Source organism: Lampetra planeri, chromosome 2, assembly GCF_965212315.1.
Source record: "Lampetra planeri chromosome 2, kcLamPlan1.2.h2, whole genome shotgun sequence".
In the NCBI taxonomy this organism is placed as follows: Eukaryota; Metazoa; Chordata; class Hyperoartia; order Petromyzontiformes; family Petromyzontidae; genus Lampetra; species Lampetra planeri.
In genome coordinates this window covers 36,802,462-36,860,989 of record NC_136108.1, presented here as the reverse complement: position 1 = coordinate 36,860,989, position 58,528 = coordinate 36,802,462, and the positions used below count along the sequence as shown (strand labels likewise).

At 45.5% G+C, this 58,528-nt stretch overlaps 1 protein-coding gene across 2 annotated transcripts; it reads right to left on the bottom strand.

The window, feature by feature from the left end:
* Positions 1-16,990: 16,990 nt before the first annotated feature.
* MOXD1 (monooxygenase DBH like 1) lies at positions 16,991-58,305 on the bottom strand. Of its 2 annotated transcripts, none has more exons than XM_078614974.1 (13): positions 57,956-58,305; positions 56,958-57,293; positions 54,355-54,501; positions 48,975-49,178; positions 47,356-47,439; positions 37,755-37,934; positions 36,532-36,634; positions 29,417-29,583; positions 21,648-21,839; positions 20,574-20,633; positions 19,207-19,349; positions 18,298-18,466; positions 16,991-17,601 (listed from the first exon to the last, which is right to left on the bottom strand). In XM_078614974.1, the coding sequence occupies exons 2-13, from the start codon at positions 57,270-57,272 to the stop codon at positions 17,392-17,394; spliced, it is 1,974 nt and encodes a 657-aa protein (XP_078471100.1). In that variant the 5' UTR covers positions 57,273-57,293; positions 57,956-58,305; the 3' UTR covers positions 16,991-17,391. The 2 variants fall into 2 exon arrangements, with proteins under 2 accessions (XP_078471100.1, XP_078471106.1); XM_078614980.1 differs by lacking the exon at positions 57,956-58,305 and adding an exon at positions 57,578-57,891.
* Between the last annotated feature and the right edge of the window lie 223 nt (positions 58,306-58,528).

Genomic DNA, 58,528 nt, shown 5'->3' with positions numbered 1-58,528 from the left:
AACCCTATCCCTAACCCTAACCCTAACCCTAAACCCTAACCCTAACCCTAACCCCTAACCCCTAACCCCTAACCCTAACCCTAACCCTAACCCCTAACCCTTAACCCTAACCCCTAACCCCTAACCCTAACCCCTAAACCTAACCCTAACCCTAACCTCTGAACCCCAACTCCCTAACCCCTAACCTAACCCCAAACCCTATACCCCTAACCCCAACACTAATAACCCTTACCCTAATAACCCTAACCCTAATAACCATAACCCAAATAAACCTAATCCTAATAACCCTAAAAACCCTAACCCTAAACCCTATAACCCTAACCCCTAACCCAACCAACCCTAAACCCCTAACCCTAAACTCAACCCCTAACCCCAACACCTAAACCCTAACCCATAACCTCTAACCCCTACCGCTAAATCCTAACCCACAACCCTAACCCCCAATCCTAACCTAAACCCTCACCCCTAACCGCCAACCCTAACCTAACCCAAACCGTAAACCCTAACTCTAAACCCAAAACATAAACCATAACCCTATCCCCTAACCGTAAACCAATCCTCGCCTCATTAAAATGAAATTTTTTGTTCTTAAGTTTCACTTAAAAAAGAGGGACGGTCTACGAGTCTTGCTATTACTAACTTTAAACCAAAGATAGGCGTCGTAACTTTTTATGCAAAAACATTTACACCGAATGATCTGGTAATTCACCTTGAAAAGCTGGTAATCCACCTTGAAGAGCTGGTAATCCACATGAACGAGCTGGTAATCCCCCTGGAGGAGCTGGTAATCCACATGAACGAGCTGGCAATCCACATGTGGCCACCACGCAGCACAACTGCAGCGCCACCGTGTGGCCACCACGTGATACAACTGCAGCGCCACCGTGTGGCCACCACGTGATACAACTGCAGTGCCACCACATGGAGGCAGTGCCACCGCGTGGTGGCCACCATGCGTGTGGGTGTGTTGGAGAGTACCCACAACATTGACAGCAACACACCGGTGTGTTGTACTCGTAACAAATTGCCATGTTTTGTTAAATTCAGAAACCTTTATAATTGGCTGTGTCAGGTGGTGGTGGGTTTAAAATTTATATTTACGCGATATAACCCAAACATTGATCTATTTACTGTAGTTGTGCATTTGTCCACAAGAGGGCAACACGTGACTATCCCTGACCCTAATCTGTAATGCACATATAACCACCTCAACCCATAGCCTTGATTTAATTGAATGTTTGGCTTGCATGCCACAATGATTGTTATCATTTCAGTTGCTCTACTTTATTTATTTGAGTAAAGGGATTTTGGAAAGTAAATCAATCCCCCCAATGCTATCCTATGTTTGCCTATGTTTTTAGTACAATTATTGGATGTAGAAATTGCAAATGCTTTTGGGGGGCTCATTTCACGGTGGAAATATTTTTATTCAATTTGTAGCCTACAAATAGTGCAGTCAGGAAATGTAAAAACTGACGCAATGTCTTTTGGTTGCAGTGTTATTGACAAGCAAAATAAAGGCTTTTTAGTCATGTTTTACTTCAGGTTTGACTTTTCCTATGGGAAAATGTATTGACAAATGGTCAACTTTGCACCTTATAACCTCGCAAAAAATCTATATTGAACGAGCATGGACTCGCTTAAATTACATGCAGGCTGCCGATAATCACCACACAGGCCGCAATCTAAACACGTGTTGACGCGCAATTTTAAACTTCATCTCTCTTGGGGATGTGTTACAGCCTCCTCCTCGCCTCATTACAATGAAAAACAATCTGAGGATTTTGCGCTTAAAATTGCTTAAATGTTTTGCTTACAAAAGCAAAGTTCTACGAGTCTAGCTATTACACTAACTCTAAACACAAGATAGGCCTCGTAACTTTGTGTTTGCAAAAACATTTCTACCGAATGAGCTGGTAACTCACCTTGAGGGGCTGGGAATCCACCTTGACGAGCTGGTAATCCATATGAACGAGCTGGTAATCCACATGAACGAGCTGGTAATCCACATGAACGAGCTGGTAATGCACATGCACGAGCTGGTAATCCACATGAACGAGCTGGTAATCCACAACACGAGCTGGTAATCCACATGGTCGAGGGCACGTGACCTGAAGCGGGGGTGCCGTCCTTGATACAGCAAGGGGCGGGGCCGGGGCAAAGGGATGAAGGGGGAGCGCGAGGGGGATTCGGGGCTCGTTCGGGGATCAAGAGAGGGAACAGACACGCAACATAGTGAGCAGCCTAGAACAATTTTTCGATTTAAAGCTTCCGTGACTGCAGGGATTCATCTTCTTGGTTCTTCCGGTAAAGTCACGTAGAAGTGAAGTAATAAAATAATAAAAATAAAACATAATAAAATAATTCTCACGATGTTTCGGCCACAACGCAAGCAGCCGTCCTCAGGTGAAGACTAGGTCTGTCGGGGAGACAGACCTAGTCTTCACCTGAGGGGAGACAGACAGACCTGAGGACGGCTGCTTGCGTTGTGGCCCAAACGTCGTGAGAATTATTACGTCTCCCCGACAGACCTAGTCTTCACCTGAGGACGGCTGCTTGCGTTGTGGCCGAAACGTCGTGAGAATTATTTTATTATGTTTTATTTTTATTATTTTATTACTTCCCTTCTACGTGACTTTACCGAAAGAACCAAGAAGATGAAAGCCTAGAACAAGTTAGCCACACTTAGCAACAGAAGCCGGTGTACATTGAATTGTTTCATAAACGCAATTCCTCCTACAACGGGGTGTGTGCGTGCCTCAGTCGACACAACGCATGTTTAAGTATGTTTTTCGTACAATTCTGGGGCGCAGAAATTGCAAATGCTTTGGAAATGTTTTTTGTCAAACCTCTGGACAATTTGTCGCCTACATATTCTGCAATCAGGAAATATAACAACTGGCTCTCTGTGTCTTTTGGTTGCAGTGCTTTGCTATTGACAAGCAAAATAAGGGCTTTTTAGAAATGTTTTGCAACAATTAAGACTTTTTCCAATGGGAAATTGCATTGAACAATGGTCAACTTTGCACCTTCATAACCCCAAAAGCTAAACCTATCCCTAAATAAATTGTCGATTTTTTTCTCGAGAAAAAATATACAGTGAACGCTTCTGTTCACGAACAACTTGGTTCACGAACAGAAAAGTTCATAAAAATATGCTCCGGTTCACGAACTCCGCTTCGGTTCACGAACAGGAGCCGCGGCCATTTTAATGCTATTTCCAGGCTGTCACATGGTCGTGACTTCCTGTAGGAAGATCGTGGAGAGAAGAAGAGACACAGAAAGAAGTACTGTGAGTACTGTGAAGACACTTTCAGTGACTTTTTGCTTTTTGGTGTGCTTTTTAGCACATACAGTACTGTACTGTACTACTGTACTGTACAATACTGTACTTACTGTACTGTATTGTACAGTTCACCCGTTGAGTGCTTACTGTACTGGACTCCCAATATGGCTCCCAAGAAGCATGGTGGAAAGAAGAAAGTGCGGAGCAGCAATGAAGGTGACAAGAACAGCAATGCAGGTGACAATGTGCAAAGTGGAAATGCAAGTGACAATGTGCCAAGTGGAAATGCAAGTGACAATGTGCCAAGTGGAAATGCAAGTGACAATGTGCAAAGTGGAAATGCAGGTGACAAGAATGTGCAGCGCAAGCATGGTGGCAAAAATAAAGTGCAGAGCAGTAGTAAAGGTGACAGCAAGGTTGTGAAGAAAATAACCATTGAGCTGAAGAAGGAAATTGTAGAAAAGCATGACAGTGGTATTCGTGTGACTGATCTGGCCTTAGAGTACAAGATGGCAAAGTCAACAGAGGAAGAAAGGGAGGAGGTTAGCAGTGATGCCATGAAATCCATTATGCAAAAATGTAATGAGTGCCATGACTTTTTTGAAAAGCACCACCCCAACATAACTGTCACGAACAGAGTGTTAAATCTCATGAATGATAATGTGGTCTCTCATTTCCTGGAGGGTTATGCAGCGCAGGAAGAGACATTGACATTGGACAGATTTTTCAGCAAAACTGAGCCTGCAGCTAGGAGACAAAGGAGAGAGGAAACCCCTGAAGGAGATCCCCCTGATGTCCTTATGGAGGGGGACTCTCCCTCCAAACAATAACCGCCTCCCACCCGCCTCCCACCTGCCTTCCTCAATGCCAAAAGTCATCTCAAGCAAGGTTAGTGTTCTCTCTTTATACATTACTATACTGTACAGTACTAATGTGTATTGTAATTTGTTTCATATTTATGTGCTTCAAAAACAAACAAAAAAGGTCAGAACGGATTAATCGGATTTACATTGAACCCTATGGGAAAATGTGCCTCGGTTCACGACCAATTCGGTTCGCGACCAGAGTCAGTTCACGAATTAACTTCGTGAACCGAGGTATCACTGTATTTGTATAATCACCAAATTTCATTTCATATATAGCATAGTATGACTAAAGGCATTGGAGGAATGAGCTTCTAATTAAAAAATTGCAAGTCAAAAATTTGGTTTAACACGTAGGCTTTCGCGACCAATGTTATTCATAATCAACGTTTCTGGGTTTAGATCGCGTTATTTATAAATGTGGCTATTTTTTGCAAAAAAACACGTAGTACCTTTAATTTTACAGTTTTTGCTTCATCCATCACGTAGTGAGACTAACGTCAATGGAGGAATTCAGAGTGGCAAGAATGTAACTACCTTGCCTGGTATACAGGAAGTCGTAAGTTGAACCCCGTCCCTAACAACTGCTGTATGTTCATAGTTTGCATGTTCTTCCCTCCACGTGCATTTAGTGTATTTGACTGCTATGTCGATTTTTTCACCCAAAAAATATACATGTTAAATTGCCCAGTTTTTATTGTATATACAGCATTGTAAGACAATTCAATGGAGGAATTCACTTCTCATTGACCCCTAACCGTTTACCATAACCCTAACTAGGCTAACAGGGTACTGTATATGGATTATTTTGGGAGTCCCTATTCCATTTCCGGGAGCCCCACAACCACTTCCTTGGTATTCACATTCCCGCATGAAGAATCGGAACTCCGAGATTTGGAATTGAGACTCCTGCTTTGGATTTAGGACTTCTTAGGGTTGCAAGTGAGATGCCTCAAATATGCCTTTAAACGCATCTCAGCGAGATGAGTTGAATCGTATATGGCGCGACTGTCGAGTAGAGTCGAAGGGCACACACCACTTGCTTGTGTGACTTGTGCAACCGGGGCGGCATTTTGCATTGAAGTCGATGATGGGTGTGATTGTTGCCGATTTGAAGCGCACTGTTTGAGAATGCAGTGCGTTTCACTATTTCAGCACCGATGTTCACCAAATATTCAATGGTCTAAATGTATGGGACAGCTTGGGATGTCAATGCAGTAGTTTGTTATTTGAAAATCCGTAAAGAAATAAAGCATTTCAGTGCAAATCGGCCGGATAGTTTCGTTTTTACACGCTTTCTTTTAACTCACTCTGTCTGTTGTTGTTGTCGTCGTTGTTGTATCCTCAAATCTTGTAACTCAATTTTAACCCACTTCCCAATGCGGTATCGACTGCAAACTTGGTATACTTATGTCAAACTAATGACAAATACTATATTCTATCATAATTTTTTATTTATTTTTAAACAATATTTTTTATATGTTATGTTTTGGCTTGGGTCTAATTGTCCACGGTCAACTGACATTGGCTGTAATTGGCCACGGTCCCTTACATTTTGGAAAGCTTCAGGGCCACTTCCTGGAGTCGTGCAGTTTTGTCATTACTCGTACATTTCATAAAAGCGTGTTTAAAAAAAAGTTGTTTTAAATATTATTTTTACCGCGCTTGACGTGTTACGTGTCCCCTCTGGTGGACAAGTGCAGTATCACAAGCAATCAATTCGTAGTTGTGAGTCGCTGGTGATGTGGCGTCCTGGCGTTTGTCCGAAGTACGGTTGGCTGCAATGAAGCCGTGAAGACACCACACAGTGCCACTGCTGCTGTTATCGTGCCGAGGCACTGCAGTTGTCATACTAACCCTTAACCCTAACCCCCTGAACTTGACCCTAACCCTAATGCCTAACCCTAACCCTGAACTCTAACCCTAATCCAACCATGACCCTAACCCTTAACATCGACCTGGACCCTAACTACCTTAACCCTAACCCCCAACCACTAACTCCTAGCCCTAACCCCTAACCACTAACCCCTAATCCTAACCCTCACCCAAACCCTTACACAATTTTGTCCATAAACGGCATAGGTTAGTATGCCAATTTGCTTTATGGCCAAAGAAGGTATGATGATGTTCTTGGCATACCTGAGGTGAAAATTTTATCGTGAAATTTTCAATTTTGTACGTAATACATAGCATACTACAGCAAACACAATGGAGGAATGCACTTTTTGTAAAAAAATAAAGCTATGGAAATTTGGCTCATTTTGGCAAAAAAACTGTATAAGATAGTATGCTGATTTTCTTTTTGAGACGTGAAAATGTAATCGTGAAATGTCTCACTTTTAATGTAATATATAGCATACTAATGCTAAACATAAAGGAGGAATTAACTTTTTCTTGGAAAATTAAGATGTGAAAATTTGGCTCATTTTAGCAAATAAACTGCATAGGTTAGTATGCTGATATATTTTAGAGATGTGAAAATGCAATCGTTAAATTTGTCACTTTTAATGTAATATATAGCATACTACGGCTAAATACAAAAGAGGAATGAACTTTTGTTGAAAAATAAAGATGTAAAAATTTTGCTAATTTTGGCTAAAAACGGCATGAGTTAGTATACCAATTTTAATATTTACTTGAACATTTCATCGTGAAATGTCTGACTTTAAATCTACATATATCATACTAACCCTATCCCTAAACCCTAACCCCCCTGACCCTAACCCTTAACCGCTAACCCTAAACAAACCCAAACCCAACCCTCTTTTGTATTGACAAATTGTCAACTTTGCACCTTAACGTTTGTTCTGAAATATATTTCGGGAAATGATTGCGGGGGGGGGGAGTTGACAATCACTGTCAGATTACACAAAATAAACGAAATCGATCGTAGGGAAGTATATTTGAAAAAACCTCGCAAAAACTCAATATTCAGAGCACGGACTCGCCTGAATTACATACAGGCTGCCGATAATCACCACGCAGGCCGCAATCTAAACACGTGTTGACGCACGATTTAAAACTTCATCCCTCTTGGGAACGTGTTACAGTCTCCTCCTCGCCTCATTACAATGAAAAACAACGAGAGGATTTTGCACTTAAATAGCTTAAATGTTACACTTAAAAAAGCGACGGTCTACGAATCTAGGCTATTACTAACTCTAAACACAAGACAGGCCTCGTAACTGTGTTTGACAAAAAAATTCCACTGAATGAGCTGGCAACTCACCTTGAGGAGCTGGGAATCCACCTTGACGAGCTGGTAAGCCATATGGTCGAGCTGGTGATCCACCTTGAGGAGCTGCTAAGCCACATGGAGCAGCTGTGATCGGTAGTTGAAGACGAATTCAACGACGCCACAAGAACCACGCGTCCTCCACGCGGTGCCCAGCCGAGATGGCGCCCTGCGTGGGGAATCCCCGCCCCGCCCTCAACCTCCCCCCACGTGACGCCTCGCTCCGCACGCGCCTTCCCATCAATCATCCTCTAGCCGCCTGTCACGACTCTCGTTCACCACCTGGCCTCTACTGCTCGCTGCGCCCTCGTTCATTACATCGACAGTGCCACTTCCTTAATTATCTCTTCCCCTTTCTAATTTCTCTCAGCACCTGTGTTCTTCATATTAAAAAAATAGTAACTCCATGTAACGTGTATTTTTGTTATTCAATCTCCGACACTTCCATGTATGAAAATGAAAGTATGTTCCAAATACAAATCCACACCGTGAAAGCAATCGCCACCAAACTTGGCTGGTATTTAATTCGTGGTTACGTCTGCCATCTTGGTGGACATGTGCAGTACAGGCCAACACAGTTCGCCAGCAGTTGCCGCTGTCAGGCGTCACCCCGCGCGTTCCCGCAGTTGTGAGTCGCTGCTGCTGCTGCGTCCTGGCGTTAGTCCCAAGCGGGTTGGCTGCAATGAAGCCGTGAAGACGCCGCACAGTGCCACTGCTGCTGTCACCGCGCCAGGCGCTGCAGTGGTACCACGTGACCACACGGTGGCGCTACAGCACCATAATCAACGATTTTTGGGTTTAGATCGCGTTATTTATAAATGTGTCGTAACCCTCCACCACCCGACACGGCCAATCAGTAAAAAAAGTGTCACGTTGACAAAAGACAAATAGTTTACACTATGAGATCTCTTTTACCAGTGGCAAAATATAATGGTAGGTTTTTACCCTTTTAACTGGTACAAAACTGACACCTTTATTCAAGGCATCATGTTTGCAATGACCACAACACAAGTAGTCAATAAAGCAAACAAAAAGAAGCAACTCTGATAAGGATAATAATATGCACTGTCCTTGAAGTTGATTGGCCCACACCCGAGACGGCTTTCTTTAGAGCCTAGTCCCCATTGGTGTAGGGCCAGATGACACCAGAAGGCGTACAACTCAAAAACAGTATAATATCAGAGTATTGAGAGTTCGGGGTAAACATTTACACTATGAGATCTCTTTTACCAGTGGCAAAATATAATGGTAGGTTTTTACCCTTTTAACTCTAATCCCTAACGAACCCCTAACTCTAATCCCTAACGCTAATCCATATGCCTTTAAACGCGTCTCAGCGAGATGAGTTGAATCGTATATGGCTCGACTCTGTCGAGTAGAGTCGAAGGGCATCCACCACTTGCTTGTGTGACTTGTGGAACCGGGGCGGCATTTTGCATTGAAGTCAATGATGGGTGTGATTGTTGCCGATTTGAAGAGCACTGTTTGGGAATGCAGTGCGTTTCACTATTTCAGCACCGAAGTTCACCAAATAGTCAATAATGTAAACGTATGGGACAGCTTGGGATGTCAATGTAGTAGTTTGTTACTTGAAAATCCGAGAATAAATGAAGAATTTCGGTGCAAATCGGCCGTAGAGATATGGTTTTTTTTACCGGCGCTTGACGTGTTACGTGTGCCCTCTGGTGGACAAGTGCAGTACCACAAGCATTCAATTCGTGGTTACGTCTGCTATGTGGTGGACATGTGCGTGTGTGTGTTTAGTGGGGGTGTGCTTGTGTGTGTTTAGTGGGGGTGTGAGTGTGTGTGTTTAGTGGGGGTGTGTGTGTGTTTTAGTGGGGGTGTGAGTGTGCTCGTGTGGAGGAGTGCAAGGAGATGGCGGCGCCAGCAGAGTTGCTCCGTTGCTGTGGCACCACAAGTGTCCATGATGGTTCAGTTATTTAGCGAATGTCCATGTTGGGTTAGGTTATTTAGCGAGTTTCCATGTTGGTTAGGTTATTTAGCGAGTGTCCATATTGGTGTGTATGTTGAACTTCTTTCACACCATACAGAGCCAACCATGCTCATTGGAGGTGCGGGGAAATGACAACAAACTAAGCACAACATTTTTTCCAAAAAATGGCATAGGTTAGTATGCCGATTTGCTTTTTTTTACTTAAATTTTCGTGGTAAAATTTCCCACTTTTAATGTAATATATAGGATATTTAGGCTAAACACAACCGATGAATGCCCTTTTTGTTTTAAAATACAGCCGTAAAAATGTGTTGAATTTTTGCAAAAAACGGCATAGGTTAGTATGCCGATTTACTGTTTGCAACGTGAACATTTCATGGTGAAATTTCCACTTTTGATCTAATACATAGCATACTAAGGCTAAATACAATAGAGGAATGAACTTTTGTCGAAAAATAAAGCTATGAAAGTTGGGTTTATTTTGTCTATAAAACGGCACAGTATGCAGATTTACATTTTATTATCGAAAATTTAATGGATGAAATTGCCCACTTATTGATGTAATATATAGGAGACTAAGGCTTAACACACCCGAGGATTGCACTTTTATTGAAAAATAAAACTGTAAAAATTTGGCCAATGTTGGCCAAAACGGCATAGGTAAGTATGGCGATTTTCTTTTTGTGGGACGTGAAAATTTCATCGTGAAATTTTTGACTTTTAATCTAATACATAGCACATTGCGGCTAAATACAATAGAGGAATTAACTTTTTTCCAAATATAAAGCGGTGAAAGTTGGGCTTATTTTGGCTAAAAACGGCATAGGAGCCCTAACCCCAACTACCCCAACCCTAACCCTTAACCATGACCCAGAACCCTGACACTAACCCCTAACCCGTATCCCTAACCCCTAATCCTAACCCAAACCCGTAATCCTAACCCGAACCCCTAACTCTAATCCCTCACGCTAATCCATATGCCTTTAAACGCGTCTCAGCGAGATGAGTTGAATCGTATATGGCTCGACTCTGTCGAGTAGAGTCGAAGGGCATCCACCACTTGCTTGTGTGACTTGTGGAACCGGGACGGCATTTTGCATTGAAGTCAATGATGGGTGTGATTGTTGCCGATTTGAAGAGCATTGTTTGGGAATGCAGTGCGTTTCACTATTTCAGCACCGAAGTTCACCAAATAGTCAATAATGTAAACGTATGGGACAGCTTGGGATGTCAATGTAGTAGTTTGTTACTTGAAAATCCGAGAATAAATGAAGAATTGCGGTGCAAATCGGCCGTAGAGATTCGTTTTTTATACCGGCGCTTGACGTGTTACGTGTGCCCTCTGGTGGACAAGTGCAGTACCACAAGCATTCAATTCGTGGTTACGTCTGCTATGTGGTGGACATGTGCGTGTGTGTGTTTAGTGGGGGTGTGAGTGTGTGTGTTTAGTGGTGATGTGTGCGTGTGTTTGTTTTAGTGGGGGTGTGTGTGTGTTTTAGTGGGGGTGTGAGTGTGCTCGTGTGGAGGAGTGCGAGCAGATGGCGGCGCCAGCAGAGTTGCTCCGTTGCTGTGGCACCACAAGTGTCCATGATGGTTCAGTTATTTAGCGAATGTCCATGTTGGGTTAGGTTATTTAGCGAGTTTCCATGTTGGTTAGGTTATTTAGCGAGTGTCCATATTGGTGTGTATGTTGAACTTCTTTCACACCATACAGAGCCAACCATGCTCATTGGAGGTGCGGGGAAAGGACAACAAACTAAGCACAAATTTTTTTCCAAAAAATGGCATAGGTTAGTATGCCGATTTGCTTTTTTTTACTTAAATTTTCGTGGTAAAATTTCCCACTCTTTAATGTAATATATAGGATATTTAGGCTAAACACAACCGATGAATGCACTTTTTGTTTTAAAATACAGCCGTAAAAATGTGTTAATTTTTTGCAAAAAACGGCATAGGTTAGTATGCCGATTTACTGCTGCAACGTGAACATTTCATGGTGAAATTTTCCACTTTTAATCTAATACATAGCATACTAAGGCTAAATACAATGGAGGAATGAACTTTTGTCGAAAAATAAAGCTGTGAAAGTTGGGTTTATTTTGTCTTTAAAACGGCACAGTGTGCTGATTTACATTTTATTCTCGAAAATTTAATGGATGAAATTGCCCACTTTTTGATGTAATATATAGGAGACTAAGGCTAAACACACCCGAGGATTGCACTTTTATTGAAAAATAAAACTGTAAAAATTTGGCCAATGTTGGCCAATACGGCATAGGTGAGAATGGCGATTTTATTTTTGTGGGACGTGAAAATTTCATCGTGAAATTTTAGACTTTTAATCTAATACACAGCACAATGCGGCTAAATACAATAGAGGAATTAACTTTTTTCCAAATATAAAGCAGTGAAAGTTGGGCTTATTTTGGCTAAAAACGGCATAGGAGCCCTAACCCCAACTACCCCAACCCTAACCCAGAACCCTGACACTAACCCCTAACCCGTATCCCTAACCCCTAATCCTAACCCAAACCCAAACCCTAACCCTTAATCCTAACCCCTAACCCGAACCCCTAACTCTAATCCATATGCCTTTAAACGCGTCTCAGCGAGATGAGTTGAATCGTATATGGCTCGACTCTGTCGAGTAGAGTCGAAGGGCATCCACCACTTGCTTGTGTGACTTGTGGAACCGGGGCAGCATTTTGCATTGAAGTCAATGATGGGTGTGATTGTTGCCGATTTGAAGAGCACTGTTTGGGAATGCAGTGCGTTTCACTATTTCAGCACCGATGTTCACCAAATATTCAATGGTGTAAACGTTTGAGACAGCTTGGGATGTCAATGCAGTAGTTTGTTACTTGAAAATCCGTGAATAAATGAAGAATTGCGGTGCAAATCGGCCGTCGAGATTCGTTTTTTTTAAATCCTTTATATTAAGTTCACTTGCTTGCTTGCTTGCGCGCTTACGACCGTGCAAATCTTTTGGTCGTTTTTTATCCCACTTCCCGTGATCCAATCGAGCTGAAATTTTGCACACAGACTCGTTGTGCAATTTCTTTTCGTGAAAAAAAATTCCAAAATGTTACACTTTTTAGGTAAATGTTTTTTATATTTAATTACCAATTGCTTAATGGTGGCAGGCAATCATCTGACCCATAGGTGGCAGCCATCTCAAGCCAGAGGACGAGAGGACTCTAGCCGCCCGTTTCAAAGACCAATGTGGGCTGGGTTGTGGCCCATTGAACACGCATATAAAGGATTTATAGTGAAAAACTTTGTTTTTACGGGTTAATTTTTTAAAATCCTTTATATTAAGTTCACTTGTTTGCTTGCTTGCGCGCTTACGACCGTGCAAATCTTTCGGTCGTTTTTAACCCACTTCCCGTGATCCAATCGAGCTGATATTTTGCACACAGACTCGTTGTGCGTGACAATTTCTTTTTGTGAATTTTTTTTCCCAAAATTTTACACTTTTTAGGAAAAAAAAAATTCACATTTAATTTAAAATACCAATGTGATAAAAATGAAACTCTTACTCAAGAAAAACAGAAATGAATAATAAAATAAAACCGATGCCACGCATATAAAGGATTTATAGTGAAAAACTTTGTTTTTACGGGTTAATTTTACCGGCGCTTGACGTGTTACGTGTGCCCTCTGGTGGACAAGTGCAGTACCACAAGCATTCAATTCGTGGTTACGTCTGCTATGTGGTGGACATGTGCAGTGTAGGCCAACACAGTACGCCAGCAGTTGCCGCTGTCAGGCGTCACCCCGCACATTCCCCGTAGTTGTGAGTCGCTGCTGCTGCGGCGTCCTGGCGTTAGTCCCAAGCGCGGTTGGATGCAATGAAGCCGTGAAGGTTCTAGATTTGAAGCTTTCGTGACTGCAAGGATTCACTCTTAGTTCTTTCGGTAAAGTCACGTAGGTAAAAAATGAAATTAAAATTTAAAAAAAATAAAAACAATAAAATCACGACGTTTCGGAGGCAACACAAGCTTCCGTTTTCAGGTGAAACTGTCACAGCAAAACATCTGTATCAAGTGAAGAGAAGTCACAAGAGGTACGACCTTATATACTGCTGCTGGAACTACGCCTTTGTAATATAGATGGCATATGTAGATAAGCCAGCTAAGATTAAGCCGCCTTTTGTTATGCTGCTGGATGGGTAAATTAATTAAATACGATTAAGCCGCCTTTTGTTATGCTGCTGGGTGGGTAAATTAATTAAATACGAAAAAGAAGAGTACTGTTAAACGCTGGGGATGTTAACACTCGGTAAACCCTCTGGCTACCATCAAAGGTTTGTACACGAAGCCATTCAGATATACAAACACAGACATAATTTCAACCGTGATGATGGGTACAAACTTAGTAATCATTGGAAAGATGTTATCAACCATGCAAAAAAGATTTAATTACACATTTTTGGACCATCTTATCTGACAGGCACTATTTTACTTTACCGAGTATTTACATCCCTAACGTTTAACAGTACTCTCTTTATTGTCAGCCAACACTGGTATAAACATAGCCATTTTCGTTCCTTTTATATTATGTACATCCACAGTGACTTGCGCACAAACACGTCGTTGACCACGAGTACCCCGTCCCTCTGTTAGCCCCGCCTCCCCCCCTCCCGATACGTTCCATTCATTAGCTACCACTTTCTGATAAGCCCCTCCCCTCCCTCCCCCCTTAACTGGTACTTAAGAGCTTACACCTTGAATCCCTCCCTCACTTGATGCAGCAAATCTGGCTGTGACGGTCCCACCTGATGACGGAGACTTGTGTTGCCTCCGAAACGTCGTGATTTTTATGGTTTTATTTTTATTAATTTTAATTTAATTTTTTACCTACGTGATTTTACCGAAAGAACTGAGAGTATGAATCCTTGCAGTCAAGAAAGCTTCAAATCTAGAATTAATACCCTCTACGGGGAGGAATTTCACCTGTCTGTTAGAATTTTTAACAGACGAGACAAGAAGTCACAGCTTCTCAAGACGCTGGCCTTCCTCAAGAGATGCCGCGATAACAAGGTAATACCCATCGCTTTCACACTCACATCTGCTGCTGTGTCCTCACCGAACTCTAAACAGATTTTACTTAAAGCTAGCCTATCACTAATCTCGGAGAAAATAAGGTTACTCCGAGTTGAACTCGATAATTTAGACAAGACTCTCTTACAAACACATTTAATGTTGACACAAAAAATGTCCCCTTCTGATTGGAACCACGTTGACAACATGACTTCTGCTTATGCTGACTCACTGTCAACCAAATGCAAAGCCAACCTGATTTCTAAATTCAACCTCCTATCTAAGAAGAAATCAGAGCCACAAATCACAAAGCTGGATGTCAACAAGACTGTTATTAATCAGAGTAACATACCAATTTCTGACAATCTGAAAACGGTACTGGCCAAAGGACTAAATTTCGCTGTCACCCCTAAATATATACCAGTAGAGGATGTCATTTCTCAGGTTGATGTTGCCCTCAGAGGCATAGGATACATCCATGCGGATGTAGCAAGAGCTGAAATAGCCATGATTCTTAAGAATGCTAAGAAACCCACTAGTAACATTAGCAAAAACGAACGCTCTGAACTCGCGAACTTAAAAAAGAGAGATGATATAGTCATCCTCTCGGCAGACAAGGGCAATGCCACGGTCATCATGGATAAAGAATCATACAACAACAAAATCCTGGACCTACTTAATGATGGTAGTTACTCCAAAATTAAAAGCGATCCTACTAACAGCCTAACGACAAAAACCAACAGGATCATCACTAGTTCGACTTCCCTAATCAAACCAACTAAACGTCCCTCTCTAAAACCCTCGGCTGCTAGACCTCCAAGACTCTATGGTCTTCCCATGATCCATAAAGGCACCCCGCTACAACCCATCGTGTCAACGATTAACTCCCCTACCTACAAACTAGCCTGTTTTCTATCAGATACTCTACTTCCATTCACAGGCAAGACCTCTTCGGCAGTACTCAACTCAACCCAACTAGTCTTTTTGGTCAAGGACATGGTACTATCTCCTGATGATATCCTCGTCAGTTTTGATGTAGTATCTCTGTTTATCAAAGTTCCAGTGCCTGACACCCGAACAATAATTGAGGACTTGGTCCAACATGGATTGAATTCGGATGTACCTGCACTGGTTAGGCATTGCCTCACCAACACTTATTTTACCTGGAATGGCACCTTCTACAAACAGAATGAGGGTACCCCTATGGGCTCCCCCTTGTCACCAGTGATAGCCAACATGTTCATGGAAAAGTTTGAATCAGACGCCATCCAGACATCCACCCTGCGTCCTTCCCTGTGGAAGAGGTATGTGGATGACACTTTCGTCATTTGGCCACATGGCCTCCCAGCATTGAACCACTTCTTGGACCACATCAATTCCAGACATCCATCCATCAGATTCACCATGGAAGTGGAGAAAGATGGCAAACTACCATTCTTAGATATTCTGTTTGAGAGGAGACCTGACGGATCCTTGGGACATTCTGTCTACAGGTAATCCACCCACACAGATTCCTACTTGAAACCGGATTCCCACCACCCATCTCAAAATAATTATCTCATCAAAACGCTATACCACAGAGCTCAATGCATTTCTGACCAACACCACCTGGCCAGTGAATAGAGACATGCACATCGGGCCCTCAGGATGAACGGATACTCTGAACGCAACATCCACCAAGCTGTTTCTCCCACCATACAGAAACAGCCACTTGAAACGCCGATCAAAACTGTCACATTACCATACATAGCAGGCGTGACCAAAAAAGATCTCCAAAATTCTAAACAAACATAAGATCCAAGTCTGATTCAGTACAGTACATAAAATCCGTGATCTAATTCCATCTGTGAAGGATGTCATCCCTGTCTTGCAATACCCTGGAGTCTATAAACTGAGTTGCAGCTGTGGTGACTGTTACATTGGGGAACCGAAACGTCATGTCTCTGATCGTGTCCGCGAGCACAAGTCAGATTTGAAACACGGCAAAATTGAGTCTTCCGCCGTTGCCGATCATTGCTACAACGCGGTGGGCTCTCATGAGATTGTTTTCTCCGAGACTAAGGTGCTCAGCAAACCCTCTGGCTACCATCAAAGGTTTGTACACGAAGCCATTCAGATATACAAACACAGACATAATTTCAACCGTGATGATGGGTACAAACTTAGTAATCATTGGAAAGATGTTATCAACCATGCAAAAAAGATTTAATTACACATTTTTGGACCATCTTATCTGACAGGCACTATTTTACTTTACCGAGTGTTTACATCCCTAAAGTTTAACAGTACTCTCTTTATTGTCATCCAACACTGGTATAAACGTAACCATTTTCGTTCCTTTTCTATTATGTACATCCACAGTGACTTGCGCACAAACACGTCGTTGACCACGACCACGAGTACCCCGTCCCTCTGTTAGCCCCGCCCCCCCCCCCTCCCGATACGTTCCATTCATTGGCTACCACTTTCTGATAAGCCCCTCCCCTCCCTCCCCCTTAACTGGTACTTAAGAGCTTACATCTTGAATCCCTCCCTCACTTGATGCAGCAAATCTGGCTGTGACGGTCCCACCTGATGACGGAGACTTGTGTTGCCTCCGAAACGTCGTGATTTTTATTGTTTTATTTTTATTAATTTTAATTTCATTTTTTACCTACGTGACTTTACCGAAAGAACTAAGAGTAAGAAAATGACTTTCCGGCATGTCACTGCAGTTTGGCTGTAACATCCAATCCATTACCAGATAGCAATATTGCGGGGTATCTAACATCGCTTTCAGGTCTTTCTTCTCACGAATTAAGACATCGCTTTAACATTAAAGTGGCGTGCCTGCAAACTCATGTCACACAGCTTTGAACACGTAACGAAAGTTAATATGTACAAGATAAGAACTCGATTTACTGCATCTTCCATTGATGTCAATGACTGTGATTACAGTAGCGTGTCGTGAATCTGCAGAGTATGAAAAAGCAGAGTGGTGGCAATGGAAGATGTGATTCCAGCGATCGCTTCTATGTACTTAGCGAACCAATAAGTACGAGAAGTGCAATGACCACGATGGCCGTGGATGCTTTCCTTTGTGCCCCCTGAGCCAGACCCTCCCCCTGCACCCTGGGACCCCTGTGGTGACCCGAGACAGGAACGCCTGTGGGGCACACGATGCTGGTGTTCAGCGAAGTCCAGGGCACCTGCACCTCAGGGTTTGTGACCATGCCTTGCACCTGTACAGGAGGAACATATGGAGATGAGTGATAGTGAGTTTGCGGATTCCAGTAGATTCCATTAACATTTGCTTACACATAGATTGCAGTGGACTGCATTATGTTAAAGAAACATCCCTGAAGATGACATCACAAAATTATTTATGCATTTTATGTAAAACCGAAATATTATATCTCAGAGCTGGAATATGCTGAATTAATAAACCAAATGTAATGTTTTGTGCAGTTATTGGTCACCAACTAGCTCCTCTTGAGAACCCGACACAAAATTTGGTTTGGCATAAGAATTGGGTGGATGCAAGGGTTGCGTGATTATGGGGTTCAGGCGGACACGGGACTGACTGGACAGAAACGACATTCGGGCGGACAGACAGAACGTTCGGGTGGACACGAGATTGGTCAGACAGACACGGGGTTTGGGCAGACACGGGTTTGGGCAGACACGGGATTGGTCAGACAGACACAGGATTGGTCAGACAGACACGGGGTTTGGGCAGACATGGGATTGGGCAGACACGGATTGGTCAGACAGACACGGGATTGGTCAGACAGACACGGGATTGGTCAGACAGACACGGGGTTTGGGCAGACAGACACGGGGTTTGGGCAGACAAGGGATTGGCTGGACAGACAAGGAGTTTGGGTGGACAGGACTGGGCGGACGTGGGCCTCAGTGAGGCAGAGAGAGCTACTCACCGACCACTCCTCCAGCTCATATTTGGAGCATCGGATGTTAACGGGCAGTCTCAGCACGAGCTGGTTGAAGTGGCGGCGCTGGCGGCGGCCCCAGCGGAAGCGGTCCATGGCCTCCGTGAATGTCAAATTGCGGTACTGCATGGGATCCTTGATGAGGAACGGCCATGTCCTGAATTGTGGGCAGCAGAACAGGTGCCCACAGTGCATTGTGTTTGGTACAATGGTAGCCAAGAGCAAACCATTTAGAGAGTGCAGACAAAGCAGTCACTACCTTGCCTTTCCTATGTGAGATCCCCAAGTGGTGGCATGACAGAGAACAGCAACGTCACTACTTGTATCACACAATTCCATTAATCTATAGGCTGGTTGCTCGACTACGTACATAGTACTTGGTGCTTTGGATATCTGCATAAGGGGCCACATGATTCTGCACTCTTTGGAAACTCTCTGGCAGTTTAATTAATAAGTCATGCATACAATAATCGTGCAGCTACCTCCAAAGTGTTTAAGTTGTTGTCCTTCCCCGAACCTCCGATTATCAAGGTTGGCTATGTATGGCACAAAATAAGTTCAACATACATACAAAGGATGGAATGTTTTAATAATGTTTTCATGATTTCAGAAAACTTATTTTCTTGAGGTCAATGCTGATTTAAAAAGGTGCATGGACTGAGGGAGGCATTTCTAGAATAGATGTGACATGATGGCAAAGTTAAACATGGTTTGTTATTATGGCTCCATAGTTATACTTCACCAGTCCTGTAAGATTTGTTTTTGTCTTCTGAGAATGATGATGATAATGACATTGGAAATAGCCCTTTAGAAGGGGGGCAGCTTTTTCACTGGTGTTATTATCAGAGAGGGTTGATAGACATGGGGGAATATACACAGTGCAGAGAAGACACTCACGTGACTGGCTTGTAGATATCAGTGACGCCAATGAATGCCAGCTGCCCATTGATTTCGGGCAGGCTCTGGCAGCGGGATAGGTTGACGCGTGGGTAGTAGAGCACATATGCGAGGCACATCTCGTTATGCGTGCTTTGACCACCCTGCGACGCACAAGAACACATTCACACACACACACCATGGAGGAATGGAATTTTAAAACATCCCAATATCGCGTAACCACATTCATTCAAGAAATCTGACAAACCTCACTTGTTTGGCCATATTCACATATAATGATGAAACTACCCATTTCTACACTGCTATAAAGAGGGACGGGTCGATTCACAGGACAACCACTGTTCACTTCCACTAAAATGTGGTAGCTAAGTTACTGACCTGGAGGGATGATGGGAGTTAACCCCGACCAGAATTTGAACTTGCAACCTCCCAATTGTGAGCTGCTCACTCTACTACTGAGTTACTTAGCAAGCAAATAGTACATTAATATGTTATTAATGTAACCTTGTTATCATAGAATTACCTTTTATTAACAATAACAAATACGAGTTATTTATTTATCTACGTAGGCATCACTTGTTTCACAACATTTCACTTGGTTTGTTAATGTATACTACAAACTCCTAAATATTAAACCATCTGCTATCGAATCTATCATACAGCTGAGCAATGTCAATGCTCTCATCTGTATATTCTGGAGGGAAAATGGCAATGAAGTACTTTCAACATAGATTTTTTTTATGTAACATTATGTGTACCAGTGGAATTCACTCATAATAATGATAACACGAGCATGTGTGTTACAAATGAGCATTGAAGTAGTGCACAATTCCTAGTAGTGCACAATTCCTGTTTACAGCCCTAAGTCAGTGGTTGAAATTACACATTCCTATGTTAGAGGAACGTTATCCATAGGACGACCACTGTTGACATCCCCACCAAATGGTAGAAATTTTATTGACATAGGGGGGTGATGGGCTGATACAACCTCCAACGAGGGTTTGAGTTCCCAACCTTCCAAATTCGAGCTGCTTGCTTTACGGCTGACCCACCAATTAATTGTCACAATTTGAGTTGTGGTGAATGTGGTGCCTCTGGTAGCTACTGGTATTACAATAATTAATCACATGCAAATACATTATTTTGAATGCTAAATAATCTATTTGATGAATTTATTGTAAACATAGCAATTACATTGCATAATCATTGTATGCCTAGCTTGGGTGTCAATCACAAGCACCAAACACGCATGTGCTTGTGTTCCCTGTGCACATCCTGTGCAGTCGAAGCCCCTAAGAGTGTATATTGTTGTGCTGGCCGTTTGCGACGTCCTCCTGTAAGGCAGTGGTGAGGTGCGGCCATCTTACCCACGTCATGTTCACTCGCCCCTCCGTATTGTACACGCACTCCGTGGTCAGGTGATCTCCCTGGGAAACATAGCAGGAGAGGGGTGCAGGTGAAATGTTAGCTCACAAGAATTGTCAAAAAACCCTAGTGATCAACTCAGCATGGGTAGTCCTTCACCCAGCAGGAGAGCTTTGGCAGAGCTGTTAATTATCATGGCTATTGATTACATTTATATTTATCCACAAAAGCTTAAATGGGTTAAGACTTTTTTGCGTCACTCTTGTGGAAAACGTCCGCTGCTACGTGTCATGATGCGTAATGTAAAAGAGGGTTTAAATTTCGTGTCAAGTGTTGCATCGAGTGTTGAAGGGTGTGGAGGAAAACAGGGAGACACATGCTACTTTAAACAGATTTTGTTGAGCTTGTGTTTTTACACTCGCGGTTGCACTAAAGATTCGGGTTATGGAGTTATATTTGTTATGAGACCATCCTCAGTAAGTTCACGACTATATTAGTTGGTTAGGTGCCATGGAGAGGAAAATAGACAACACTCCCAAAGCAACTGTTGCTGCAAGATGACAGAAATACCAATTACAGAAAATAGAGTCTTGAATCGAAATATGCAGCTTTTATTACTACCCCCTCATGTGTGTGCGTTTTCATTGAGTACACTGGTATCCTTCCACCCACAAAACACATATGAATGAAATTGCCCAAATTTTCCAATGTAGGATATCAGCTGGATAGGTGATGGAGCAGGGGGTGCAAAGAATCACTGGGTACGAACAGGACACCTTCTAGATTTGACTACAACTACGCACAACACATGGACTCAGTCTCGTGAATTAAACCTTGTTAAATTTGAGAGAGAATTGACAGATATAAATTGGGCCATACTTGGTAACAATGAAATGAGAAGGGAAGAACTCTATATTTCTGAAGAGTGGCTATCTTTCCAATTATAGAGTTATTCTTGAAGAAGAACCTTGAGACTCAGCGGAGCTTTCCTGGATATATCGTTAAAATCTTCCTGCGTGATTCCGCAGCCATGCCCTCAGCCTGGGGACCACGTGGTGTGTCGGGGGTCTGGGTACCGGCAAGAGGAGCCTCTCGCTGGGCAGCATATGCAGCTCCTGGAAGTTGAAGTCATACTCCGAGTCTCGCGCCAACAGCGATAGCTCACGGTCACCGCGCCAGTGTCGCACGAGCAGCTCGCGCCCCGCTAAGTGCGCATGCAGCAGCACAGCGAACACTGACACACCCTGCGGGCGCTCCGTGCCCAGCGCCTGCAGGAACATGCGGAGACGTGGTGTGGGGAACACAAGTGACAAACAACCCTGACAAGGCAACACTTACCTCCTCTATTTAGATGATTACTAGTTTAGTTTCACTAGGTAAGGCCCACTAGCTATTTTTCAGAATCGACCTGGTGACAAATTATAACTCAACAAAGTGGCTTATTACGTGGAAATGTATAGCAGGCAAATAATATAACGCATATTTCTAAATGCAGAAAGAAAAACATTCGAAACTCCAAATGTACAGCAGGCATCAAGGTTGGAATCGAACCCACAACCTCCTTCATACCAAGTGAGGGAGATAATACCTCGCCACCGAGATGTTTCAACAAAATTAATGTGCCTCACTGCTCAATCCATGAGGTGATCCTAACTCCATCTAAAGCCCTAAACTAGTGGTGAAAATTCGAGTGGCATGACAGTCGCCAGTATATCTGTAGAGGTGCTAGACACACTCTATTCGGTAACCTACGGGGCCACTATGTATCAGAGGGGCAATGCAGAGTTACGACTCTGGGACCAACGGCCAGGGTCAGATGAGGTAAAAGAGGATCGAAACGACGGATTGTGAAGAACCAATCAGAGGGTTCCACGAGGGAGCGTGGGATTGGATAAAGACCGTTACAAACGGGTATAAAAGGGTGAGTGCGGGGAGCACGCGCCAGTTCTCCTCACACGAAGATAGAAGCCCGGCTGAAGACGCTAGGACCCTGGACCAAGCCTTCCAGCTCTTCTAAGAGCTAAGGCTCTGCGCGACCAGTGGTCAGGGGACCCACTGAGCCAGCGGTGGGTCAAGCAATCCTCCCCTAGGTCCCAGCCGGAGGACGCTAGGGTAGCGGGTAGACTGGGAATAGCTCCCGCCAGTTAGGAGGCTGTACCTCCCTAGGCTACGGGTGAGGGAACCGTATATCCCTCCGTGTGTATAGGGACTGTGTCGAAAGAAATACAATAAACCAGTGTGTGCCTTAAGGAGTTTATTCATCTGTTATTTACAACACTACATATCCATGGGATAAGCGCTGCTGACACTCTGCAAAGTGGGACATATTTTTATTATCTCTAGAGGAATGATAGGCTGTCAACACCTGGCTAGGATATGGACTCGCAGCTTTCAGATTGTGGGTCAGTCTCCTCTATTTAACCAGAATATTAAATGAACCCATGGAGACACATTAAACATCATTGCAACGGTGACCTCGCGTAAACAAATCTCTAACAACATTGCCCGCTCTTAAAGCTGCACAGAGAAATATTCGCTCAAGTGATATCCAAAACCATCGCCTATGTTTTAAAATCCCACTGGTATATCTGTTCACATGGGGATTAAAGTAACAGTGCTTTCACAAAATGTGAAAACATTACTTGTTAATTGGGTCAAATCCATTGCTGGTGTGTTCTCAACAGCATTATTTTATTGCTAAAGCAGCATCTCTTGATAACTGCTGCTATTCAGGAATTAAATTTATCCATAAGAATCATAAAGGTGCTTTAGCTTAGTCTGGTACTCTATAGGTAGTTGTTTCACTTGATGTGCATGTTGTACTTGAGAAACTTCGGGAAAGAGAATGGCTGGCAGTTCCAATGTCCAAGGCTAGACAGTAAGAAAGGAGGAGAAATGTTGCATCCTACAATATAGTAGGCGAGCCCAGCATAGATAACAGGAAATAGTCAATGTAGTAGAAGAGTGTACCTTATTCTAATTTGGGAATTTTGACGTCGCATCATACATCCGAGGACACACGCACCAGCTTATCCACTTGCCAGCTCGCCCACTTACTTGCCAGCTCGCCCACTTACTTGCCAGCTCGCCCACTTACTTGCCAGCTCGCCCACTTACTTGCCAGCTCGCCCACTTACTTGCCAGCTCGCCCACTTACTTGCCAGCTCGCCCACTTACTTGCCAGCTCGCCCACTTACTTGCCAGCTCGCCCACTTACTTGCCAGCTCGCCCACTTACTTGCCAGCTCGCCCACTTACTTGCCAGCTCGCCCACTTACTTGCCAGCTCGCCCACTTACTTGCCAACTCGCCCACTTACTTGCCAGCTCGCCCACTTACTTGCCAGCTCGCCCACTTACTTGCCAGCTCGCCCACTTACTTGCCAGCTCGCCCACTTACTTGCCAGCTCGCCCACTTACTTGCCAGCTCGCCCACTTACTTGCCAGCTCGCCCACTTACTTGCCAGCTCGCCCACTTACTTGCCAGCTCGCCCACTTACTTGCCAGCTCGCCCACTTACTTGCCAGCTCGCCCACTTACTTGCCAGCTCGCCCACTTACTTGCCAGCTCGCCCACTTACTTGCCAGCTCGCCCACTTACTTGCCAGCTCGCCCACTTACTTGCCAGCTCGCCCACTTACTTGCCAGCTCGCCCACTTACTTGCCAGCTCGCCCACTTACTTGCCAGCTCGCCCACTTACTTGCCAGCTCGCCCACTTACTTGCCAGCTCGCCCACTTACTTGCCAGCTCGCCCACTTACTTGCCAGCTCGCCCACTTACTTGCCAGCTCGCCCACTTACTTGCCAGCTCGCCCACTTACTTGCCAGCTCGCCCACTTACTTGCCAGCTCGCCCACTTACTTGCCAGCTCGCCCACTTACTTGCCAGCTCGCCCACTTACTTGCCAGCTCGCCCACTTACTGGCCAGCTCGTCCACTTACTTGCCAGCTCGTCCACTTACTTGCCAGCTCGTCCACTTACTTGCCAGCTCGTCCACTTACTTGCCAGCTCGTCCACTTACTTGCCAGCTCGCCCACTTATTGCCAGCTCGTCCACTTAATTGCCAGCTCGCCCACTTACTTGCCAGCTCGTCCACTTACTTGCCAGCTCGTCCACTTACTTGCCAGCTCGTCCACTTACTTGCCAGCTCGTCCACTTACTTGCCAGCTCGTCCACTTACTTGCCAGCTCGTCCACTTACTTACCAGCTCGTCCACTTACTTACCAGCTCGTCCACTTACTTACCAGCTCGTCCACTTAATTACCAGCTCACCCACTTACTTACCAGCTCGTCCACTTACTTACCAGCTCATCCACTTACTTACCAGCTCACCCACTTACTTACCAGCTCGTCCACTTACTTACCAGCTCAGCCACTTACTTGCCAGCTCACCCACTTACTTACCCGCTCGCCCACTTACTTACCAGCTCACCCACTTACTTGCCAGCTCACCCACTTACTTGCCAGCTCGCCCACTTACTTGCCATCTCGCCCACTTACTTGCCAGCTCGCCCACTTACTTAATAGCTCGCCCACTTACTTACCAGCTCGCTCACTTACTTACCAGCTCACCCACTTACTTAATAGTTCGCCCACTTACTTACCAGCTCACCCACTTACTTACCAGCTCACCCACTTACTTACCAGCTCACCCACTTACTTACCAGCTCAACCACTTACTTGCCAGCTCGCCCATTTACTTGCCAGCTCGACCAACTTACTTAATAGCTCACCCACTTACTTACCAGCTCGCCCACTTACTTACCAGCTTACCCACTTACTTACCAGCTCACCCACTCACTTACCAGCTCACCAACTTACTTGCCAGCTCCCCCACTTACTTACCAACTAACCCACTTACCAGCTCACCCACTTACTTACCAGCTCACCCACTTACTTACCAGCTTACCCACTTACTTACCAGCTCACCCACTTACTTACCAGCTCACCAACTTACTTGCCAGCTCGCCCGCTTACTTACCAGCTTACCCACTTACTTGCCAGTTCGCCCACTTACTTACCAGCTCACCCACTTACTTGCCAGCTCACCCACTTACTTGCCAGCTCGCCCACTTACTTGCCATCTCGCCCACTTACTTGCCAGCTCGCCCCCTTACTTAATAGCTCGCCCACTTACTTACCAGCTCGATCACTTACTTACCAGCTCACCCACTTACTTAATAGTTCGCCCACTTACTTACCAGCTCACCCACTTACTTACCAGCTCACCCACTTACTTACCAGCTCACCCACTTACTTACCAGCTCAACCACTTACTTGCCAGCTCGCCCATTTACTTGCCAGCTCGACCAACTTACTTAATAGCTCACCCACTTACTTACCAGCTCGCCCACTTACTTACCAGCTTACCCACTTACTTACCAGCTCACCCACTCACTTACCAGCTCACCAACTTACTTGCCAGCTCCCCCACTTACTTACCAACTAACCCACTTACCAGCTCACCCACTTACTTACCAGCTCACCCACTTACTTACCAGCTTACCCACTTACTTACCAGCTCACCCACTTACTTAGCAGCTCACCAACTTACTTGCCAGCTCGCCCGCTTACTTACCAGCTTACCCACTTACTTGCCAGTTCGCCCACTTACTTACCAGCTCACCCACTTACTTACCAGCTCACCCAATTACTTACCAAGCTCACCCACTTACTTGCCAGCTCGCCCACTTAATAGTTTGCCCACTTACTTACTAGCTCGCCCACTTACTTACCAGCTCACCTACTTACTTACCAGCTCACCCACTTACTTACCAGCTCACCCACTTACTTACCAGCTCGTCTACTTACTTACCAGCTTACCCGCTTACTTACCAGCTCACCCACTTACTTGCCAGCTCGCCCACTTACTTACCAGCTCACCCACTTACTTACCAGCTCACCGAATTACTTACCAGCTCACCTACTTACTTACCAGCTCGCCCACTTACTTGCCAGCTCGCCCACTTAATAGCTCGCCCACTTACTTACCAGCTCACCCACTTACTTACCAGCTCACCCACTTACTTACCAGCTCAACCACTTACTTACTAGCTCACCCACTTACTTACCAGCTCACCCACTTACTTACCAGCTCACCCACTTACTTAATAGCTTGCCCACTTACTTACCAGCTCACCCACTTACTTACCAGCTCGCTCACTTACTTACCAGCTCACCCACTTACTTAATAGTTCGCCCACTTACTTACCAGCTCACCCACTTACTTACCAGCTCACCCACTTACTTACCAGCTCACCCACTTACTTACCAGCTCAACCACTTACTTGCCAGCTCACCCATTTACTTGCCAGCTCGACCAACTTACTTAATAGCTCACCCACTTACTTACCAGCTCGCCCACTTACTTACCAGCTTACCCACTTACTTACCAGCTCACCCACTCACTTACCAGCTCACCCACTTACTTACCAGCTCGCCCACTTACTTACCAGCTTACCCGCTTACTTACCAGCTCACCCACTTACTTGCCAGCTCGCCCACTTACTTACCAGCTTACCCACTTACTTACCAGCTCACCGAATTACTTACCAGCTCACCTACTTACTTACCAGCTCGCCCACTTACTTGCCAGCTCGCCCACTTAATAGCTCGCCCACTTACTTACCAGCTCACCCACTTACTTACCAGCTCACCCACTTACTTACCAGCTCAACCACTTACTTACTAGCTCACCCACTTACTTACCAGCTCACCCACTTACTTACCAGCTCACCCACTTACTTAATAGCTTGCCCACTTACTTACCAGCTCACCCACTTACTTACCAGCTCGCTCACTTACTTACCAGCTCACCCACTTACTTAATAGTTCGCCCACTTACTTACCAGCTCACCCACTTACTTACCAGCTCACCCACTTACTTACCAGCTCACCCACTTATTTACCAGCTCAACCACTTACTTGCCAGCTCACCCATTTACTAGCTAGCTCGACCAACTTACTTAATAGCTCACCCACTTACTTACCAGCTCGCCCACTTACTTACCAGCTTACCCCCTTACTTACCAGCTCACCCACTCACTTACCAGCTCACCCACTTACTTACCAGCTCACCCACTTACTTACCAGCTTACCCACTTACTTACCAGCTCACCCACTTACTTACCAGCTCACAAACTTACTTGCCAGCTCGCCCGCTTACTTACCAGCTTACCCACTTACTTGCCAGTTCGCCCACTTACTTACCAGCTCACCCACTTACTTACCAGCTCACCCAATTACTTACCAAGCTCACCCACTTACTTGCTAGCTCGCCCACTTAATAGTTCGCCCACTTACTTACTAGCTCGCCCACTTACTTACCAGCTCACCTACTTACTTACCAGCTCACCCACTTACTTACCAGCTCACCCACTTACTTACCAGCTCGCCCACTTACTTACCAGCTCACCCGCTTACTTACCAGCTCACCCACTTATTTCCAGCTCGCCCACTTACTTACCAGCTCACCCACTTACTTACCAGCTCACCGAATTACTTACCAGCTCACCTACTTACTTACCAGCTCACCCACTTACTTGCCTGCTCGCCCACTTAATAGCTCGCCCACTTACTTACCAGCTCACCCACTTACTTACCAGCTCACCCACTTACTTACCAGCTCAACCACTTACTTACCAGCTCACCCACTTACTTACCAGCTCACCCACTTACTTACCAGCTCACCCACTTACTTAATAGCTTGCCCACTTACTTACCAGCTCACCCACTTACTTACCAGCTCACCCACTTACTTACCAGCTCACCCACTTACTTACCAGCTTACCCACTTACTTACCAGCTCACCCACTTACTTACCAGCTCACCCACTTACTTGCCAGCTCACCCACTTACTTGCCAGCTCGTCCACTTACTTGCCAGCTCGTCCACTTACTTGCCAGCTTGCCCACTTACTTAATAGCTCGCCCACTTACTTACCAGCTCACCCACTTAATTACCAGCTCACCCACTTACTTAATAGCTCGCCCACTTACTTACCAGCTCACCCACTTACTTACCAGCTCACCCACTTACTTACCAGCTCACCCACTTACTTACCAGCTCACCCAATTACTTACCAGCTCGCCCACTTACTTTGCCAGCTCGTCCACTTACTTGCCAGCTTGCCCACTTATTTACCAGCTCGTCCACTTACTTACCAGCTCACCCACTTACTTACCAGCTCACCCACTTACTTACCAGCTCACCCACTTACTTACCAGCTCACCCACTTACTTACCAGTTCACCCACTTACTTGCCAGCTCGTCCACTTACTTGCCAGCTCGCCCACTTACTTACCAGCATGTCCACTTACTTACCAGCTCGTCCACTTACTTACCAGCTCACCCACTTACTTACCAGCTCACCCACTTACTTACCAGCTCACCCACTTACTTACCAGCTCACCCACTTACTTACCAGCTCGCCCGCGCACCAGCTCGTTCAGGCACCAGCTTACCCATGCACCAGCTCTCCCGCACACCAGCTACTCATGCACCAGCTTGCGCTCGCACCAGCTGCCCACGCACTAACTCACCCAGGCACCAGCTCGCCCAGGCACCAGCTCTCCTAGGCACTAGCTCGCCCATGCACCAGCTTATCCAGGCACCAGCTCGCCCACATACCGGCTCATGCTTGCAACAGCTCACCCAGGCATCAGGTCACCAGGTCAACCAGGTACTAGCTCATCCACGCACCAACTCGCCCGTGCATCAACTCATCCACGCACCAGTCCACTCTTAGGCCTTCTACAGTGCAGTTTTAACGGTCACCTGTGCCAATCTGTGCTTAAATTACAAAAAATACCACTGGAATCATATCTGACTTTCGGGCCGGTGAATCTCACCTCGTTGAGGCACTCGCGTGTGCAGTGGCCCTGGGAGACCCAGTGAGGGGCGTGGGGCGGCACCATGTGATACAAGCTGACCCAGACACCCGTCTCCATGACACCCGCATCATAGGCACGCAGCTGTGCCGTGTAGTGGAGACGCAGCCCTGAATTGTCCCGTATACCTGGGCATCATGCAGACACAAAACCAGAGATACACACGCTTGTTCGCATGTGTTACAGCCATGTGCATGTGCACAAACATGCAAACTCATGCGCAACTATCTGTACACAGACGTGCACACTCTTACACATGTGCATATATGCAGAAGTGCACCACATAGTAATAGTGCAGAATCAGAAAAATGGGTCTGGCTTGGTCATTTGGATAATAACTAAAATAATAAACACATCTTCTTGGTTCTTTCGGTAAAGTCACGTAGAAGGGAAATAATAAAAATCAAACATAAAATAATTCTCACAACGTTTCGGCTACAACGCAGGCAGCCGTCCTCAGGTGAAGACCAGGTCTGTTTAACACGTAGGCTTTCGCGACCAATATTGTTCATAATCAACGATTTTTGGGTTTAGATCGCGTTATTTATAAATGTGTCGTAACCCTCCACCACCCGACACGGCCAATCAGTAAAAAAAGTGTCACGTTGACAAAAGACAAATAGTTCACTGCTTTAGCCCACCGGTGTGTTGAAGCGTGAAACCACAACATTTACAATTTGAGTATGACGTTTCGCTGGTAATTGCATCCAGCATCATCGGGCAATTCGCCAGAATGGTGAGGCTCTGCTGTGTCTCCCGTTCTTATATAGAGCAGCAGCAGGGTGACGTCATCATTAACTCATTAACTCATCAGGTGCAAAGATTTGAGGGGGGGGGTTATTGTAATTATATACTTGATTAGTAATAAGGCTATTGTTACGATGCGAGTTGTAGATTAGTAATCATTTGGAATGTGTTCTATTGTGATTATGCTACATTAATAATCAGTTAGTGCTTGTTTCCCTTATAAGGAATTGTAATGCATCTTATTTAATAATACGCTTCCAGGCCGCACTAAGCCTGTAGCTGTCTGAGCGATTAAAGTTATTTCTGTTTCTCTCAATCTCAATGGATTCTCTAATTAGTCTTTGCCAGTAGTAACTAGTTTTACACAACACTTCACGTAACGTTAGTGTAAGACTAAAAGAACACCAGAGAAATATTAAACTATCGCAAACACAACTGTCGGCAGTGGCAGAACATGCTTGTCAACAGGGACACTCAATTGATTTTGACAACGTTGAAGTGTTGTGTAAAACTAGTTACTACTGGCAAAGACTAATTAGAGAATCCATTGAGATTGAGAGAAACAGAAATAACTTTAATCGCTCAGACAGCTACAGGCTTAGTGCGGCCTGGAAGCGTATTATTAAATAAGATGCATTACAATTCCTTATAAGGGAAACAAGCACTAACTGATTATTAATGTAGCATAATCACAATAGAACACATTCCAAATGATTACTAATCTACAACTCGCATCGTAACAATAGCCTTATTACTAATCAAGTATATAATTACAATAACCCCCCCCTCAAATCTTTGCACCTGATGAGTTAATGAGTTAATGATGACGTCACCCTGCTGCTGCTCTATATAAGAACGGGAGACACAGCAGAGCCTCACCATTCTGGCGAATTGCCCGATGATGCTGGATGCAATTACCAGCGAAACGTCGTACTCAAATTGTAAATGTTGTGGTTTCACGCTTCAACACACCGGTGGGCTAAAGCAGTGAACTATTTGTCTTTTGTCAACGTGACACTTTTTTTTTTTACTGATTGGCCGTGTCGGGTGGTGGAGGGTTACGACACATTTATAAATAACGCGATCTAAACCCAAAAATCGTTGATTATGAAGACCAGGTCTGTCGGGGAGACAGCGTCTTAATGAAACACCACCACGCTTGGAGCGTCTATTTAAGCTGGGTTGGAAGGGGGGGAAGTGCGCCTTGACAAAATAATTTGCATATCAGGAGGAATTTTGCATATTTATGGGAAATGCAGGTATGTGATTAGTACTACTTGTGAAATGCGTAGGAGATGGGCGGGGGGTTTCAAAGTCATATTATGCCCGTGCATTATGCAGGATTAGCAGCATCAAAGGGAGGGGATAGGGGTAGTATTAATAAAGGGAAGGAATGTTAATGGTTTATTATTATACAATCTGCTATACACTATACCATTGACCGTCGAGTGAAAGATACTAAGAGGAAGCAACGAAATATGTCAATGGGAGAGTGGTAGTATGAGACTTGCAGCGGAGCAAAGAATCCATTCCTTGCGGAGAATACAATATATATAGTCATGCCAGTGAGTGGACTGCGGTCTGAAAGTCACCGTAAACGTGAACACAATCAGTTAAGATCCGAAATGGTTTATTACGTCCTTCCAATGATTGCTGAGCCAGAATCTATCTTCTCGGTTGAAATTGTCTCTGTGTTTGTATATGTGGATCGCCTCATGAACGAATCTCTCATGGTAGCCAAATGGCTTGCAGAGAACCTCTGTCTTGGAGAAGTCAATGTCATGTGAACCCACTGAATTGTAACAGTTGATCTGCCACGGCTGAGGTGCAATTTATAATGTGCACATATTTCACAAATAGGACACAATATTGAGGTGCTTTTATGATGTGTGAATAAGGATGTTGTTGCAATAATCCAGGCAAGTGTCGACAATACTGCAAGCTAGAATGTTTGCAGTGGCTGTAGTCAATATTGTAGCGGCTAAACCATAAGCTCCTGCAATGGTGATTGCATGCTTGTGTAGTAAGTATTCAGGAGGCTTTGACGACGGGGTCGGAGGCACACTTATTTATTAACACCAACTTGTGTACAGTAACGGGTACACACAGTACTTAAGGGGTTATCGTCCCCTTTACTCGGCTAACAGGGAGACACAACATCTAACCCCGCTAACCTAAGCCCAAGTCCTCCACTACGGAGCTAGGGGAGGCTACCTATCCCAGCCCTGGTCAAGCTGGGATCCCGGCACCCTGAGTCTCCAGACCGGCTCTTATAAGAACGTCAGTCTGGGCTCTCGGGGCCTATTCTAGCTGGTCTTCAGTCTTCGCTGGTTTAAGCTGATACTCGACCTCGAGCCCTCCGGCTCACCACTTTTTATAGTACTCGGCCCCCGGGAAGGGCCCGTGGGGGATGCAGGTGCGGACGTCGGTGTGAGCACCTCCTCTGTGTATGGCCCTAACCACGCCCCTTGTGTTTGTTAGCCATCCGCGCCCATACACAATTACACCTCTACACTTGTATTGTGTTGAGAACGGTGGCTGTTGAGTGAGAATGTAGAGGCCAAGTTGATACTGAGAAATTCACATGATTTGAGAGACTGATGGTGGAGTCAGAGATGAGTAGGTGGAGGGAGCCACGCCATTCTGAGCTGCTGCCTGGTACCTAGAAAAAGAGCCACGGATTTTTCAAAGTTTATTTGGAGGTGATTTTCCCAAAACTAGTGCTGTATGGTAGAAGTACAATTGGCAATGTTCAGTGGACCCTGATCGGAGGTTATAATGGAGTATAATTAAGTTCCATTTGCATAGGTGCGATAGTTTATGCTATGACTGTCGATGCGGCGACCAGTTGGTGAGATGCAGACTGAGAAATGTATATAGATATATTCTATATGTATAGTATAGGCATAGAGAGAGAGAGACAATGAGAGTGGGAAATAACAGCTGACATAGGCAGGTAGGATGGAAAAATCACTGTCAGTTAAGACTTTACCTGGTTAATAACGTCCTTCCAATGATTGCTCAGTTTGTACCCATCCTTTCGGTTGAAGTTGTGTCTGTGTTTATATATCTGGATGGTTTCATGTACAAATCTCTGAAGAAGGTAGCCGGTAGGTTTGCAGAGTAACTCCGTCTTGGAAAAATCTATTTCGTGTGAGCCCACGGCGTTAAAACAATGATCAGCAATGGCAGAGGTATTGGTCCAACCGTGTTTCAGATCTGCCTTGTGTTCACGAACACAGTCCGAGACATGTCGCTTAGTTTTCCCAATGTAACTGCTGCCGCAACCACAACTCAGTTTGTAGACACCAGGGTATTGCATGTCAGGAATCACATCCTTTACAGATGGGATTAAATCACGGATTTAGTGTACTGTGTTGAAACGAACCTAGATATAGTATATAGATAGAGAGTGAGTACATATATATAGTATATAGATAGAGAGTGAGAAAAGTAAAGGACCCAAGAGGATTCCCTGAGGGACACCTGCAATGCATGACCGGAAGTCGAGAACTTTTAATCCTTCATATAGGAGCTTCAGTCAGAGAGCCATAAACTATAAACTAAAGAACTACCACGCGAACCACAGCAGAGCTATGCTGCTGATGAAATCGGATGCTAAGCGTTCAATCAAAATATTATTGATTAAAGTGTCAAAGATGGCAGAAATGTCATGGCCAACAAGAGCAATGATGGAACGAGAATCGATAGAGGCCTGGATGTCATCAATGATCTTCATTAATGCAGTCTCTGTAGAGTGAGCTGGGCGGTAGGCAGACTTAGGGGAGCAGAAGTTAGGGGATGAAGTGATGTGATCTTTGATTCTAACAAGGGCGAGGTGCTCTAGAAGGAATTTGGAGATGGTTAATAAGTTTGTGATAGGGCAGTAGTTTTCAGTTTCAGGGTCAGAGCTAGATTTCTTTAGTAGAGGTTCAATTGGCCCAATTTAAGTGACGGAGTGAAAATACTGGACTAAAAGGAGGTGTGAGCAACATGAGAAAGTATCACTGTACATTTGTAAGGGATGTCAAGAGGCAAACCCTATTCGGAAACAAATAAATATACACTCACCATGTCTAACGGCTCGTAAGTTTGGATAGCATACTCGACTCTCATTGGCGAGAAGCTATCAGAGAGGGAGCTCACATAGGAGTACAAATCATATTTGAAGGTGGAGAACATTCAAATAAGATTGGTCGTCATGGAAAACTAAATGGAAATTAGGGGTCGGTTTGGGAAACCATTATGGGAAATTAATGGGATTGATGGAGAGTCATGGAAGGTTTGGAAAAGCATGATGAAGAGAACAAAAGGAGGTATGACCTGAGAATAGGTTTTTCCCCTTTAATCTGGCAACAAAAAAAACACCAGACTGAAACCTTTTACAAGGAATCATGTCTGCATTAACCACAATACTTGTGATCAAAATGAAAAAAAAAAACACTCTGTTGACAGATAAAAGGGGAAAAAACCTATCCTCATATTTTGGTACTGGCAAAGGAGATCCCATGATGAGGTATGACCTGTTTGGAACTCATTTACACATTCATCAGCACAATGCTTGAAGCCGCTGGCTGTTATGAGATCTAAGGAATTGGACTGAGAACCTCTCGGGGTGTCACAGGTGGGAGGAGAGGATAGAATGAGGGTCAAGAAAAGGAATGGCCGGGGGTTGATGATGACGGGCCGACAGAGAGTTCCTGATGGTGGAGAAGACGCTGGTGATCTTGACTCTTGAAGGATGAATGATGAGTCGGCCAGGTGATTGCACCAAATCAACTCAGGGTTGAGATGGAAAATGGCATCAAGTGTGGACCAGAGTTGATGCAGGTAGTAAGCTAGAGTGTTAACACAATTGTTTGTGTATGAAGTGCGTGGGGCCATGATGAGCTTGTTGGTGGATTTTCAGGCAAGATGATATGTAATGCAGTCAGCTTCAAGTCCGGAGCGTAAATGGGTTTCCAGTCGGCATCCACTGCACTTTGATATAACAGCTGCTGCCGAGGGCCACCGGTTGTCGCGAGAGGTGAACCAGTTGGTTAAGCGTTAAACTGGTGCAAATCTATCAATCACGTGTTTAACGTTGAAGTTAAGTTTATTGGAACAGATTATGGCATCAGATAATGGTGAAGAAAAGGAGAAGATAGAGGTTCGTAGCTTCTTAAACATGGTATAATATAAACAGGCAAAGTTGCGAGCATGATGAGTAATTTTCTGGGGTGACTGGTTGACAAATGGTGCCTGGACAACTATGAGGTGATCAATAGGATTATCTCTTTCCTTGTTAATAAATCACAATTCCAGCTTTGTTCTATCAGTTTCACTTGTAAAGAACAGTTGAATGGTTTCCTATTCGTTTTGTATGTTGAGGTAAGGAGGGCCAAATATGGATCCCTGCCCACATTCATTTAAAGTAAATCTTTGTCATCTGGAAGACCCCTTGACTTCAACTCCTGTCATACAGCTACAATTAAGAACCACGTTGTGCAATCTATGTGCTACAAAGCAGGTTTACTCGACAGCTGCACTTCTTATAAAATACATTCACAACAGTGATACATGACTTAAAGCCAATAGATATACCCATTGTTTACTCACTGGTAAAATGATCATTGACTTCACAATGCACACATTAATGTTCAAGTTGTTATAACTGACCCTACTACAGACTACATACTACTGTGGGACTTACAGCAAGGGAAAGTAAATATTTGGTAATGTACAATATCATACATATCTGGTCTAGAGAAAACAAATGGCCACATACTTTGCCAACACAAACTATCAGAAACAATTCAGCCTTTGCTCTGCCAAGGATTCAGTCCCACACACAGAGGAGTGGCGTTATATATGCCACCAAATTTGTGAGGAGCAACACATTGGTGGAATCTTGATTTAAAGCTTTCGTGACTGCAGGAATACATATTCTATGGGTCTTTCGGTAAAACCATGTAGATATAAAAATAATAAAAATATCACGACGTTTCGATCGCAACACAATCAATCGTCGTCAGGTGAATCTCTCTACATGGCTTTACCGAAAGACCCATATAATACATTGGTGGAAGATGAATGTTACTATAATGCTGGGTTTGTGAACACAGACTTGCTGCTGATAATCACTTGGTCACATGTGACTCTACAGATGGTGCCCCCTATTGTGTTCATACAAACGGAGATATTTTCTATGATGTCTGCTTCTGTTGGCGGTTCCCTGACACTGCCTTGTGGGAGTTCTGAATGGACGTCTCGTTAAAAAATGCAAACGCATATTTGAAATGAAATCAGGAAAACAATAACAAAATGTAAATTATGCAATTGTTCCTTACCAGACAATTGGAGCGGATTGTCATAGTGCGTCTCCATGAGCACAAACACTGGGTCCCCTGGCTCACCCAGAGACAGTCCCACATGCGGTGGGTAAAGAAAGGCCTGAGAAAGAGAGCGTGGAGGGGAGCACGTAACACATCAGTGAGCGGCTCGCAAACGGAAGTTGCGAGTTCCAATTCTGGTTTGCGGTTGAATCAGTCAATAATTCCTACAGGGTTCATAAAATTGGTACCACTGTGTGGGGAAGTCAACAATCATTGTCCAATGGAGAGACTCACCCCCGCCATAGGAATATGGAGTGTCTACCTCTGGCCTAGGACTATGAGATGAGCACCAACTTAATGTTCATTCGGGCAGGTAATCACTGAATGAACTAAGGGGTATCGGTGTTAGGGCACAGTGACGACCAGTAACAGGCTTCGCCCACTTTATTTTGGCTTTAACACCACACTCCATATGATCGAATTACTTGGTACATTTGTGATGGGGACCATATCTTTTAAAAGTATTTAGCGCAAGACTAAGTAAAAAAATTTTTCTGAAACCAAGCAAAATTTGGAGGTAAAACTTTGTAAAAAGTTCAGGTTATAAGCATAGATTTATAATATGCAAAAGCTGCAGCCTTTCCAAAACATTGTCATAAATGAAAAACTATGGAAGTCGCTCTCATTTTTATGTAATAGATAGTGGATAAGCGGGTGCAATGGTGAGCGGGTGCGTGGGCGTGTGTCCGGCTGAGCAGATGAGAGGGTGGATGGGCAGGTGGGTTCACGGATGACTGAGCGTGTGGGTATGTTGGTGTGCGCATAGTGGCTGTTCAGGCACTGAGGCATGCAGGTGCTCTGTTGGGAGATTTGACCGATGTCAGGGTAAGCAGATGAGCCAAGATGCATGTGGATGCGTGAAACTATGGAAGTGTGTGGGGAGCAGTAGTGCAGCGATTAGCACGTTGCGCAACAAATCAGGCGACCCGAGTGTGATACCTGTCCTGAGCCTCCCTAGCTCGAGTAGGGCACGGTGCTTGCCACCCACCCCCTCATATGCCGTGCCAGCCTTCATATATGCTCGCCAATAGCACTTGCCCCAAAAGCCTATTAAGGCTATAGGAGGATCTTTGTCTTTGTATGGGAGTGTGAGCAGGTGGGTAGGTTTGTGGGTGGGTGTTCAAGAGGTGAGATGGCTGAGTGAGTGGAGAGCGGTGTGGGTGAGTGTACGCTCGCACTCCGCCGCCGATGGCCCAGGCGAAGAGGATGCTCTCGCAGGAGCGGAACTCCTCTGGCATGTTTGCCTGGTAACAGCGGTGGCCCGACTGTAGAATGGCCTCACGTAGGCCCAGGGCGCATTGGTACAGCAGGATGTGGTGCACCATGCCCTCGTGGCCAGGCTCCACCAGAGGTTCCACCTGTTCTCCGAGCGACCACAGAATCGGCATTATCAGCATCGCTAACACTGTCAGCGCCAGCAGCAAGAAACATAGACAAGGTTTGACTATCAAGCCTTACCAGACTGTTTGTAAAATAAAGTGGTTGTGCGAACTTGCGTCAACCACAGGAAGATGGATTCCTTGACTAATTTATGGCCACAAAGGCAGAACCACACACATTTGGCCACCTTTGTGGCCTTATTGCCGATGGTGATCACTTTGCAGCAGTACGGATTATTTTAGGCTAAGTTAACCTAGGGAAGACCGAGACTCTGCTCTGAAATCAACTGGCACTGCCGATGAGCAACATGGCAAGGTACTGAACCTGGCTAATTGTGAGCATGCAGGTCTATAATTAGTTTGACCAATTTGTTGCTGACTGGATTGTGAAAGATCTGGGGCACAGTCCCACCGGTGAGCTTCTCCGGCTGGCAAGGCTGCGTTGGATGGGTTATGTAGCCCACATGTCCAACCACCGCATGTCCAAGAAGTTTCTGTTTGGCCAATTAGTACGGTTGGCTACATACGGTATGAAAGAAGTTCAATGTAATTAATACAGGGAGCTAAACGGGTTCAGTAAGGGCTAAAGAAGAGATGCGCTGATGGAATACAGGAGGATCTGGAGCTGAGTGGACTTGGTTTAACACGTAGGCTTTCGCGACCATTATCATCCATAAGAGGTGTTTTGGGTTAGATCGCGTAAATATATAAATGTGTCGTTAAAACCCGCCACCACCTGACACAGCCAACTAGGAAGGGTTGTCACGTAAACAGAACGTGCCAATTCGTCACTTGGAGAGCCAAGCCACAACATTTACAATTTTGAGAACGACATTTCGCCAGTAATTATAACTAGCTTCATCAGGCAATAGCCAGATTTGTGGAGAAGTCAAACTGTTTTGTTCCTTATATAGAGGCGTAGATGTGGTGACCACACGCTGGCAGTGTCCTGTTTGTTGGGCACAGATTTTTTCGTGCAGGATGCCCCTCAGGGATGTATCGAGATGCCGTCGGGGCAGTGCCTGCATTTTTTGAAATCCCCCACAACATATACATTGGTTAATGTGTTTGTGCTGGCTGCAGTTAGCCAGACGGTGTGCGTTCCACCAGTCACACAGATGCTTGTACCACTGCGGTTGCGTAAGAGCTTGGCCCTGCTAAATCTGGAGGAGGGGATCCTCTTGACCCCCTCTAACGCGATATCGTGAACACCCTCCTTAGTGGGGGCACTGGCTGTCGTGCCGGCAAACTGCGATCCCTTCCTCCAAGTGGTTAATGCAGGCTATACACCGGTAGTTATCCAGGCAGGCACCGTGTTGGCACATGCGACGGCAGCTCAATGCACGGAGCAAATGGTGTGCATGTCAGGTGTTGTCGAGAATGTCTCGCCTGCTCGCGACATCAAATCTGCGTGGATGCAGAGGTTATATCAGAAAAACAGGGATTTATCGACAAAGCAGCGAGCGCGCCTTCGGCGACTTTTGCACAAATTCCGGGACGTTTTTAGCAATGGTAAATACGACATAGGCTGGACCACCCTCTTGCAGCACCATATTCATACGGGGAACTCGCCTCTCATTCGATTAAATTCTCACAGAATGAGCCCTCATGAAAAGGAATGTGTTCGTCAGGCTGTGGATGAGATGTTGGCTGCAGACATTGTCTCTCCCTCCACCAGCCCTTGAGGGGCGCCCATTGTATTGGTCAAAAAATGTGACGGCTCTTTGCGATTTTGCGTTGACTTTCCTAAGCTCAACAAAATTTCTGTAGCAGACGCATACCCGCTTCCTCGCATGGACGAATCCTTGGTGCACTGTTCTTCTCAACCCTAGATTTGCTGTCAGGATTTTGGCAACTGCCCTTGGATGCAGAATCTAGACCTAAAACGGTGTTTCGAACACCACAGGGATTGTTTCATTTCAATTGTCTCCCGATGGGGCTTCACTTTGCGCCGGCTACCTTTTAGCGCATCATGAAATTGGTTTTATCTGGTTTGCAATGGGAATTGTGCCTTATTTATCTAGATGGCATCATTGTCTTCAGTCGCACTTTTGACGAGCACTTGCAGCGGATGCGCTCTGTTTTCTCTCAAGTGCGTGATGCAAACTTGAAATTTAAGCCGCAAAAATGTCATTTGTTGCAAGCTTCGGTGAAGCATTGGGCCATGTCGTCAGCACGTCAGGGGTCGCTACCGACCTGGATAATACGGCCTGCGTGCGCACGTGGTCAACCCCCAAATCGGTGGCAGAGGTCCACAGCTTTATGGTGTTTGCCTCATACTATCGCAGGTTTGCAAATAATTTTGCGACAATTGCCAAACCGCTCCATGCTCTAACAGCCAAGGGACAGAGATTTCGTTGGGACAAGGCGGAGAATGATTCCTTTGTAGCGCATCGTGACGCTCTGGCCAGTGCACCACCGCTCATTTATCCAGATTTCGCCAAGCCCTTATCCTGGACACTGACGCCAGTAATACGGGCATAGGTGCTGTCCTGTTCCAGGTCGTCGATGGGGTAGAGAGGGTTGTGGCATACGGCAGCCACGTTTTGTCTCCCGCTGAGCAGCAGTATTGCATCACACGCAGGGAGCTGCTTGCCATGGTCCATTTTATGCAGTTGTACCGCCCATACTTGTACGGCAGGGACTTCCTTGTTCATACCGACCACGCAGCACTCCAATACTCCATGCGTGTGGACCAACCCTCCGGTCAAATGGTCCGTTGGATTGAAATCCTCCAGGGATTCTCCTTTACTGTACTGTATAGGAAGGGGGCGCGCCATGTGAATGCGGATGCGCTGTCCCGGCTGCCGCCGCCCGGCTCATGCAGGTGCGTGAGGGGATCGAATCAATGCAGACCGCCGCTGCAGAAATCGCCTGAGATGGTCGCCGCAGTTGACTCGGTCCCGGCCAGCCATGCACAAGCGCCGGCCGACCGCATATTAGGCCTGAACCACAGCGAGTGGGGACGGCTCCAGGTTGAGGATGCCTCCCTGCTGAAATTGCGACGCCGTGCCTGCTGACAACCGAGTGCAGCGGGGTAACCTTTTCTGCAGCTCAGTGAGGGGCTCCTCTTACGATGGGATGTAGAGCTCCAACTTTTTGTTTAGTGGTGCCCACGAGCCTACGAGGCAGACTTACGCACTCGTTGCATGAAAAACGTATACATTTGGGTGTCAAGAAAACGCTCTCAACCTTAAAGATGCATTTCTATTGGCCAGGGATGGACAATGATGTGTATCTGTTCATTAAAGCTTGTTCAGAGTGGGCGCATCGGGAGTCACCTGCACAACCACACAGGGTGCCGCTGCAGTCCATAACGGTCTCGCGTGAACGAATTGGTGGCATTGGACATTTAGGGGCCGTTTCCCATTACCCAGAGGGGTCACAAATATTTGCTGGTTGAAGTTGAGTATCTTATCCGATGGCCAATGGTGTGGCCTTTGTCTGATCAGTTGGCATGGCTTTTATCTGATCAGTTGGCTGTGTCATAACTGAGGCCTTTCTGCAGGGGTATGTGTTTGATAAGGGTGCCCCAGAAAATCTGCTCACTGACCAGGGTAAAACATTTTCCTCCAAGCTACTGAAGGAGGTGTGTGACTCCCTGGGCACTAAAAAGATTCGGACTTCCCCCTACCACCCACAAACAGATGGAGTTGTTGAGCGATTGCACCGGACCTTGACGACCATGTTGTGTCAGCAGATAAACGCGGCTCAGTCCGATTGGCACATCCCGGGTGTCCTTGCCGCCTATAGGCTGGCCCCCCATGCCTCGACGGGGTTTTCGCCCTTTTATTTAACGTATGGTAGGGAACCCGAACCCCCCATGCAGGTACAATTGGGCGTGCGTCTACCGGGCAAGGGATCCACCGTGCCGGTTCCCATGCAGGTGACCCTCGACTGGCTGAGAGAGGCTCGAGAGGCCACCATAAATAACTTGGCCCAGCGGCAGGTGGTCAACGAGTGGGTGCAAGGTACACAACCGCCACGTGACCCGCCATCGGCACACAGTTTGTCATGGAAGGGACATCGCTCCTCGTCCAGGTTTGGCCCTTCTCCTCCTCCGGCCGTGCTGGACCCGGTTCGTGGGGACAGGACGGCCGCAGGAACCTGCTCCCGGAGAGTTACGTTCTGCTGAGGAATGTGGAATCGACGGAGCCATGGATCGTTGCGCCGTGCTATCCTCGGCAGAACAGACTGCACTCTTACACCCCCACAAATAGTTTTTATTGTTCTACTGTTGTGGTTTTTATTCATGGTTTTTGTTGTTACCTGTGTCATGGGTTCGCACGTTACTAAAAGTTGTATGTGAGGTCAGCTGGGATGGCTGGGTTTTACATCACGGGGGGGGGGGGGGGTTAATGTAGTGGTGTGACGCGCGGGGTTAGTGAGGGGTGATGTGAGGTGACACTGGTGTGGCGTGGCACCAATTAGGGGGCGAAGGATAGATTGAGTGTGTGCATTTGGGAACGAGCAGGTGTGAGCATTGGGGCACGGGGTAGGCGCCAGAAAGGCGGGAGATGGAGGCGATAATTGGAGGATAGCGCATGCCGGAGATGCCGTGGAGGCGGTAGCTTAATGGGGGGTAAGTGAGGAGTGATATATAAGGGAGTGTGCGGAGCATCACGGGGTTGGTTATCCAGGGATGAAGAACACAAGAGTCGGGGAGAAGACACCTGGGACCTCGCCCTCTTCAACTCGGCCTCGTCAGCAGTGTTGGCTGATCCCCTGTTGGGGCAGGAACGAGGGCTGAGGTGTGAGGGAAGCAGGACAGGCGAGGGGAGTTAGGACAGTGAGAGGGGATAATAGAGTACCGTGGGGGAGACAGAGTGGTTACCGCTCACGGGGTGCGCGAAGGTGAATAGGGAGAGTCGGGGAGTTCGGAACAAAGGGTGTGTGTGTGTTAACGTGAAGTGAGGAGCATCCACACTGGATGCAAGGTAATAAAGTGACACAGGTGGAAAGTTAAGAGTGTCCATGTGAGTACAACACTACACATACATTCTAGATTTGAAGCTTTCGTGACTGCAAGGAATCATCTTCTTAGGTTTTTTCGGTAAAGTCACGTAGAAAGTAAAATAAAATAAAAAAAATAAAAAATATTTTATTTTACTTTCTACGTGACTTTACCGAAAAAACCTAAGAAGACTACACATACATTTATACAAAACACACAGTGCGTGCAGATGGTAATATTTTCGCAGCCATGGACATTTGAAAGGGCGAGGTAACACGAGGTTACAATGTAATTAAATAAGTGGGATGCCCCAAGTGGTTTCCTCCAGGAGATCTCCCACATCAACAACCTCTGCCAAAAGGAATAATTAATTAAATCAAATCCACGAATGGGGGTGGCTAGGGGCCTCCAGGGGCGATGCTGTCTGTACACCGAGCCGGCAACACTAAGATCCTGGGTTTGAATTCGAGTTTCAGGACCTGAGAATTAAACTGGGTTCTTCAGTGTAAGGAGTTGACGGTCTTGAGCCTGAACCACCAATACATAATCTAATATCATAATGAATTTAGTTTCAAACTTAACTGAAGATGTTCTAGCTCTGAGAATTAAAAAATCAGTTCTGTAAGCATACGACAAACACTTATTTCAGGGTACATCAGAGCAAGCCAGTTAATTGATTTTAGGTTGTGTCTTATTTTAATATGCATCACATTTTTTTTAAACAAAACTTCTGAAAGATGATTTTATTTGCAAACTAAGGCTCGGTTAGATTAATCTTCCCCACTGCCATTCTGCAGTAATCATCAAACCTCCGATAACCAGGGTTGAGACTATGTATGTTGTGAGAGAAGTTCAACATACAAAAGATCAGCCATCATTCTAAAATTAAGGCGATGTTTCAAAAATTGGCTTCCTCTTGCTGTGCTCTCACATCATGGGAAAAGAAAAAGCCGCACCCTGGCCTCTTTTCAAACATTTCAGAACACGGAAAATATGGGCAACCAAGGCTCTTTCACTGTTAACTATTGAAGAAGGGAAGCGAGACCAACAGCACAAAAGTGAAACAAACATCCTCCCCATGATTATGTTTCGCGACCCAGCCCGTTTCCAAAGAAAGAGCAGAGATAGTGAACAATAAACAAATGCAAACAATATCCGGTCAGGCAACACTATCTGAAGAATGTTGGTCTTGGCATCAGATGGCTAAGCATTAAAACCTATTTGGGGGTTGATGCAACCCATCATTCCAGGTCTCCCTTGAGAATGAGACTGCTGCATTCAATGGCCTCTTACCTGGCCACAGAAAACTCAATTATCTAGCTATTTAACAATTTTATCATTCGTATTTTATTTTGTAGAGTGTACCTTGTATGCAAAGTTTATGCAAATGTAACCTTAATATGAATAAGGTTAATTAGGCAGAAAAAAAAAAAATACAAATGAGAAAGACAGAATCAGCAGACAGTACAATCGTGACAGACAATATAAACGAGATGGAAAATAACCTATTCTTTAATCGAACTGTGACCCCGAGTCATGAAAATTCGTCAAATCACAGCAGATGTCCTATGGAATGATGATCTGACTGCCACTATGGGACTGTGGAATTGTAACCACTAGAATATGTTTCTAGATTTGAAGCTTTCGTGACTGCAATGATTCATATTCTTAGGTTTTTTCGGTAAAGTCACGTAGGTAAAACATTAAAATTAATGAAAGTAAAATAAAACAGAACAAAAAAATAAAATTCACGACGTTTCGGAGGCAACACAAGTCTCCGTCATCAGGTGGGACCGTCACAGCCGAATTAGCTGCATCAAGTGAAGCAATGATTCAAGATGTAATCCCTTATAAGCAAGTTGAAGGGAGGTGGAGAGGGGGGGGTGGAGAGCTTATCAGGCTGTGGTAGCCAATGAATGGAAACGTATCGGAAGGGAGGAGGAGCGGTGATCAAAGACTGCACGTAGTGCTCAACACAATGAATGGAGACGTGTCGGGACGGAGGGCGAGCGGCGATCAAAGACTGCACGCAGTGCTCAACACAATGAATGGAGACGCGCCGGGACGGAGGGCGAGCGGTGATCAAAGACATCACGTAGTGCTCAACACAATGAATGGAAACGTGGCGAGCGGTGATCAAAGAACAATGAAGAGATTACTGTTAAACACTGGGGATGTTAACACTCGGTGAAGTAAATTAAAATAGTGCCTGTCAGATAAGATGGTCCAAAAAGTGTAATTAAGTCTTTTTTGCGTGGTTAATAACATCTTTCCAGTGATTACTGAGTTTGTACCCATCATCACGGTTGAAATTATGTCTGTGTTTGTATATTTGTATGGCTTCGTGTACAAACCTTTGATGGTAGCCCGGAGGTTTGCAGAGAACCTTGGTCTCGGAAAAGACAATTTCATGAGAGCCTGCCGAGTTGTAGCAATGATCGGCAACGGCCGAAGAATCAGTTCTGCCTAGAATATGGCCGGCAATTGAGATGAATGCCACGCAATTGCTTGTTAAGAGTGGAGACACAACGACTGATATCACATGTATGTATATGCACATAGCCAACCGTGCTAATCGGAGGTTAGCAAAAGTTATTTATTTAAGCATTTACTGATTCACTCCATTCACTCATTCACAGGTGGTGAGTAGTCTCCTTATCACTCTTCTAGTATTACTATTCTAGTTACTGTTGTTGTTACATTGGGGAAACCAAACGACATGTCTCGGACCGCATCCGTGAACATAAAGCTGACCTGAAACACGGTAGGACAAACACCTCAGCCGTGGCAGATCATTGTTACAACTCAGTGGGCTCACATGACATTGACTTCTCCAAGACAGAGGTTCTCTGCAAGCCATCTGGCTATCATGAGAGATTCGTTCATGAGGCGATCCACATATACAAACACAGAGACAATTTTAACCGAGAGGATGGATTCTGGCTTAGCAATCATTGGAAGGACGTAATAAACCATTTCGATACACATTAGGGTGGGTAGAATAATACATAGTGTTATGTTGAAATGTATAAGGTATAGGGTGGTTTATAGCAATACAGTATATAATTTAATGTTGGGTTTATCTATGGCAGTATATAGTACGGTATATGCTCGTCTGATGTAAGAGAATAAAGTTTAGATGGAAGCATATTATATAATTTTTACGACGTAGAATTGTAATGTATTACTTGCTGTTAGTAACTCAGCTTATTGTAGAGTATAGTAAGTATACTGATGGTGCTATGCAGTTTATACTTTAGTTTTTTATGTAGTTTATACTTTAGTTTTCTACGTGGTTGTTTAGTAACTGCAGCTACATATCATTAACATTCCTTTTCTTTGTTAATGCTACTCCCTGCACCCCCCCTTGGTGCTGCTGATCCTGCATAATGCATGGGCATAATATGACTTTGAAACCCCCCCGTCCACCTCCTACGCATTTTCCATGAATATGCTAAATTCCTCTTCATATGCACATTCCTTTTGTTAAGGCGCTCTTCCACCTCCAACCCAGTTTATATATAAGCTCCTAGCTTGGTAGTGTCTCATTCTTCACCTGAAGACGGCTGCTTGCGTTGTAGCCGAAACGTCGTGAGAATTATTTTATTTTATTATGTTTTATTTTTATTATTTTATTACTTCCCTTCTACGTGACTTTACCGAAAGAACCAAGAAGATGAATCCCTGCAGTGACGAAAGCTTTAAATCGAAATTCGATCATGTACTTATCCTCCGGTCTTGAGGACTGTTGACCATACTGTGTCATCTGATCTACACAGTGTTCAACCTACTGCAGGTCACAGTGCTCCTCTATCTGCTTCTTCCCTCGCACTGCCCGACTTTGAAATGATCTCCCATTGTCTCTTGTCCCACGCTCTATTCTAAACCTTGCTCAATTCAAAAGATCTGTGTACTCACATGTTAGAACTTTGAAAGTGCTATTTTTCCTGGTCACTTGGGGTTTTGGACCTTTGGGCCTGTGCTCTGCAACTATTCAATAAAGTAAAGCTGCTCAGTGCAGCAGACAGCCGGAAGGAATGCTGAGCTCTGTGCCCACCCTGTGCTCACTCTGTGTGTTCACTCTGTGTTGTCACTGTGTTCACTCTGTGTGTTCACTCTGTGTGTTCACTCTGTGTGTTCACTCTGTGTTCACTCTATGTTCACTCTGTGTTCACTCTGTGTGCTCACTCTGTGTGTTCACTCTGTGTTGTCACTGTGTTCACTCTGTGTGTTCACTCTGTGTGTTCACTCTATGTTCACTCTGTGTGTTCACTCTGTGTGCTCACTCTGTGTTCACTCTGTGTGTTCACTCTATGTTCACTCTGTGTGTTCACTCTATGTTCACTCTGTGTGTTCACTCTATGTTCACTCTGTGTGTTCACTCTATGTTCACTCTATGTTCACTCTGTGCTCGTTGGGGCAGATGCTGTTACAGGAGAGACTGACCCGGATCACATGGTGCTTGGTGTGCAACTCGGGCAGCCGGAAGATCTGGCACCAGTAGGTCGTGTCACTTGATGGCACCTCCACCTGTGAAACAAAAAGAAGACAAAGATCCCCTGTATAGCCTTAACATACTGTAGGGGCAAATGCTGTTAGCGAGCACCTATAAAAGCTGGCACAGCACACAAGGGGGTGGGTGGCCAACACCACGCCCGGCCGCCTTCGTCTCCCTAGTGGCAATGTTTACACACCGCGCCAGGTACATAACAAGGTTGATCAATAGGGAGCTATCCCTTGACCACACCCAGGCAACGATCAGCTTTTCATTGTATCTGTACCAGATGGAAATTCCTCTAGTTCAGCCATGGAAAGCTTCTCAAACCATGTGGTCAAAAAAAATCTGTTCAATAATGAGCCAAGGGACGTCCCTGTCACACCCCAAGTTGAATAGGGAATGGCTGATTCCCTGCCATGCAGCTTTATCTGGGCCTGCCCACCATCATGAAGGTCCTTAATGATTAAGTTTAGACTTAAAACTTTCGTGACTGCAGGAATTGATATTATTGGTTCTTCAGTAAAGTCATGTAGATAGAAAACAAAAATCTAAATGAAAAGCAAAAAACCCACGACGTTTCAAACTCAACACAAGCGGCCGTCTTCAGGTGGATTGTGAGCAGAGGGTCAGGGAACCCAAAAGCATGAACAATATCCCAGAGCCCTGGCCTATTGGTGGTCTCAAAGGCCTTAACCAATAAAACAGAGATGTCGGTATACACATCTATAAATACATGTCTACACGTAGGTGTATGCAGGATAGATTTTCTCCATATACTCTGATTTTCTCCCACACATAAAACTGCTAATTAAAAATGAAAGAGCCATATTAAAGCAGGTTCTGAATTGTTGTAAGTAGAGTCTTATCCTGGTTACAAATGACTGCAAAAATCAATCATTATATATCTTTCACTTAATGTAACAAAATGTTCAGCTCTAAAATAAATATCAGTTGTATCGCTATGTGACAATCTTCTCTACAGCAGGGCACACGGGACAGTGCAGCACCCCGAGTGTTGATAAGAGGTCATCAGGAAAGTATCTCAGAAGTAGTTCTGTGATGATATTGCCTTCCGCAGTCTGTTCACTCGTGTGCTGGTGCAATCAGCACCCTACATCTTCTTGAACACTTCTGTAACTTAATTTTACTGTGAACAATTTCAAAAAGTAATATATCCGAGCCAACTTTCTTTGTAGGAAAGGTATTTTAATCAATACTTGATTATATTTATAATTTATTCTGTTATGCAGTTGTTTTTTGCATCGATTTCTGTAAGATTTTTTGCCCTGTACTTTGTTTTGTGTTTTATTGTTTTGTCATTTAGGTGACCAAGGTCACTCTTCCAGGTCTCTTGAGTTTTCACCTGGTTAAACAAAATAAACTTAACGCTTGCAATTTGAAATCCAACATGGCATGATGGGCTGCTGAACAAGCATTCCGATTGTCTCAAGTCATACCACAATAGAATTTGGAATAGATGAAGACGTAACATTCTGGCTACTTAAGTGAGGATCACAGACGAGCAACCGGCACGGTCTCCACGTGGCCGTGTGATGCGGCAGCTCACGTTACGGTTGCATAGGTCCACGGCGTCGGTGAGACCCAGGTTCCCCGGCACTTCGCTTGCCGGGTTCAGCAGGTTGAGGCTGCGGACGCCCCGCGCCGCCCCATGGTACTGGGCCCTTGCCCCAGAGGGGTCCCCCAAGGGATCCCCCGGAGAATCCTCCACATCCTCCTCGTGCAGGGCCCAGAGGACGCGCACTGTGCCGCTCTGATGGGCGACAGGGGCCACGAGTGTGTTGAACCACCCAGGAAGACGATGGTGTCACACAGAGAGATATTAATTTCTAAATAAAAAAAAAAGACATTCTTTCAATTGCATGGCCATCACCGAACCATTCCCGGGGTGATGCGTGTCACTTTCAGCTCCGGCATTAGCAGCATCCGAAGCGAAGGAAAGTCACCAAAAGCAACCGAAATACATTTACTTTGAAATGGGACTTGCATGGACTGGAAATTGTCAAAAACTATAGTGCTGAGTTAGATTTGGTTTTGTGAGATATGCGCAAAATATCAACGGTCAATACATTCCACAAATGTACTGTAAACGTAGTTTCAGAGCTCATGCAGAAATTGTTGTCCGAGTCGGAACAATTGGGCAAACGATTTAAACAAAAAAATCATCAGAATATAAAAAAAAGAGAACAATAATAATGTATTGCCCAATATGGCAGGGGGGTCCCCAACCCCCGGGCCGCGGACCGGTACCGGTTCGTGGCCTGTTAGGAACCGGGCCGCGCAGCAGGAGGTGAGCGATGGGCGAGCGAGCGAAGCTTCATCATCTGTATTGACAGCCGCTCCCCATCGCTCGCATTGCCGTCTGAGCTCCACCTCCTGTCAGATCAGCGGCGGCATTGGGTTCTTATAGGATCGCGAACACGACTGTCAACTACGCATGCGAGGGATCTGGGTTGCGCGCTCCTTATCAGAACTCAGAATCCGACACTTATTTTAGTCCGTGCGTGGCCCACCCATTATTTTATTTACCACTTCCGTCCGCGCCTCTTTCCCGCACTGCGCACTTTTCTCAGTCACAGTTTTGGTGAGCCCACACGCTAACCCTCGCCAAAATGAGTAAAAAACAAACCCAATGATGACCCCCCCCCTGTCCGTGAAAAAATTGTCTTCCACAAAACCAGCCCCTGGTGCCAAAAAGGTTGGGAACCGCTGCTATATTTCATGTTTTGACAATATAAACATTTCCAAAAAAGTATACCGAATCTATTGATACCATTTTGCAAACAAGACTCGACAAGCCAATTACGGCACATGAAGCACAGCCCGTCAAGCTGACAGCTCTCCTCTCGTGTGCACAGCTCTGTCTCTGCAACAAGCCAAGACCCCCGAGGCTCCCCACACCCCCTACCCGTCAACGCCAAGTCTCTCACGAGATGGAAAATGCACCACAACACCACGAGTATCACAGGGTCCAACAGTTCCTGCACATCCCATCAACCCACAGACAACGTCCACACTTAGATACAAACAATGTCCTTGAGAAACGTAATAATAACTTGGACAAATGCATGATGCTGTTTTGTCAAAAAATGTTTAATGCTCAATAAAACGGAAGTGGCGAAACACCCATTGCAGGACACTTGAAATCAATATCATTGAGACTCAGTGAGGCTCTTTTGGATAAAAGGCATTGCTACAACTTCTATTCTTAAGTGGTTTCCTTTTCAAACACGCATGCAGTGCTAATCTCCTATTTACAGTTCAGAGCCAGTAGTATAGATTCCACATTCTTATTGCAGACGACAATGACACCTAAGGAATGTTGACTTTCCATTTAGTGGTATTTATTTTGTTGAGAAGTAAAGAAATGAGATCCCCCGCTGAAATTTGAACGTACACGCTTCCACATTTGAGTCGCACTCACAAACCAAGGCAATGCCAGCCAGCTGTGCTGCCTTGCCCCATGTAGGTGCGTGCACATCTTTGATTGGATCTTTCTACATTTCATTTCACGAAAAGTGCTTCGCAAGGAATGGCCGTGATAGAACACTCTCCAAGACAGAATAGTAATTGTTACTCTAAGCCTTAATAATGGAAACTGGACAACACTGCAATTTAATATCGTTCCAAGATGCTTCTCTGGCACCTGCTACTATGAGATTCTATTGCGACAAGACTTTCACGATGTCAAAAGGAAAATGACCCTCCATCTTCCAAGAGCTTCACAGAAAATAGTCTCTAAATGCATTCTCAAAGCTTTACATGACCACAACTTAACAAGTTATATTTTCGCAGAAATTTCACCCAAAATGTACACATTTTTAGGACAGTAAATGGTCTCTTCTAGGCTCAGCAGTCCTAATATGCACACTATACAATGTCAAATATTAATTGCATACTAAAGCAATATTTCCCACACAAATGAACACACCATAAGGCGCTCTTTTGCTGTTTACAATATTCAGCCAGATGTGGAAATTGCTAATTTATCGACCCCAGAGAATGAAAAATAAAAACCAACCCCGAACATGGAATTTTACCTCATTATGTTCCGAGGGTGAGTCGCACACTCTAACTACTGTGCCACTTGGCCAGGTGTTTATCTCGCCTGGCACAATTACACAATATTCTGACCTCAGGTCACTTTCTTTATTTGAAGCTTTCGTGACTGCAGGAATCCATACTCTTTGGTTCTTTCAGTAAAGTCACGTAGGTAGAAAAAATAATAGATCACGACGTTTCGATCGCAACACAAGCAATCGTCATCAGGTGGTACAACCACGGCAAGAAAAAACTGCTGAAGTAGGCGAGAAATCTGCCGTGGCACGAGGTTATATAGTAGTGTATAGTGTAGTGTATAGTGTAGTGTGTAGTGTAGTGTATAGTGTAGTGTATAGTGTAGTGTATAGTAGTGTATAGTGTAGTGTATAGTAGTGTATAGTGTAGTGTATAGTGTAGTGTATAGTAGGCCTCGGCATTAGGGGGGGAGAGAGAAGGGGGGGGGGGTAACTTGTAAATGAATCGCACCCTCGGCACACAACAGCTCGACGAATGGGATGTGCAGGTTTTTAGACTGCATACATACAAAATGATTTGCATTTAATTGCGTGGTAACAATGGACATCAGCAATTGCCCTGAAGTCCTTGAGCACCCTCGGGGGATGTGCGTTGAGTGCCCCTCCCTGGAGTTCCTGGTTGCTGCCTCCATGCCAAGACGAGTGGACATATGTAGCCCCCGTCATCAGCAAGAAAAACACGGAGAAATGTGATCTCCATTTGTCAGGACGATGCCCTTTAGACACTTCAAACACTAATACCATGTTTTATCTTGACAAGCACTCACCTGTCAAAGTAAAAAGAGAGCTGTATTTACGTACAGCCTGGACAGGCGGCACGGTGGTCAGAGTGTAGGACTCCCAATCAGGAGGTTACAAGCTCAAATCCTGGTCAGAGATGGACTCAACACATCTCTACTGCAGGGTAAATAACATTAGAATAAATGTATGCAAAGCCAGTAATGATTGTCCCATGAAATAATTCACCAACACCAGAAGAATGCAGAATTTACACTCTGACTTAGAAATTAGTACTGCTCAATGCTCGTTTGAGGAGGAATCTGCTGACTCTTTAACTATAATTGCACACTGTGCAGTGGTGAATGGTAACCAAGAACTATGAATCAGAGACCTGGCTACACATTTTGGATTCTGGCTCCACATTTTGCTAATTGTGACTTACTTCTTGGACCATCATGGACTTATGATGACACCCTGCTGATGAGACTTAGTGAAATAAAAACTAGTCCATAGCTACGTTGCTTAAACCAACACTACTGGGAGATGAACTATGAAACACTCTGAAGCTAGTCGAGAGGTGGATTTAGTGTAATTTCCTTTAACCGTAAAAACAAAACCATTGTGTATACTGACCGCACACCAATGTCAGACAGCAAAGACGCACACACACCTCAATAACCGGCAATTACTAATTTAGAAAATGATCAAATGTGCATTAGCGGAAGTGACCGGTGATGACCACAGGATGCCGTGTGGGTGTGTTGCTGCTGCACGGAAGCCACGTTGATAGTTACTGACTGCGCGTGCATTTGTAACGGCAATGTGCCAAGCAGCAATAAGGCACTAGGAAATAAAGTGATCCACCCTATGGGACACATTTCACAAAAACCCAGCCAAAATATCGTACAGCAGGGCCTGAATCCCGTTTGCTGTGTGAAAACATCATAACGGAGTGTGACATTTCACGTTTATTCAGCACTCGACAACAAGCTGCTGATCTGTTCTGAAATATTTGACTCTGGAAGATGAACACGTGCCTGGACCATAGAGGGTCAGATAGAAAGAAGAGTAAGCATTTAAGTGGACAATGGTAAATTTTAACCACAGCACCCAAAAAAGCCTTCTTTGCTTTTGTTATTATACAATGCAGTCAATGCGATATAAATGAGTCCTGTATTGGGGCGTTTGTCCAATTTCAATCTTGAGTGGCATATGGGAGGAAACTGGAAAATCAAGAGGAAACACCAAACATATGAGGGTGTAAAATAATAAAGCTCTGCAAGTTTAGATTCAAGAATCCACCCCTGAATGGTCATCGCCTGGCCACCTTACCACCCAAAGCAGCCACACTTGGCACTCCCAGACAGTCTCCCATTCAATTGCTAACCAGGGGTAATTTTTCTTAGCCTCTGAGATTGAATTAAATGGGCACTTTCAGGGTTTGCACGAGGGGGTAGAACTTGTATCAGCTGTGGTGGTAGAGGCACAAACCCTCGAACTGGACGGGAGAAAACCTCCTGGGTGGCAAGACCGTACTGGCTACTTTTAAATCGCTTATCCCCGTGCCAACAGCTGATTTCTTATCAATTGCAGAGCTCTCCGCTGTTTTTGTCTTCTGCTCTGGCCTCCTGAACCCAGCTGTACTGCATTCCACCCCCCCCCCCTTCCCGTGAAGCTCAGAAGAAGCAGCCCATAGCTATCCGTGGTCCCTATAGCAGTGCGAGAGCAACCCACACACGCAGGCTACCACTGCCTAGCCAGGGAGTCAGATATGTGTGTGGGTGCTTTTTTGGGTAGACGGGTGGGTAGGTAGGTAGACAGGCAGTAGGTTTGTTGTAAGATGCATGGATGAGAGCGAAGATAGATGGGTGGATGGGTGGTGCAATAGGTAGGTAGGGAGCTTAGTAGGTACGTATGCAGACATGGACTCGCCAGACAAGTAAGTTTCACGTCGGTGGGTATAGTTGGGCGAGTAGGTAAGTAGATATGCAGGCAGACAGAACAGCTGGTAGGTTGGCTGGGATGCGGGAAGGTATGTGCCTAGGTAGGCTGCAGGTAGGTAGGTAGGTCGTAAACAGGCAGACAGGTAATCAGGTAGACCGGTTCCTGGTTCACCACCTACCTACCACTCACCGTGATGATCTTGTCACGGGGGTCACACGTGTCGAGCGCCCGAGAGAAAATCAGCTCGGTGTGCGTGGAGTTCTGGGATGCGCTCTCCAGGCGGTAGTCCTGCCTCTCATCCAGCAGTGGACGCTCATTCCGTTCAGCAAAGTAATCCTGCCAAGAGGAGGTACATGTGGGGAGTGACATTTGGACTTTGTAGCTCTACGTATCCACAGCAGTTTAAATGCATTTGTGAAACACTCAGATACATTGGGCTGCAAGGTGGCCAAGATATGGCAGGACAGCAACGTATTCTTGAATCCATCTGTGCCGAGCATTGCGCATTATCCACTCATTTGTACGAGTTTTCTCCAGCTACACCAGTTCCCTGCCATGTACAATACACACGACCCTGAAATTAAATTGGCCAAACATTTTAATTCAGGACTCTCATGAAGGTCATGACTGAATATGGCTCCCCTCTTAGAGTATGTTTATAGTACAGTAATACTTGTCAGCCCTTTGTCATTCCACTGCCAGATGAAGGCCTCGCCATGCCGTGTTTGTCATTAGACTTACTTGACCATACTTCACCATGCTAGTCAGTATGGATGTAACCACTGTGCAATCACTCACACGAAGGACATCATTGGGCATGTATTTATAACCAGTACAGAACTTATATTTCGCCTTGAAGTCTCTTTTGCAATGCAGATCTAGGTTAATAGTTGGTGGAGCAAAATCAGCCAATTTCAAATGTGTAAAACAAAACAAAAATACAGAAAAATATTATTTGAAAAATATTAAAACACGATTAAGAACAATAATGAAATCAAACCTTTAAAAAATATAAGGAAATTCAAATTGTGTGCATTAAAATTTGATATGAAAAATAATTCATAGCCTAATAATAATACCACGTGCAGACTCAGCCCAGACACATACGTCTGCTCAAACACTCTTACAAAATTGTCAGCCCTGTCCTGAAGTGACCCTTAAAAGCCCAACACCCACAGCCTCTCACACCCACAGACAGCATTTGGTGTGACTGTTGGCAGACGGCAGTCAGGCCATTTCAATAATAATCGCTTGAAAGCAATGTCATTTGTCTATCGGTCGGTTAGTCTATCGGTCGGTTAGTCTATCGGTCGGTTAGTCTATCTGTCTCTCCACTTGTCACATCATTTGAGTAATTTTCGTCAAAAGGGTCCAGTAATAACGGCTTATGACCATTCGGTATCATTGACCTATGGTATTGCATTTGACCCATTTATGGCATTTGACCTTTGACCTATGTAATAAAAAACTCACCAGTGATCGCCCGCTAAGCGCAGTGGTTGTGCCACATGCTAGACCAGGGGTCGGCAACCTACGGCTCCGGAGCCGCATGCGGCTCTTTACGGGCTGCTTCTTGACGATATGTACGTATGTACAGTATGTACTCAGATGCATTGCGGCTCTTGAAATACTGAATTTTGTACCGAATTGGAAAGAAATGGCTCTTCTTGTTATTTTGGTTGCCGACCCCTGTGCTAGACAGATGCGTTCCTGCTCAGGGTGACCTCAGCTGTGGATGGTAATATGTGAGTGGTGAGTCCCTCTCAAATGATGAGTGGTGACTATTGAAGGTTCGGTAGGTGGTGAATGTACGGTGAGTGCCTGGCGAGTGTTAAGTGGGAGTCCGGTGTTAGAATACTATTGCATGAACCCCGTCTCTCAGACAGGTTACCCTTAAGTAACTTTAATAACAAATCTAAATAGTTTTAAATCTCCTGTAGCTCTTGCACGGTTACATGAAGGACAATGAGGCATTCATTGTCAAGTAATGCTTTTTGTCGGGTCCTAACAGCACAAGATTCCACAATGGTAATAATAATGCTAGAAATCCTCATGGGATTCAACGCGTAAACTAAAACATATCTGATCAGTGTGCTTGAGAGGGGATCCAACTGTGAGTTTGGAGTGTGAAGCATCTTGTGAGTAGGATTCATTGAAATATAGAATTGATGCGCCTTAGCTCGAGACATGTTTGAACTTGAGCTACAGATCTCGTGAGAATTAAAGGTGACGTGTATTTAAATCAGCACCTGCGAGTATGTTTGCCTTATTTGTATGGGAAGCAATGCACAATTTACAAGAATGTCTCACTTGCAGGGTCGGGTTTATTTGTTAAGGACTCACACATCCAGGTATGGTTAAGTATTGCGCAGATCTCATCTGTACAATAACTCACCAAAAGCCACGGCTCGCTTGCGAACACAGCGCACCCCTCGGCATGACTCACCAGTACACATGGCGCTCATGCAATATTCCTCATCTGTATGATACACCTGTTAGCATCGCTCACCTGTATAGATGGCTCACGTTTACTTATGGTTCACCTGTGAGTATCAAAGACAAAGGTGCCTCGTATATCCTGAACAGACTGTTGGCGCAAATGCTGTTAGCGAGCACCTAATAAGGCCAGCACGGGTGCCCAGCGCCACGCCCAACCGCCTTTGTCTCCCCAGAGGCGATGTGTACACGCCGTGCTAGGTACTTATGTAAGACCGAGTCAATCTAGGGGAGGCCCAGGAACGGTGAAGATAATCCTCATTGTTGTTGGCCAAGAACCTTCACACGCGGCTCACCTGTAAGTAGGCTTTCCCGTTTGTCCTGACACCGCCTATCACCAGGTCTGCCCCGGCCATAGATCCCGCGGGAGAAAACCCGAGTCCGACCCATCCCGTGGTGCGCGCCTCCACCCGGAAGGCGATCGTCTCCCCCGCCGCATCCCCCCCGGACCCCGCTCTGGTCGCGCTCCAGCTCAGCCGCACGCGGCCCACCTCGTCCAGCTCCGCGCTGCGCTCCCAACTCCGCGCGTCGCGGGAGCTCGGGGAGCCGAGGCCGGCGGCGAGGCAGAGGCAGAGCAGCGCCTCCACCGCGCGCGTCGTCCACCAGGGCATCGTTCCGAGGCGCTCTCAGCCCTGCAGGGTTTCAAAGCGTTCCGAGTTCTGAGTCTCGAGTCGGTGTTCGATTTGAGTTCTGTCTATTAACTCAAGGTGCTAAACGCGACTCCTGCCTGCAGTCTGTGCACGTCGTGTGTACAACACACAGCACGCACGTGCGCGGTTCCAGGCGAAAGCACAGCTCTGCACACACACAGTTATACACTTTGCACAGTTACACGCATACACAGACACTTATACACATCGTCATACACACGACGTTAAATAAATACACACAAATACATAGTTACATACGCACGTACCCAATCACACACGGTCACACATCTACAATACACGCGTAGTGATCGATCGCGACCTCCACGCGTTCTCTTCTCGATGCAAGGACTCGGGCACCGAGTAGCAGCAGCAGCGCCAACTTCCCGTGCTGCCTCTCCCCACACTCGCCCTCTCTCTCTCCACTCTCGCCCTCTCTCTCTCCACTCGCCCTCTCTCTCTCCACTCGCCCTCTCTCTCTCCACTCGCCCTCTCTCTCTCCACTCGCCCTCTCTCTCTCCACTCGCTCTCTCTCCACTCGCCCTCTCTCCACTCGCCCTCTCTCCACTCGCCCTCTCTCCACTCGCCCTCTCTCCACTCGCCCTCTCTCCACTCGCCCTCTCTCCACTCACCCTCTCTCCACTCACCCTCTCTTCACTCTCTGTCTCTCTCCACTCACTGCTCCACCAGACCCCGGGGTGCCCGGGGCAGCGCCTCTCCCCGCCCGCGTTGCCTGCGCTCCCCTGCGACCCCCTTGCCGATCTGCATGGCTGCCCGCCTTTGTCTCTCTGGCTCTTCCTACTGCGTCGTGCTTTGCGCGGCAAGGCTTTGCTACCCGAATGTATGGATCGTTGCACTGGCACTGATGCTTCTAAAGTCTCGCAGCACGAACTACCATCCCGCCTTGAGCGTGTCCCGACAGAGCGTGGCTGCGACAGACGGAGTCATGGGCAAGTGATCCATAGAGGCACGCCAGGTCTCCCGCTCTCCCCCTTTCCTACCCCGAACCCAACAAGCCCCTTCCACTCCTACCCCCAGCCAACTGCGCCGTGCCCTCCCTTGCACCCACCCCCCATGCCTCCACAGCAGCCCAGCCAACCCTGCCAGACAATACTCACACGACAGGCCTCCCTGCTCCCTTCCCCCTACCCGCTCTCATTCCATTCTTTTAAGGACATTCTTTTCTTCTCCCCGATCATCGGAAAACAGCATTACGTAAA

Excerpts from the sequence above, each read along its gene's own strand:
- MOXD1 (XM_078614974.1), bottom strand. The coding sequence starts at position 57,272 with ATGCCCTGGTGGACGACGCGCGCGGTGGAGGCGCTGCTCTGCCTCTGC. Across the intron at positions 29,584-36,531 it reads CAATCCGCTCCAATTGTCTG|GTATACGGGACAATTCAGGG; the intron begins GTAAGGAACAAT and ends CATGATGCCCAG. Across the intron at positions 21,840-29,416 it reads CACGCGAGTGCCTCAACGAG|GCGCTGGGCACGGAGCGCCC; the intron begins GTGAGATTCACC and ends ATGTTCCTGCAG.